Source organism: Anas platyrhynchos, chromosome 4 (assembly GCF_047663525.1).
Source record: "Anas platyrhynchos isolate ZD024472 breed Pekin duck chromosome 4, IASCAAS_PekinDuck_T2T, whole genome shotgun sequence".
Lineage (NCBI taxonomy): Eukaryota > Metazoa > Chordata > Aves > Anseriformes > Anatidae > Anas > Anas platyrhynchos.
The window spans coordinates 3,396,278-3,459,105 of NC_092590.1; the positions used below are offsets into that span (position 1 = coordinate 3,396,278).

The 62,828-nt window shown below is 43.2% G+C and overlaps 2 protein-coding genes and 1 pseudogene across 2 annotated transcripts; all 3 read right to left on the reverse strand.

Moving 5' to 3' along the window:
* Window positions 1-6,935: 6,935 nt before the first annotated feature.
* On the reverse strand, window positions 6,936-29,260 carry LOC140002359 (kinesin-like protein KIF27; annotated as a pseudogene).
* Window positions 29,261-49,957: 20,697 nt separating this feature from the next.
* Window positions 49,958-53,380, reverse strand: LOC140002360 (zinc finger CCCH domain-containing protein 11A-like). The gene is made up of 5 exons (XM_072036781.1): window positions 53,356-53,380; window positions 53,221-53,297; window positions 51,263-51,455; window positions 50,453-50,622; window positions 49,958-50,038 (listed from the first exon to the last, which is right to left on the reverse strand). Exons 1-5 carry the CDS (start codon window positions 53,378-53,380, stop codon window positions 49,973-49,975), a joined length of 531 nt encoding a protein of 176 aa, XP_071892882.1. The 3' UTR covers window positions 49,958-49,972.
* Window positions 53,381-53,411: 31 nt separating this feature from the next.
* Window positions 53,412-55,446, reverse strand: LOC140002361 (zinc finger CCCH domain-containing protein 11A-like). The gene is made up of 4 exons (XM_072036782.1): window positions 55,433-55,446; window positions 54,517-54,653; window positions 54,248-54,313; window positions 53,412-53,728 (listed from the first exon to the last, which is right to left on the reverse strand). The coding sequence occupies exons 1-4, from the start codon at window positions 55,444-55,446 to the stop codon at window positions 53,412-53,414; spliced, it is 534 nt and encodes a 177-aa protein (XP_071892883.1).
* Between the last annotated feature and the right edge of the window lie 7,382 nt (window positions 55,447-62,828).

Genomic DNA, 62,828 nt, shown 5'->3' on the forward strand with positions numbered 1-62,828 from the left:
CTTGGGAACTGTCCGTCCCCGAAACACCGGTTCTGTCCTGTCCGGAGCGGCGGCCGTCCTTTCCGAACGCCTAGACTCCGGTCCTGGGAGATGTGTGTGCTAGCCGCACGGCGGTCCGGATCCCGTTTCGGGCGTACTGGGGACAACGATCCCATGACACGGTTGTCCAGCCACAAGCATTGTGAGTTCCAGCCATGCCGCGAAGCGTGAGGCTGTCATCCGCCGGTTCGGGCGCTGGCAGTCGCGGGGACCTGGGGTTCTGTCCTTTCCGAGCTGCAGCTGTCTGTCGCGAACACTCACGCTACGGTCCCTGGCTATGTGTGTGCTCACCGCACCGGGGTCTGGATCCCATTTCGGGTGCCTCGGGGAAGGAGATTCTACGACACGGTTGTCCGGCCATAAGCGTTGTGGCTGCTAGCCGTGTCGTGAAGTGGAGGCTGTCGTTCACCGGCTCAAAGTTACGCAGTCCCGGGGACCGGGGATTCAGACAGTCCAGAGCAGCAGGCGTCCGGATGTGGACCCTGGGCTCCGGTCCTGGGCGACGTGTGTGCTGGCTGCACCAGGTTCCAGGTTGTGTCTCGGGCGGCTCGGGGAAGGAGATCCCACGACACAGTGGTCCGGCCACGTGCTGCATGCGTACCAGCTGTGTCGTGCACCAGGAGGCTGTCATCCGCTCACTCGTGGGCTGGCAGTCGTGGGGACCAAGGGTTCTGTCCTGTCCGGAGCAGCAGCCGTCGGTCCCGAATACCCACACTCCTATCCTGGGCGACGTGTGTGCTAGCCGCACCGGGGTCCGAGCCCCACCTTGGGCGGCTCGACGAAAGTGATCCCACGACACGGTTTTCCGACCACAAGCGGTGTGGGTGCCAGCCTTACCACGTAGCAGGAGGCTGTGGTCCGCTCGCTCGGGAACTGTCCGTCCCAGAGACAGCGGTTCTGTCTTGTCCGGAGCGGCGGCCGTCCTTCCCGATCGCCTAGGCTCCGCTCCTGCACGACGCGTGCGCTACCGCACCTTGTTCCGGCTCCCGTCTCGGACGGACTGGGGACAACGATCCCACAAAACAGTTGTCTGGCCACAAGCATTGTGAGTTCCAGCCATGCCGCGAAGTGTGAGGCTGTCATCCGCCGGCTCGGGCGCTGGCAGTCGCGGGGACCTGGGGTTCTGTCCTTTCCGAGCCGCAGCCGTTTGTCGCGAACACTCACGCTACGGTCCCTAGCTATGTGTGTGCTCGCCGCACCGGGGTCCGGATCCCATTTCGGGTGCCTCGGGGAAGGAGATCCTACGACACGGTTGTCCGACCACAAGCGGTGTGGGTGCCAGCCTTGCCGCGTAGCAGGAGGCTGTGGTCCGCTCGTTCGGGAACTGTCCGTCCCCGAAACACCGGTTCTGACCTGTCCGGAGCGGCGACCGTCCTTCCCGAATGCCTAGACTCTGGTCCTGGGAGACGTATATGCTAGCCGCGCAGGGGTAAGAATCCCTTCTCGGGCGAACTGGGGACAACGATCCCATGACACGGTTGTCCGGCCACGAGCGGCATGGGAGCCAGACTTGCCGCGAAGCATGAGGCTGTCATCCGCCGCCTTGTGGGCTGGCAGTCGTGGGGACATGGGGTTCTGTCCTCTCCGGAGCCACAGCCGTCCGTCCCGGACACCCACGCTCCAGTCCTGGGCGACGTATATGCTAGCCGCACTAGGTCCAGGTCGGACCTCGGTCGGCTCCACTATTTCGATCGCAGGACACGAGTGTCCCTCCACGGGCAGCGTGGGTCCAGCTTCCCGAGCCCTTTGGCTCCATCCTGGGTGTCGGGTGTGCTAGCCGCACCGGGGTCTGGATCCCATTTCGGGCGCCTCGGGGAAGGAGATTCTACGACACGGTTGTCCGGCCATAAGCATTGTGGCTGCTAGCCATGTCGTGAAGTGGAGGCTGTCGTTCACCGGATCGAAGTTACGCAGTCCCGGGGACCGGGGATTCAGACAGTCCAGAGCGGCAGGCGTCCGGATGTGGACCCTGGGCTCCGGTCCTGGGCGACGTGTGTGCTGGCTGCACCGGGTTCTGTATTTGAAGTGTGGATTTCCTGTAGCTGGAGTGTTCCCTGACTCTGAAATATTAGACTCTAACTTGCCAAAAGCTCTTGTAACTCTGAAGGACAAGTTAACATTTCTGAAACAAGAGAGAGACTGGGAATACCTGAAAAGCATAAGTTCAAGGTTGATTTTAGTGAACAAAACCAGTGAAGCCTGTTAAAATAATAACGATAATGATAATAACAATACCAACACAGACAATAAACTACACAGTATTCCTTTTCTCCTTGTTATCTGGGATATATTTTCTGCAAAATTGAAACGTCTCACTGGACAGAAATTCCATATTTCAAGCATTTCAAGAACATAGAATTCATTAAGAAATTAATCTCTTTATGAATAAGAGTGTGTGACTAAAAAATGACAGATGAGCTGAGTTTTTCATTCTCTGTGAGGATTTTCTCATCCAAAGGCAAAGAGTTTCTGGCTTTCAGGTGCCACAGGCAGGCACAAAAAGGCATCCTTTAAATCTAGTACCGTGAACCAAACTTGACTGTTTTCTAAGACTCTTCTCTTGCACATCCTCAGCACATTGAGCATGTAGGTCCTAGCACTGCACTAGTAAGGGAAGACCTCAATCAGGAGCAGATTATTCTTGATTAATTTAAACTGGGGGAGTAGGAATCATACCAGACAATGACGTCCTTTTCACCAACATAGTTTATTTTGCCTGTCACGGCTCTACACAGACAGTAAAAAGGCAACAAATAAGGCAATATTCCCTCCTTCCCCTTCCCTCTCCTCCCCTCCACTTCCTTCCCCGACTCTCTCCTCCCCTACGCTCCCCTACACTCCCCCCCCCTACACTCCCCTACACTCTCCTCACCTACACTCCCCTACACACTGCTCCCCTACCCTCCCCTTCACTCAGTTCCCCTACACTCCCCTTCCCTACACTCCACTCCACTCTCCTCACCTACACTCCCCTACACACACCTCCACTACACTCTGCTCCCCTACACTCCCCTACACTCTGCTCCTCTACCCTCCCCTTCACTCAGTTCCCCTACACTCCCCTTCCCTCCACTCCACTCCACTCTCCTCTCCTACACTTCCCTATACTCTCCTCCCCTACGCTCCCCTACACTCTCCTCACCTACAACCCCCTCCCCTACACTACCCTACACTACCATACACTACCCTACACTCCACTACACTCTGCTCCCCTGCCCTCCCGTGCCCTCCCCTGCCCTCCCGTGCCCTCCCCTGCCCTCCCGTGCCCTCCAGTGCCCTCCCCAGAACTCCCCTGCCCTCCCCTGCCCTCCCCTCCCCTTCTCGTTTTTACCCTTCCCTCCCCTCCCTCCCGTTCTCTTCATTCCCTCCCTTTCCCTCCCGTCTTCTCCTTTCTTCTTCTCCTCTCTTCTCCTTTCTTTCACAAATTGCAATGGAGAACAGGGAGAAGCATCACTTCCAGTCACTTCCGTCGTTCTCGTAGCTCATGTCACTGCCTGATTTGTGGCAATCCATCAGCAGTATCCAGAAGCGTTCCAGCTGCTGTGCTACTAGGTGAGCAGCAGTCTCCAAGTGGCAATCACGGACTTCTTGCTGTGGCTCGGACACGGCACTTTCAAGTCCACCCTGGCTTGGCCATGTCCTCTTGCTACGTCCCCACCTACATTACACTTCTGCTTAGAAGCCGAAGCACTGTGCTGAAGCAGTTCCACTCCTTCCATTTGCAATGATTGAGTTTGTCTAGCCAAGTGGTTTCTGTCCATAGAACACAAGAAAGAGGTTTTGCTTAGAAACAACTCAAGGAGGACTTCTTTTCCACATGGGCAAGGAATAGTCACGCTTTTCTAATGGAGACTCCAGTGGAAGAGAGAATGACAGATCATTCCGAGAGCTTTGAAATATCCCTTGGGGATGCTTAGTGCAGAGGACCAGAGGAAAGCTGTCCAAAGGACACCAGAGAATCACTCTGAATTACTTCCTCACAGACACATGTCCTTACTATGTCTGATATGGCTTCAGCTGGTTTCAGGGTTCTTGTTCACCTAAAACCTAAATTCGGAGTTGTAAATGAAGATGGAAAGATTGACAAATGTATAAATCACTGATGGGGAAAAAAAAAAAAAAAAGTGCTTTGAAAACTTTGGCCATTAGCCCTGGAAAGCATCAAAGTACTGTCCTCTGAAGCAAATGCCTTCTTCTCTTGATACCTAAGGAGGTAAATCAATCCAATGTTGTAACATTAGAAAAGCAAACACTAAACACAAGCAAAGGAGAACAACAAGTAAGCAATTGCAATTCCTATGGGGCTATTGCAGGGTTAAGCAAAGAACTATTGTGCCATGAAATCTTGGGATAGAAGAAATATTATGTGCATTTTTTACTGTTTCATTTGTTGAGCTCTGTTTGGAAGGGAGTGAATCTATCAGGATTAGATATCTAATTTAGAAGTGGAATTAAAATTGTTTTCTTTCTTTTTTTCCTCTTGAGTTCATTCCTTTTTATAGGATTTCATAATAGAATAGGTATATATTAAAAAGAAAAAAAAAAAAAAGATTCCAAGCAGGTAATCATATTCACAATTATTTTTTCAATCCAGAAACAATAGCAAGGATGAGCTGAAAAGTATTTCTATGCCATTAGAGTGTCAAGGTGTGTCCCATACGTTAGTAACAGTCAGAGGATTCATTTTGGAGAACAAAAGCTATCTTGAAAGAAGTAAAGACAGAAGTAAATATGTATGCATGTATATCTCCCTCTCTCTACAGAAACCTAAGAAACTCGTATGCAGGTTAGCTTCTTGCTCTCTCTTCTCAAAGTTCTAGTGAATACAGCATCGGTGTGTGTTCCAAACATTACCCTCAGTCCAGCACAGATACACACGAGAGGTCAGTCTGCAGGTTGCGCAGGCCAAGAAACTGCTCTGGCTTGATGGGAAAAACCTAGGCAGAAGTTGCTGTCAGAGAAAAGATGCTGTCAAAGCGTGTCACGTCCATGCTAGAGCCTCTCTCCCACCATCTAGCTCTACTGCATCTAGATGCATCTATACTAGAGCGTCGCTACTTAGCCAGTCTGGGGGATCTTAGGAGCCTTCTGAAGACCCAGGGGAGGGGCTCTTTGTCCTTTCTGTTTTAACAGCCAGTGAAAACTCTTACCGTTTGACACAGAGTGGCTGAAAAACACAAAGTGGACTTGCAATCTTCACAGCTTCGAAGCAAGTGGAGATTGTGGAGGTTGTGGAGTAACCAAGGAAACTGTTGATCTAGAAGCAGCCTACAGATTGTGTTTAGCCAGGGCCTTGTATTGCCCTTCTGGCTGATCTGCCAGCAATTCAAGAAAGTCCCCCTGGCAAGCCAGCCCTGGAGTCACCCAAAACTTGGTGAAACCCATGAGATTGGAAAGGAGACAGTTGCACTCCATAAACTGCAGATTTCTGTGCTTTTTGCTTGCTTGCTTGCTTGTTTTCCAGGCTGAATTGGATTAGCTGGACAAGTTGGCAGCTGCCTACAGACAAATACCTTATCAGGAGTCTAAACTAGGGGATTGCTCTAACTGAGAACAATGAATTGGACCTGATGTCCTTAGGAAGTCTTTCCAGCTACGCTTTCTACCACTACAGAAATGCACCTGATTCTTTCACAAAGCTTACGGGTGCCGACTGCAAATAGTCCTCATCATTCTCCATTGCCTCCCTCATCTCCATTCTCTTTTGGCCCGTGAAGCTTTTCCGAGCAGAGATGAAGATCAGCTCTAATACGCAGTCTGGGATTCTGCAAAGGAAAAGAAGAATCCTCCTGAAAACTCTTTGCAACCTCACCTGCCATCACCAAAGCAAAGAAGAGCAAAAGAACACCGCTTGATCACAGCAAGCATCAACTCGAGCATAGGTCTCCTGCAAGTGTAGCGGGGTTCAACAGCTGCCAAACAAGCTTAAGGAGCACACCCAGAATCAAGTCCATCAAACAAGTGCTTGAAAGAGTTAGGTTTTCTTAGGCGTGAGGAATGAAAAAGAAAGCAAGAACTGACAACTTACCAGCACACAGTTTCCCTCGAGCTTGCTTGGCTTCATTCCGCACCTGAGGCTGGGCTCCCAAGCAGGATTGAGCAGCATTGTGCAGAAATGCCAAAGCCTCCCCAGCCGTGCTGGATCTTCAGCCCCAAGGGCTTTGGCTCTGTTGCCTCCTCAGCAACATGGGCAATTGCCCAGGCAAGCCGGTGTCCAGCAGCTCGACTCAGGAAGCGCAGCCCCCCCTTGCCACCGCTTGCCGCTCACACCAGGAGCCCCCGCGGCGTTGGCAGCCATTGCGCGGCGCTTGGTGCGGTGCGGTGCGGTGCGGGCAGAGGGCTGCGGGCTCCTTCTCCTCGGGGGCGGCTCCGCCATGGGGTGTCCGCCGCGGGGCTGCTGAGGCGGCGGGGGGCTCCATGGGGGAGCGGAGGGCGACGTGTGCTGGGGCTGGGACGGGCCTGGGGCTGGGGCACCGCGCCGCCGCCGCCATGCCAAGCGGCACTCCTGGCATCTGTGCTGCAGAGCCAGCCAGTGTGACGCCTTGGCATTTGTGACTTCACAGAATCACAGAATGTCTACGTTGGAAGAGACCTCAAGACCATCGAGTGCCAAACAAAGGCAACTCTGCATTTCCTTCTTAAACACCCGCTTTCTTCAGAAAAACAAAACAAAACAAAACAAAAACATAAAAAAACAAAAAAAAACAAAAAACAAAAAACAAACAAAAAAAAAAAAACAAAAAAAAAAAAACACAGAACTTCATCCCTCACACGGGATTCCCAAAGTGAGCCTGCAGGGGCTGCCAAAGGCAGCAGCTCCTCAAGCACTGCTCCCACACAGCTCCCTACCACAGGCTCCATCCATCCCCCAGGAGCAAACTTGGTCAAACTAAGCCCCTTTGGAGATATTGTATGGCAGGCCTTACCAAATGCCGGACAAAGGAGAAGATCTAACACATTTAGGAAACCAATATTTGCAACAACATCTTACAGTTCTGTGCAAGCAACTAGAACAAATCAATGTTTTAGGCACTAGACCTTTTATTTGCCTCCCAAGGGGAAGGATGCACTTTAATCAATATTAGTTGCTGTATGTGTGTAAATGAGGCAGGAGGAATTGAGACTGAGCACGAAAACATTTGGGGAAAGACTAAGGTAATAAGGTGATTAGTCTAAGGTGATTACATAAGGTAATTCATGATGACACCTCCTGGGGTTTTCGAGAATTATGCAACAAAATAACCTTTTGGTTACCCAACTTTTCTTGGCTTAAGCAATCGTTTAGAGGAATACTGATCTTCTTTTTAAGAGTAGTAGTCTTGACTTGTGTAGTGGTACAATGTGCATTTTGGTGCTGTATGAAGGACTAGATTATGATACCTGGAAGTGTAACTGAAACAAGCACCAAGTCAAAACTGGTAAGAATTTAATGAAAACTTTTAATCAAGAAGGATTGTAATAAGCCACAGAATTTGCTTAGGCTCAAGAAAAGGGGGGACTTGAGACAGGGAACAAGATAAAGACTGGTGATTCCTAGGTCTGAGCTAGCACCATTGTATGTTAAGGACCCGAAAGACGAGGAAGTAAAAGACTGTGTCTTTTACTTTCCGCTGGCTCTTTGCTTGTAATACAAGCTTCACCATTCTAACTTGCAATTTAGGCAATCTTAAAACAACTGAACCATGACAGTAAAATATGAAATTCTTTGTATTTTCAAAAATAGTCTGCAATTTCATTAGCAGAACACACAAAACATAGTCTTTGAATGCGACTTTAATGTACACAGGGATTTTTGTTATTTTTAAAGCTCATCACTTTTTTATTACATTGTATTATGCCCCAAAATATATTCAGAGGAAAGATAACTAAAGGTAATTATACAAAAATACTGAGCGCTTCTTACAAACGTTACAAACATATGGATTCGAAAAAGTTAGAAATTCACAAGGATATTCACCCTTCTACATTTCGCTACAGTTTGGCTGGGATGGATGTTTCCTCGCAGCAAAACATGTCCTGGACTACATGCTTCTTTGTGTATTAGACACAGAATAATCTTCCCCATGCTCATTTACAGTCTAACCCATGCAATATTCATGTTCACACCGCCACAGCATATTTTCGAGTAATGAACCTCTAGGCTTATTATCCTGCCTGGAGAGCTAAACCTCAATTCACTCTGGTAGCAACAGATGCATATGTGACCAGCATCTACGTGTTACAAAGACATGGCACTACCTCAAGTGTGACGAAACAGAACCATCAGTTAAGAGGAAGAATGAGTCACGCTGAGCCTTAAGACGAAACACGGGGCCAAGAAGGCTGCACTGTGCATGTGAAGTGGTAGTGGTGGCAGTGTGAGATGTAAGACAACCAAGATAATGACAATAATTAAACCATTTTTGCTTCTACACTAGAACTACTTCATTTTGAGTTGTGGTTAGTAGGACATGGAACAATCAAAAACTTTTCATAGTTGTTTGTTGCTCCTTTTTTTTTTTTTTTTTTTTTTTTTGGTCAAAGCATAGATCACATTAGGAAGCTTATCTTCTTACTACAAATATCTAGGTCTTTTAACCTTAATAAAGAATTATTTTAGTTAACTGGAAGTATGGACCTCCTCATTGACAATCTTCCAAGAAATAACTTCTATGAAATCAAGTGCTGGCAGCAAAATCAAGTTGATTGTTTAAAATACTGGCATCTAAAAGCATAGCATATTACACATTTGTTAATTATAATGCCATTCAGAGTCTTTCAGATAATAAAATACCGTTTTCTCAACCACAACAGTGTGAGACTGTAGCTTCTGAAATTATGCTCGAATCCACAGAAAACCAAACATGAATTTAGAACAGTGTTATACCACTGCCTCTATTACAAACTGATGTTGCCTCTCCTTTGCAAGTGTGGGGAGATGTAGTACCTTCCTGGATAAGAGTTAGTTCAGTAAAAATATGAGTTTTATGTCTATCTGATATACTTTTGTCTGTTTGCTACCCCTCAAATGATCTACTGACAAACACAAAAGCATTTTAAGATCATATACTTACATTTAGTAGGTGCCATTAGTTGATGGGGTGACTCTCCAAAAAAGCCCTTCAATTTCTTCTTCAGCTCTCTGCTGATTTTCTCTAGAATAAAATAAGTCTTTTTCCAGTTGCTGGACTTGTACTTCATACTCTTTCAAGGTTTCTGCAATACCTTCACCATCTTGTTCTAGGGCAAGTAAAACTAGTATGAGAATCAAATCTTCACTTCACTTCTCTGTGCCAAAATCAAGATGCCCAGCTAGAGAATGTCCTGTATTTTGCTGACACTCTGCTTTCAGGGTGTACATTTAAACTAGTATGACAGAGGAGCAAAAAGCCCATGCCAACCCCAATTCTCCATTTTAATAGGAGCATTTAGAGGATAAAGATCAATGGGATTGCTATCTTTCACCTTTCCAATGTCAACAAATTGAATATAAAAATATGACAATTCTGACCGTTTTTTAAAAATAGTCAGCTTTTTTCTTTTATACAAGCACCTTGTGTCTGTTCATCAGCATCCTACACGACATCAGAATTAGTAACAGCCAAAATGTTATCTTTCTACCTCATATCTTCTTTTTTCTTTCATATGAAACACAGTATTTCTCAACAGTGACTAAAGATAATATCTGCTGTACAATTCCCCTTGGAAAACAAACAAGCACCCTTGAAATGATGCAGTATCAACTGTAGCTTTTTCTCATGTTCTCTGTGTTGTAGCGTCAGCTGCCTGTCACACTGCAACTTGATGTGCTCAAGTGCAGATTCCAATTCACGTATTATATTATATTTTTATTATTTTATATTTACGTTCAGACTCTCGCAGGCCAACAATCTAAGACAATCTAATACACTTCTATCAAACCATTTCAACAAATGCTTTTACAGTTCTGCTTAATAGATGCATGGATACAAAAGCAATTGTCTCTATAAACTGTAAGCTTATACTGGAAACAGATTTGCCTGCTGACATGAGTTCACACTTCAGAATTGAGCTCTGTAGATTTTGATCACATGGACTAGCGGATTTTTTAATGCCCTGTGCAGAACTTAAACTGATACAAGAGTTTTTTTCCTGTTTCTGGAAAACTGCCAATTTGTGTACCACAGACAACTTGTTCACAAAATCACCCAAGGTTCACCCATGGGCAAAGAGAGACACCAAGTCCTAATGCATTTCTTTTTTATGTTTCCAGGTGTCATTACGATTCTTCAGTATATGGTGGTAAGAGCTTATTTGCAGAAAGATTTTATAATGGATTTGGAAAAAAGAAATACTATCCTGAGGTTAATAAAGACTGCAGGTGGGAAGAATTTCAATACGACACCACTATTTAAATATGTTGCTACTTGAGAAGTTAGCAGCATAAAGCAGTGGAAAGGAGCAAGGAAATTTCCAGATTTGCAACACCTTTTAAGCTAATGACACCAAAACAAGATACAAACAAGTAATAGAAAAGCATCCTTTTTATGTTGATGTCAAGATGCAAAATATCCAAATTAACAACAGATGTGAGTAACCTAAGCAGGCTTTCAAGGAAAGTGGATTAAATTGACTTTACTTCTTGACACTATTTCATTTAACTATTTAGCGCAATAACAGGTAATAGGATAAAATATTGATCATTAGCCAAAGCAAACCTTGTTAAAGTATTTGAAGAGGATAGCTCTGAGCTCATCAGCAGACAAGGAAACTAGTTTTCCTATTGCATTATCCTCACTCTGTGAAAGGATCTGTGAAGAGGATCTAAGCAAGTACTGGCGACTCTGAATACTTTCATTCTTGTAATTAATAGCAGCCTCCAGGGCTTCAATTCCTTCTTCCAGCTGCAAAAGGACATGTTCTTCCTACACAGAAACACAGGAGTGAGATTGTAAAAAAAGTACAAAACAAACCTTTGTGTGCATAAGACATTAACTTCATTCTCAAAGGTGAATCTAAATTGAAGAGCAAGACTAACTAGTAGTAGTACAGAGAATGGAATGGAAAAAATAAGAGGAAGAGTACAAATCTAGAACATGCTTGGAGCAAGCAGGAAATGTCTTGATATCCCTTCCACAGACCAGAGTTCAAACAAATGGTTCATCACCACAAAAGCCTACATTCTATTCTTCCTCCATTTTCCCCTCCCCACAATTTGATGACTTCTATTACTTTTTCAGTTGAACTAGTTTTCTAATTAGCGATTAATGAACCAATCAGATCTGTAAGCAGTTTGGTGACCATTATCTGTGCAGGAAGGTGGCAGAAATTCATGCCCTGAAGTATTGCAGAAGATTCTGTGGAGTGAAGCAAATAGGATTCTTTCTGGCATGCTATCAGCTCAGTAATAGGCCCCAACTGCTGCTTCTCAAGACCTAAAACAAAACTGTGTATTTGACATCAATTTATTCAATCTTCAACTTAATTATACTGATCAATTCAAGTGTGTAACATCCACAATATGGCTTATTTTCATTGTAACTATATGGAGGCCTTCAGGTGAGGTTTGGTCTTTCACAAAAGCCTATGAAAAAAAAAATCAAGGGACATCACTATTAGAGTACTTCACCTTGTTCTATGTCCTGATAGGAAAATAGCTGCCTAAGATAAATTGATGGACATCCTGTTTCATTATTTCTAATTATAGAATTGTTAGGCCAGCGACATTTGTCCGGACTCTAGCTAAAGTAAGTAAGTTCCTCTGAAAGTATATGTTGTTCACTGTTATGGAAGTAGTGCCATTATAGCAGTACTTTCATGTCGGCTGTTAACAAAAACACCCAACCTCAGTTCCTTGATTCTCTACTGTCTAATACTGGGAGACATTTTAGGTCATGATTGGAATACTTTATTATACAACATTGCCTAAAACTTTGATGTATCTCAGAGATAGTTACTTACTTCAGCTGACAACACTTTTCAGTTACCCTCTTTCAGTTTCTCATCCACACTATTTCTTCTTCTGAGTAGCTGATCCCTTTCCTTCTGAAGAACCTGAATTTTTTCCAGAATGTCTGTCTTATCTTCAGTAGTGCTGTCCTGAAGCTGCATACCTTTATCACACAATTCCTGGTCCAGCATACTTAAGCGAGTAGACAATTTCATACTATCTTTGTTTAAAGCCTTTAAAAAAAAAAAAAAAAAAAGAGAGAGAGAGAGAAAGAAATAAGAGGAAGAATGAAAGAAACCGTAAGTATAAAACTCCTTCCCCATAAACATGTACATGAGACTGTCGCATCCTAAAGTGGAAGACCTGTCTACTTGTAAAGGGACGCCATTTAGGCTAAGTAGACAGCTACCATAAAATTTACTATTTAATCAAAAGATGAAAGAAAACAAAGAAAAGCAATGTGCAGTTTTCTACATATCTTACATGAGTTAGTCATTACGGTGACAATGACATTTCAATTTCTGTTTCTCAGTAGCCAAAGTAAATAATACAGAATGTTTCTCTGCCATGTTCTCTACTTTGCAGGCATTGAGCAATTTTTTAGATATCGCTATTTAATGTGCTGCAATAACAGAACTTTGGAAGTCAGATTTTGTTTTGTTGTTAGAATTTCGGGGATATCACGTAAATAAAGGTTATTACATTCTATTATTCATGTTTAAAATGTTCATTTGATCAAGCCACACAATAATGTAATGGCAGCGCTAGAGATACAAGTCGCATGGCTTAAACCTCTTCTGTTATCTGGCTGCCTTCCTCCCATAGTCTTTTCAGGCAGCTCTACAATTGTGTTAAATTTCTTTCTTTCTCTCTTTTTTTTTTTTCTTAAATCACCTGGCTAGATCTCAGTTTCTTGATTTCTAGGAGGCTCTTCTCTTGCAATAATGCTTCTTTTTTAGCTACAATGGCTTCTCTTTTCTTTAAATCTTCTTCTAGTTCCGCTAACTGTTGGTGCTGTTGAAGAATTCTTTCCATTTCTTCATCCAGCCATTTCTTTTGCTCTTCTAACTTCTACAATTTAAACAGAGATCCAGAGAGCATTAACGAGGACTATTTGGGTCAGAATTTTATGACTATGTTTTTCCTCTTTTAGAGTAACTGATAAAACGTGAGAAATCAACATTTCAATTCTTAACATTAAGTGTTCAACAGAATCCTGATTCAGGATAATACAGAAATAGGACTGACTTAAGGAGAGGCTCAGCAATGTTATATTACTACATCTTATGCAAACAATTTTATCAGATGCTTTTAAGGAAATGTATTATTTTCCTAAAAACAGTTATAGAAATAGATGTCATATATAGAATGACAACAACTAAGTTTGAAAGGTACCACAAGAAATCAGCTAGCCCATCCTCATTGCATGATTCTTGCCCAAGACCAAGATTTGTGGAAAAACACATCGTGATGAGAAACTCTGATGCTGAAAGAAAGAAAAAATGGGAGTTCTGATCCTGCTAGCAGAGTCTATTATAAGTCTCTTCTGAAGCAATGGTTTATCAGTGGGCATATTGCTGGTATGGCTAAGAAGTTGCTTTTATTTCATTTTTTAAATTGATTTTCACCTCTAAAGACTTTGGTTAACTCATGAAACTCTCATGTTCCAATGTCTAGTTCTGAAATCATGCAGGTAGCACTGTTGCACAGGAAACCTACTATTCTAACACTGTCATGAACAACCAAAACCATAGCCATTTGTCATATTTGTCAGATGGGAAAAGAAATAAACAAACAAACCATGCAACATTTATAACAGAGCTCATCAGAATCACCTTCAAACCTACCAGACAACCAAACTCGTTGAATTTCCAGCTATCTGAATTACTACCTTTGACAAGTCATAGAAAAAACAAAGACATTACAGCCCTCTCCTTTCGTTCATTCAAAACCAGTTAAAGAGCTTCTTGACTTGTCTCAGTTTTTGCTACAACAAAAAAATAACAATTTAAAAAAAAAACAGGGGAGGGAGGACGGAATACTCTTCTTCCAAACGCTTTACAAAGATGACACGGGGTGAATAAAGACACCTTTCTTTTCAGTGTCCACACAGATTTGGAATAGATTAGCTACCTCTGATTTCTGTAAAGTCCACACCGAGTTATTTTTCTTCTTTTTAAATGCAGCAATCTCTCTGTCTTTAAGAATCTTCTGTTGCTGTTCCATCTTAAGCTGAAGTTCCTCTAAACAAAAACAAACAAACAAAACTTTCTTTCTGCCTCAGTCAGTGTGTTTTTCAAACACATTTAATGACAGAATCTACACAATCATGAAATCAGAAATATTGAACTAATTTACATGCAAAATTGCAACTCAGGGCTAGACATCACATAATAACATTCAAAAAAATAGCTGAAGAGAAAGGAAGAATGAAGATTTCTGTGAAAATACTTATACACAATTTCTTCAGTGTCAAGTAAGCAATTACTTAAAAGGACAAAATCTGGTAGTATAGTACATTGCCTTTGGGAAAACAAAGGTCAAACTGGTTGATCTTATTCTTTGTCATAAGGAAACAGAAAGAATCCTACTTTAATTTGTAGCTGGTCCCGCTGAAGCTCTGCTTCTAGTTGCTTCTTTTTTTTCACTCTCCTCACGCAGTCTTTTCTCTAGCAGGGTCTGCTGATGCTTCATCTGAGCCACGTTCTGCTCAAGTTCTATTGCTCGTTTTTCACTTTGGTTAGATAGAGAAGCCAGATTCTTAGTGTCTTGCTTCTTCTTCTGTAAGGCCTGAATGTTCATGGAAAATTTCAGCTTAACAACAGGAAAACTTAAAACTAAAACCTGACTCAGGTTAATTCTCTATTTCACTGAGTTAGGACAGTGAGCAAGACTTGCTACATTTTGCCACAACAATCACACATTATCTCTAAGGTCTCTGAGCCTTCGTAAAATCATCAAAGACAGAACTATCTAACTACTTAGTTGTTAAATAGTAGTGGGTATAACTGTGTGAAGGTTCTCATTGGCTACTTCAATCCAACTAGCTTCAATTGTGTGAAGCTGGTGAGAGTTTCACAAGCAGAGTGTACGGATTTCAAAGGTGATGCTGAGACAGGAATTTGCAAATCCTAATGGTCATATTGGAAATACCTGCACTTTCAGCTTAGCTGCATCCATCTTCTTTCAGAACTCTCTTTGCAGCTTGGCTTTCTCAGCTCCTTATTCTCCAGCTCCTGAAGCTGCTTTTGAGTTTCGGCCAGTTCCATTTTGGCCTGCTCGGATTCTTGCTCCGGTTTAGTTATCTTCAAAGAATATTGCCTGCTTACACACTCTGCATCCTTACCTTAAAGACATCATATCCAAATAGTTTTAAAACAGCAAGCTAATAATTTGCAATGTATCACTTAAACCTGTAATTGAATCGTTACTTACTTCATCCTGATTAAACCAAAAATTTCTGAGACATTTTCCAAACCTAAACAAACAGCTCCCTTATAACACTGAAATATAGATGAACAAAGGAATCTTAAATCTGAACTCTTCATAAATCATCTGATGTCACCAAAGAAAGTAACACCTGAGTGCCACATCAAGTGAAAATTTTCTGCCTACTGCAGTCCTTGACAAAATAGCTTGCCTGTATTATTATGTTTTTTGTTGTTTGTTTGTATGTTTGTTTGTTTGTTCCCCAGAAGAATATGCTACATATTTCTCAGCTTTCAACTTGGTAATCAGCAAAAAACTCTCGATTGTGTTTCTACTGATTTGCCCTGTTCGGGCAATCTGATTTGCTCTGTTTGGGATTCCGTAAGTACTGTTACTGGGGGCGCACAATGTTTCTCAATGCCAAAAGACTGCCTCAGGAGAATATGTACACACTAGAAGAGTGTGATTGAAACAGGTAAGCACAGATCTTTAGGGTCATCACAATGATAAGTTTCTGGCAAGCATATATATATCAGGACAGGTGTGTAATGATATAGGCTAACAGGGACACTGACCTTTTCCCTCATCCACTTCTGACTCCTGCTTCTCTACTGCTATGATGGCAATGCAAGCATTCCCAGCACAGTGTCGTATCTTCTCTCCTATCCCAGACACTGGGTGACAAACACATGTCCATGAAGAGATCAGTTGCACTAAGCATACATGAAAAATTACACTATAGGTGGACAAACACAATAAGCTACAAAACACAAAAAAATATTTAACAAACAAATCTGCAGATCACAGCTGAGTAGGACACAATAAAAATTTGCAGCCTTCAATGCACTCATAGCAAGTAATTCATAGAAGTTAGGAAACTGTAAGTTACCAGAAGTATTCCCGCAGAAGAAAATTACCCAAAAACTAAGATATGCAGGTCTTCAGAAGTTTTGTGTCTTTTTTCTTGCTTATTTCTGAATGTCTTCATTTCAATTTTTCAGTCACTTACCTGTTCTTACTAATTCCTTAATAAGTTCTTCTTTCATTTTGATGTTAAGTGCAAGTTCTCCCATTTTTTGCTTGGCCTCAGTGAGTCTCAACTCTGAATTCTTTAACTTCTGCATGTTAAAAACATGACTTTTCTGGAGGCAGTCGATTTCTTCACCTTGAAAGAAAACAAAGCAATGTGGAGACCAAAAAAAAAAGGAATAAAAAAGGAATAAAAGGAATACACTCTTTAGCCAAAAGACAGTGATCTGAAATATAGTATGTATAGAATTCTTACAAATGAAGCGAAAGAGCCAAAAGGAGAGAGTATTGCAAAGAGTCTAAATACGGAAATGACAGCATGCATTAGCATTTCAAGAATGCTAATGAATGCTAATCTGAGAGAGAAAAAACATATTTAATTTAAGCATTTTCAGTGCATCTCTGATGAAATAATAGCATGTTTCCTTTTCTTGAACTAGTACTAGATTTGTAGGTCAAGTGCTTTCTCGCTAGTAAGTAGTACTCAAACATTAAGGTCACTGATGTCAATTTCAGAAAAGGGAAAAGGAAAATAATTAAAAAATAAATTTATGTTGAGCTATCATGAAAAAAGTATTTGTAGCAAATAAAGACATTTTGATGAGAAAAATAATTACATGTGATAAAGACATTATTGCATATTCTAGTATTATATCTAACACAATTTACTCTCATGACTTCCATTTTACCTGTGGCTGTATCAGTCTGTGGCACAGATTTGTCACATAAGCTGGACTTGTCAACTTGACATTTCATGTCACTTTGCTCAAAGGGAAAGCACAGAGAAGCCTGTTTTCGTGTCCATTTTTGGTTTATTGAATGCCTAAGAAAGAATGGAAAACATGATACATTCTAAACACAAAGGGATTTTTTTTTCTTTTAACTTTATATAAAGTACATGATATTAAAGAGAAGAGTGCCAAACTGAGAAAGCTTACATAAGCATTTGCACCTTCTTCTTCCCATGCTTGATCTTGTTGGATGATGTCCCCAAAACAAAGATCATGCAATCTTTATCGCATCAAAAAAATGTGGTTTTTAAACTAGTTTCATAATATGCCTAGTTGGTCCTGCAAATTTATTTTAAGTAGTATCACAAATGGCCTCACATTACAGTAGGATTAGGCAGTAATATTGTATTTGCTATATATTTATCTGTAACAAAAGTTAAAGAAAAAATTACCTAAATGAGAAAAAATAAATAAATTACTTTTGACTGTCTGTATTTTCTTTCTCTTCATCACTCTGATAGAGAGGTGGCAGTGAAGGACTTCATCTTGATCTTCTATGTAGCTCAGTATCATCTGGCTACGAGCACGGAATCCTGCCATCATCCGAGCCAGGGAAAAAGCAGGGGGACTGGTATACACCTGCCAAAAAGCACCAAAAAAACACTTGGAATAGTTCAGTAATTCTTTATTGATATTACAATAGTATTTCAGTTTAAAAGTCTTTCACTACCTGACCTTGTATGCAGAATTGCAGGTGTTTAAATAATATTTCTGAGTACCTGTGTACCAGAAGGTTTTGCAAGAGAAGGTTCTGCTTAGAACACTTGTCCCAAGTGCAAAAGAAGGTACTGTTACCAACTTATTACCCAAAATGTTCAGTTTATCAGTACAGAATAATCATTCATTTTGGTAATGCTTCCTATCTGAACTGTTAAACATTGCACAAAAAGATCACTAAAGACTACAGCTTTATGACTGTGATAAATTCTGTGTTTTAAGTCAATTTGTATGGGGCTTTGAGCAACCTGATCTAGTGAAAGGTGTCTCTGTCCATGGCAGAGTTGGACTAGATGATTTTTAAAGGTCCCTTCAAACTCCAGCCATTCTGGGATTCAAAATGTAAGCCCATAGATTTTGGACAACTGGGACATAGCGTGTGTTGCAAGACATTCAAAAGTACTTTTTCAGTCTTCAATGCTAAAATGCTTCAAAGCTAAACAGCAGCTGACAAGAGGTCACCATAATTTGTCACGCCCAATAGAATTATTGAACAATAACTGTTAAAAAAAATGTAATGCTTAGGTAGACCTTACCTTTCATGTCTCTGTCCCTGAAGATGGGTAAAGCGAGTGTAGCAGACTCTTTGTGAGTGGGACACTGTATGGCCTTCTTGCAGATGCCGTAACAGCAGGCCCATCTCCACAAGCACTTGAGAAGTCCCAAGTTTTCACAACCATAAACTTCTCTAATTTTTCTTTTAGCTGATCAATAAGGATTTGCTGTTCCACCATTTTTTCATTCTCATATGAAAAAAACAAAAACGAAAACGGTTGCTGATCATCAGGTTTGCATCATACCTTTCTAAATTCATTATAAAGGTCAGTCTTCTTGTATATCATTCACTAACTCTAAATTCTTCTGTAGTGCACAGGCAAATTCTGCAACAAACTGAAAATTCTCTGGCATGACAGGTAGAATCTTACCTCTCCCCAAACTCCAATCATTTTTTTTGAGACATTTTTGTCTCTAAAGGACCTGTCCTATATAAATTATGTCAGCTAGATTTAGACATCTAGTGAGAAGTAGATGACATATTTATCAGCCCTTGCTTGCCTTATTTGTGTGTTCATGGATAAATAAAACGGTAATTCAAGAAAAATGTTCAAATGAAGCACATGGTCTGAGTTTAAAGAATGAAATGTACATACATGTAGGCTTCCTCTTCCTCTTGGAGTGGTCCAACTTGAAAGATTATTTTTATTAATTAACATTCATAAAATTGGACGTGACCCCAGGATCCCCTGTATCAACCGTTACTTTCTTTTCTACCCAGCCTCAAATTTGTCGGTAATGCTAGTTTGAAGAACTTACTTGCCTTTCCTACAGCAATCTCTGTGCATTGTTCAAAATTACATATCTTCACTGAACTGATTTATCCATAAGGCCAAGACCATACAATTTTCAGTCTTCTCTGTTCCTTTCAGAATACATCGAAAATCTTGCCTACCAACAGGAAATTTGAATAACAGCTAGAGATAGTTAACTAAAGTATGCATTCTCCTACTTTGAATCATATATTTTTTATTTATTCTTTTTTTCTCATCTTCTTAGACTGCAAGTCCTTTCCCCATACATAGACAATGCCCCACAAATTGACATTTTGTTGGAATACAATACATAATATTTCTGTGTCATAGCAAAAAGAATATATATGTCAATACCATACATTTTATGATTGTGGAAGTAGTAATGGGCAACTCCACCTTACAACTTTTTTATTTTTTTAATCCCTATAAGACTCTGTCCCTTATGCCCTTGTACATACAACCCCATAGTGCATAACCTGTTACATAAATACATGGGTACAAACATTTACATGCTACTTTTACAGTTCTTATTCTATCATGTATCATTGAAACGACACTTTCCTGTGCATACAACTTTAAGCCATTTGACACAAGCATTTGATTTAATTATTATACTGATTTTTCTGTTTTTAAGTAAAAGTGAGAGCTGCGATCTTTTGCCTACAGTACAACTGTTTCTGTTCATAACATCTGCCTCGTATCCTCCATAGGATACAATTATAAGCATAATCGTATATAAGCATCTATGTGTATTAGAAGCATGGATTGTTTCAGTCTAATAAGCTGACAATATGCAGTATGGGTTAAAAAAGGAAAACACACAAAAAAAGCCTATCCAGAGATGACAGAACAGAAAACAAGTTACAGAGGGAAGGAAAAGATGGTGACCAGTGTACTTACCTTTCATTCATTGACTCTCCCCAAGCCATCAGCAAAGAAGAGGAAAAAGGAGGATAAGGAGGAAAAGGAGAATAAGGAGGAAAAGGAGAATAAGGAGAATAAGGAGAATAAGGAAAAAAAGGAGAAAAAGGAGAAGAGTACTAACTAGCCATGTTTATGCTGTTCCCTTTAAAAAAGGTCAGATCTATCATCCTATAAAGTCAGATCTATCAACTATCCTATATATGGTCTCCTGGATCTTGAAATGCTATTCACTTACTACCCATTACAATTTCATTAGCATATACAAGATCTAGAGAGGGAAGGAGGCAAGCAGTGTTTCCACTGTGTCACTCAGCTTCTTGTAATAGTAAACTCTCAGAATACTAGGATGAAATTCTGTCTTAAAAAGTCAAAAGGCAACAATACTTTACTCTCACACTGAATAAAGATATAACAAAGCATGTTTCTACACAGCCTTTCAATTAAAGCATTCTGTAGGAACTTGATGGTCTTTTTGAGATTCTAAACAATCTTTTAAAGCCTTTCAAGTCCTAAATCATGAATCGTCCTGAAACAACTTAGCAACAACACAGATCTGGAGGAAGGCAGGAAGCAAAGAGAGGGTGAATGAACCACTTAATATCATACAGGAAGGCTGTGGCACAGTTAGGCTGATACACAAACTTCAGGAATCACAGTACTGTGATTCACCCACTAGATGATCTCAGCTCATTAGGGAATACAGCTCTAATTCAAACAAGGTGCTTGTAAGACTGGTAGGTGTTTACATCCAAAAAAATTCTGAAGGATCTGTCTTGAAATCATGAGTACATTCCTATAGTGGACGGATGGTTTGATATAGATATATGTAATATATGCCAGAGGAAAAATACCTGTAATCTATGTCTTTCTTCAGCCTTCTTTAAAGATTCCAGTTGCTCTTCATTTTCCTGTATTAATGTCTTTATCTGATTCTGCAATATCTTCAATTCATGATCCTTCTGGCTGAATACTTCTTCATCCATAGCTAGAGCCTGCTAGATAATAAAAGGAAAATTCAGCCAGTGGAAAAGCAGGCATTGTTATTCTTGACGTTGGAAAATTAAATACATACATATATTTATTTGTTGTTCAAAGATGTGAGTGGAACTGCAAAGTTGTGACGTATATATAGCAAATTCTCCCACCATGGAATCACAGAACAGCTGAGGCTGGAAAGGACCTCTGGAGGTCACCTGGTTTAACCCCTGGCTCAAGCAAGGCCACCTTGAGCAGGTTGCCCAGGACCATGTCCAGGTGGCTTTTGCAGGTCTCAGAGGATGACTCCACTTCTTTGGGCAACTTGTTCCAGTGCACAGCCACGGCCACCACACAGTACACAAGTGCTTCCAGATGTTTGCCTAGAAGCTCTTGTGTTCCAGTATATGCCCACTGCCTTTTGTCCTGGCTGCACGTTCACTGCACCTTCCCTTCAGGTATTTTTAAGACATTGCTAAAATCCCCCACTGAGCCTCCTCTTCTCCAAACTGAACAGTCCCATCTCTCTCAGCCTTTCCTCATTGGAGAGGTGCTCCAGTCCCTTAAGCATCTTTGTGGCCCTCTGCTGCACTTTTTCCATTATGTCCCTGAATCTCTTGCATGGGGGAGCCCGGAACTGAACAGAATCAAGCAGAATGCAGTAGAGAAGTTGGAAAGGACCTACAAAGGTCATCAAGTCCAACTGGCTGACCACTTCAGGACTAACCTAAAGTTACAGCATGTTATTGCGGGCAGTGCCCAAACGCCTCCTGAATACTGACAGGCATGGGGCACCAAACAGCTCGCTAGGAAGCCGGTGCCAGTGTCTGACCATCCTCATGGTACAGAAATTTTCCCTGATGTCCAGCGTGAACTGGACATCCCCCACAGCTTTGTGCCATTCCCATGCATTCTTCCCTCAGTTACCAGCAGCACAGACCAGCACCTTCCCTCCTCAGCAAGTTGCTGAGAGCCATGAGGTCGCCTCTTGGCCTCCTATTCTTCAGACTGGACAACACAAGTGTTCTCAGTCTCTCCTCATAGGACCTGCCTTCCAGCCCTTCTACCAGCTTTGTTGCCTTCCTCTTCACACTTTCAATTATCTTCACATCCTTTTTTCAACTGGGGTGCCCCTGAGCACACGATACTCAAGGTGAGGCCACATCAATGCTAAATATGGTGGGAGAATCACCTCTTTTGACTGGCTGCCTATGCTGTGTATAACGCACCACAAAATACAGTTTGCAACTGCAACTGGACACACTACTCCAGCTGTGGCCTCACTGAGCGGAAGGATCACATCTGTTGACCTGTTAGTGACACTTTGCCTAGTGCAGCCAACAAAACCACTAGCCTTCTTAGGAGGAAGGGCACATGGCTGACTCATGTTCAACTTGGTGGCCACCAGGACGCCCAGCTCCTTTTCTGCAGGGCTGCTTTCCAGCAGGGTGGTCCCCGGCATGCACTAGTGCCTGCAGTTGTTCCTCTTCAGGTGCAGGACTCTGAACTTGCCCTTGCTGAACTTCATGAGGTTCTTGTCAGCCCACCTTTCTAGGCTGTCAAGGTCCCTGTGGCTATGGCAGCATGGCCCTCTGGGGAATCAGCTGCTCCCTTCAAAAGTGGTTTCCACCAGTCGTTTCTTTACTTCTGTTTCTCATCTATTGATTTTGTTTTGACAAGTTTCTTTCTCCCAAAGGAAATAATGGACCCATAACCAACACTACCTTACAAAGTGGGTATTTAAATCCAATTACTTTCTTCGGTGTGCTGTGAGATTTGGCTGTAAAATCTCAGCATCAATCATAATATTAATACACTTCTCAAACAAAAAAATAAGGATGGCCCTCCTCATTTTTCATCTCAAAGAAGAGCCTAAAGATTAAAGAAATTATAATGTTATTTTTTTTCAGATGTTTTTCTGGGTAAGTGATCCAATAGTGGTTGAAGGTTACTTCCAAATGTAGTTGGCCTTCCAGAAAACCTTTAGGAGCCAAATGCAAAGTATAGACACACTATGTCTTACCATTCTAAAGACAGATACTTCTGTACAACTCTATCTTTTCTGTACAACCTATATCTTTCAAGTAAATACAACTCTTAAGAGCTGCTCAAGAGCCTTTATTGCCCTGTTTATTTTAGCATCTCCCTAACCATCTCCTCCGAGCTGTGGATGGCATGCTTACCTGGGTATCTTTCAGTTTAAACCCAGCTCTTACACTGCTTTGAACCTGGGAAGCAGAGCTTTACAATAAGCCAGAGAAAAAAAATGAAGAATAAATAACAGAGCTGTAATTTAGGATGATGAGAACCAAGAAAAGCCAGAATTTGTGTATGCGATTGCGAGGTAACAATCTACAGGCTTACCAGAATTCAGTGTGAAAAATGAAAATAGGTTGATTTTATAAAATTCTAGCTTGTTGGAACTCTATCTCCTCCTCCTACAAGACAGACACATTAGCTTTCCTGATTTGTTCATAGGTACCTAAACAATCAACTTAGAATGAAATACCTGGCAGTTCTTTAGTTCTCTCCTCAGCTGAAGAATTGTGATATGATGGGGCTCTTGCATGGTGCCAGTTCCAGTGTCAATTTGCTGCACGGTGAGAGCTTCCTGCTTTTTAAGCTAACATCATCATTCAAATCAACCAGGAATGGGAAGGCTTCGTCCAAACAGTTTCTGTAGCTGAAGCACTGAACTTGAAGCTGGGTGAGCTGTTCTTCTAGCAAACTGATTCAGGTTCTTTCTTGATTTAAGTCATGTCAACACTGATTACCAACTTGTTGGTTCTGCAAAGCTTCTCAGAGCAATCTGATTTCAAGTTCCATTTCATCAATCCGGTCTTGATCAGGGTTGTAGTTGACAACTGGTTTATTTCTAATGTTTTTGGCTCTGTTTGCATATTTGAGCGAATTTACAGATTCATCAAAGTCTGATGAGGATGGACTTATACATGTTATCATGACAGTCTTGGCGTTCCCTCCTAGGGAGTCTTTCAGAATGCGAGTGATTTTAGCATCCCTGTATGGAATATGTACGCTTTTCCTTTTTGGGTCTCCAAGAGCACTGATGACATTTCCAAGGCCAACAAACCACTATTGATTTGAACTGATTCTTTGAATCCTTCACTGGTATTTCCAGTCTTTGTCACCCTCTCTGATCCTGCCAAATCCACAAAATGGAACTTTGAAGCAATCATCTGGACTGATTTCCAAGATGAATCCTGTGGATCACTATTTTTTTTGAGACTCTGCAGATTGTTTCTGACAAATACTGATAGTAAAAATGGCATGTGATTGACTAGAGTGTTCGTTCATTTGTGTTGTGCCTGCGTGACGAGCTGCATTGCCACTTTCCAACAGGCTCATCACTTCATCTGCACATTCTACTAGGAATTCCTTAGCACCAACAATCACTTCAAACACCAAAAGAAAATCAGAATAATTACATTAATTTTAAACTTTTCAGTAAAAGTTTACTGCAATTATGAAGAGTCAATCTATAAACACAAATCACAGAAGCATACAAGCCTGCATTATTATAAGGTCGTAGCACATAGCTAAATAAAATAAAACAGTATGTGGAAAGCATGAAGTACAGCACATCTGAAACCTGCAGAAATAGAATATATGGGTGTATTTTGTCACACCATTTGAAACAGTATTGTAAACAGAATACACAGAATACACTTAGGTGTTTACACATCGTCTTATGCAATTTGCAACCTAGTGCTATCTAGAAAAAAAGTATGAGCAAACCTAGCTCAAAGATTACTTTGTCAGTTAAAAAAAAAAAAAAGACAGAAATTTTGAAAGTTTGTAGTAAAAGTGACTCCCAGCCTATGTTAAGAACATAGTTCTTAGTGGAATGGAAGCAGATATTTACAGCATAAGTAGCTTAACAAATATAACTTTGAAGTGAGAAGCAAAGGCTTAATCTTAAAGCATTCATTCAACTGAATAATCATGCACAATTGTGTTTCTATGCTGAATTTGCAGAAACAGTAACAGTACTACCTTACCACCTGATGCTGCTTCTGGAGGAACATTGATATTGTTCATAGGAATCTCAAATGAAGGCTGCTTCAGATCAGCTAAACTGAATTGATATTTTGAAAACGTGACTTCGTCTAGTATTAGTCATCGATAAGCTCTCTTTTCAAGAGGTGGAAACAGTAATTTGTGCACACAACAGAAATCAAATGCACGAAGTTCTAGAGCTGAAATCCTACCTGTATTTCCCTTTTCATCTTCTCGGATATGTAAATCTTTCACAGAGGTCTCCAACTCCAATAAATCTCGAAGTTCTTCCTTGTAAACCTCTATATAAGATACCTTCACACGGAAATCGATGTTATGGTTTTCAGAAATATGCTGAAATAACTCCTGAGTAGCCCGTGGGATTATGCCTTTTTCATCCTCTGAAACTGATGCTAAAATAGAAACACAGATGTCACAGATACTTGCAGTCATTCTGTCACACAAATTACAAAGACTAAAACTAAAGAGAAGTCTGCGAGGTTTATCACTCAATATAATAAGGAATAGGAAGAGCTCAGTTTTCCCAAGTTTTCATGTAAAGATTTGCTTTTCTGTTGATCAGAAATGCATGGAAATGATACAGAACTTTACTACTTTCTGCGGGTACGAGACTACAAGAAAATTAAATTAGTAAAAAATCATGCTAGAAGAAAAAAATATTTTGAACTTGCTCATGAATTAATGATAAAACTGCAAATCCTTTATGCAGAAAGAATGAATACATCATTTTCAGGGTTTCAAATTCAGAATCAAGGACCAAGAAAAATCCAGATAGTCTTCTAATTCCTGCTACTCCACTTCTTCTCTCTTCTTCAGCAGAACAGACAAACAAATTGTGACTTCTCCATATGGAAGGGAAGATAACCAGAGCTGGTGATACAGGATTCCAGAGAGAGTCAGAAAGCAAAATCGTATACATGCAGAAGCTGAAGAATTCTTCTGCGAACTAATACAGAATAAAAGTAGTTTCCAGTCTCAGGTGTTTGAGGAACACTGACTTGGAAATACCAAGTAAGTCGAATAGTAGAGTTTCAGATATCTGCCTTTAAAAAAGCAAAATTTGAATTCCACATAAAGTTCAACAAGGCCAATATGCAAGGTTCTGCACTTGTGCTGGAACAGTTACAAGCACAACTACAGTCTGGACAGAAAACAGACTGAGAGCAGCCTTGAGGAGAAGGACCTGGCGGTGTTGGTTGATGAGAATCTCCACCTGAGCCAGCAATGTGTGCTTCCAGCCCAGAAAGCCAACCATATCCCGGGCTGCATCAAAAGCAGCATGGCCAGCAGGGGGAGGGAAGTGATTGTCCCCCTCTGCTCTGCTCTCGTGAGACCCCACCTGGAGCTCTGGGTCCCCCAGCACAAGGACGTGGAAGTATTCGAGAGAGTCCAGGAGGGCCACAGGGATGCTTAGAGAGATGGAGCACCTCTCTTACGAAGACAGGCTGAGGGAGCTGGAGTTGTGCAGCCTGGAGAAGAGAAGGCTCTGGGGAGACCTTACAGCAGCCTGCCAGTACCTAAAGGGGGCCTACAGGAAAGCTGGGGAGGGACTCTGGAGGGACTCTTTGGCAGGTGGTGTAATGATAGGACAAGGAGGAATGGCTTTCCAACTAAAAGAGGGTTGATTTGGATTAGATCGTCAGAAGAAATTCTTTACTCAGAGGGTGGCAAGGCACTGGCACAGGTTGCCCAAAGAAGCTGTGGATGCCCCGTCCCTGGGGGTGTTCAAGGCCAGGCTGGATGGGGCCCTGGGCAACCTGGTCTAGTGGGTGACATCTTTGCCCGTGGCAGGGGGTTGCAACTGGGTGATCTTTAAGGTCCCTTCCAACCCAGACCATTCTAGGATTCTATTCCATGAAATTTATCTATGAAATCTCTTTGTCAGTCTCTGAAAAAAGTCCAAGAGTGAGTTTGCTTCATACAATTACCTAAAGCAGATACTTTCTAAGTAGGATAAATGGAGCAAAAATTTCTAAAGCACTGTGTTTCAGAAAGTAGGGTAAGTTGCCTGTTAGAATAGAGAATGGGAAAGAGCACTTTTTTATTTTTTTTTCTCTCATACTTTTGGGATAGCCTAATGGACACAGAATTTGTGTTTAGAACACAACCATCACATAAACTTTGGAATATATATGTCTTTTTTTTGCTATACATTTTTTCATTATCTCTTAAAAATTCTCAAGCATCATCTGTTATGTATTAAATATGTAATTTGCAGAACTACATTGTTCACACACACACAAAAAAAGACTTTTTACAACGTACCAATGTGACCACCTCCAATGGTGTAAGTCTTCCCGGAACCTGTCTGTCCGTATGCAAATACTGTAGCATTATATCCCTCAGCCAAAGACACTAGAAGAAGTTTAATGCAAACTGGATAAACTTCTTCTTGGGTTGAGTTTTTGCCAAATACAACATCAAAAGTGAAGACACGGTCTTTCCCAATGATTATTTGTTGTGTATTTGGGACTAATCTCACGCATACTTGGTGGTTATGAAGCACTTCCTTGGAAAGCAGAGGTCTGACCCTTACTGCAACTTTAACCAGGATCTCCTCCATGCCGGCCTCCATCTCTGTGCTCCCCACTCAGTATTCAGGAAGATCTGTTACAATTCCTCTGTTCACCTCATTTGCAATTTTCTGCACCTAAGAAAAAATGTTTTCCGAGTTAAAGAAGAAAGAATTAACTCCCTGCTGAAGCAGAATGTTGAAGAGTTTCCCAAAGAATACATAAGCATCATTACACCCTGGAAAGGAACTGTGATAAAAAAGCAGATACGTTAACAACTGTTAAACCAGTGCAGAAACTAATTTTGCTTCTATTACCTTCTAAGCTAGCAGACTTAACCTTTGGTCTGAAAGTGGTCAGACTTTGGGTTTGGACGTTATACTGCCGGATGAAGCAACAATACTGTAAGATCTTGTTAATGAACTGTTGACTTACAATGAACCTTATTTTCTCACTGCTACAGTACCGATGCATAGGCAACAGAAATTATTCAAACAAAACCTTTTTATCCTGAATTTATACCTATAGACACACACGTGCTTGAAAGCCATCTTCTGCTTACAAGAGCCAAGTATTTAGAATTTCAGAAGCACAGAAAGCTGTCGTGTTGCTTACATGGTGGGTATGATTTTAAATAGTTGTGATTACTACACACCAAGCATTCCTCTGATTTTAATCCGTCTGTTTATGCCCATATGGAACTATTTTTTATTAGTTATGTATTTCAGCAACCATGGCTCCTTATGCTGCCCCCCATCTATTAATTCTGAAGCACAAGAAGAAGCATCGAATCGCATTTCTTTACAAATGTCTACCAGAAACACTCCAAAGCCTCAATGGGTATCAAATGCTGCCGGATCCCAAACACATCTTCTGCTCTTCTCTTGCTGATTCACAGTCAAGGCGGCTTTGCCATGCAAAGGAAAGTTTGCTGAACTTCCTTCTTGCTCAACTCCCACGCAGCCTTTTTGCTGTTACCCAACTGGCAGAACTCACCAGCTAAGCACATCAAATTCAGCCTGCATGAAAATGCAACCAGACTGAAACACAAGTCTTCTGTGGTTGCAAAGAGAAGAGTTTTGGCATTTCACTCACACCCATTTGCATTGAGGGCTTGTCCATTCCGAGCTGAGAAGCTTGGGAAGCTGACAAAAAGCCTTGTTGTACAGAACCGAGCAGAGCGAAGCCAAGCAAGAGAAGCAAGAGCCTGAAATCCTGCTCATTTCAGAAAGGGCACGGCAATCACGAGCAGATACTGAAAACTTACTGACTCCCCCCCCCCTCCCAAAATGACACCCAAACCAGTCGCGGGAGGGGAGGGGCGGAGGAGGGGAGAGATCCCATTTCCTACTTCCTCAAACAAACACCAAGCAAAATGCCGGCTCAGCGGCGCTGTGGGGTGGCTCCCCCCAGCCCCAGCCCCGGCCCCGTCGCTCCTCGCTCCAAACCTGCTCCGGGCGGCGGGAGGCAGCCTCCGGGCGGGCTGAGGGGCCGGCGGGCCGCGCCTGGGCCGCCCGCGCTGCTGGTGACAGCGCCTCGCTAGGCAACGGCCGCAACCTTCGGCGGCGCCGCCCCGCCGCGCACAGCGGCCCCCCGCGGCAGGAGGGCGCGGGCGGAGCGGGGACTGAGGGGTGGGTGTGAGGGGACGCCGGGGGGCAGCCCCCGGCCCCCAGGGACGTGCACAGCTCGCCCTCGAGTCCTGGGGAGGGTGGAGGGGGCCGTCTGCTTGTGGTCAAAGCAGGGGTGCGAAATGCGGCTTCCATCGCCGCGCTCGTCATGGAGGAGAGCGTCTCCTTACGGCTCCAGTGGAGCTCAGCGGTAAAGGCTGAGTTTTCCCTCAAACACAAGCGGTCTCCAAGTAGGCGAGCCACACTCACAACTGCTCGCAGCTGCTGGCCCAGCAGCTGCCGGGAGTGCCCAGGCACACGTCCACACACAGACACATCTGTAGACACAATGCCGACAGAGCTCAAGGAGCAAAACGCGAATGGATTCTGTCCGATTTGTATATGAAAACAACAGAGAAGACCAAGTCGGTCCCATTCATGACATGGAACACTGCTTTAGCAATTTGTAAGTGCACAGAGCTTACTCCACCCTAAAGACTTGATAAACAAAGAGACATTTAGAAAGCTAAGCTGTGAAATGACTGAAACAAAAGGGTGTATTTCCAGCTTCAGTTCCCTAAAGCGTGTAAGTACTTCTCAGAAACAGAAGACAGGACAATGTAAAGATGTAAACTGTGATTAAGTAGTTCTTCTTTCACAGGGAAAACCAAAACCAATGACTTTTCAGGGACAGCAAAAACTCTTGATGAGACAACAGCCTTACTCACTGTTGAAAATACAATCCCTTTACCTCATTGGCCTCACTCTGCTGCTGTTCTCTCTTTTTTCTTCTTTTCTCTCTTTTCTTCACATTTGTAGATCTACACCCTGAAGCTAGAGATTTACCAGCACGTCGGCCACTTCTGCCTTTTCCAGGCTCTGAATCAGTATCACTTTCCAGTTGTAGTAAGGCAAAACGAGATGCAGTGGTAGGGACTGAACTGATTATAGCAGATTCCATTGCCATGTCTGAAATTCTACTGAGCTGGCTTCTTTTCATTATCAGTTTCCTGGGAAAGTAGCACAGAAGGTAGAATGAAAACATTGTTTGATCAAACAAGCAATAATTCATATCATTAAACCACAGAAGTGTGTTTTTTTTTGGCTCAAAAAGCATAAGACAGGGCTGGAACTGGGGGAATGAGGAAGAAATCAAAAAGATACAGTATAATTTATTTATATTGTAACTGACTACACTGTATTACCTTAGGTAACTAAAGAAGAATTACATAAAAAAAATAATAAAATAAAATAAAAACAATCTACCAAACACATTTTAGGCTAATACATTCGCTCTTGAGAGATTTCGTGGAAAAAAGGTGGCTCTAAAAGAAGCTGGTCTTCATGTTCTGGGCGGAAAAAGACACAATAGAATAGAATAGAATAATTTAGTGCTTAAAAACTATTTCAGATGCCATCCCCGGGGCCTGACAAACACAATTTAAGAATGAAGTAGATAATACACATACGCAAGCTCCAGTTTGGGGTAAGCAGCCTTATCTCTTCTTTTACAAGAAGTTTAATTTTGTTTGCAATGCACTGGAGATTCAGCAAGCAGTTTTCTCCACAGCGAGGTGAACCCAGCATTTCAGCTGGTACCGTCCACAAACATCAAGTTCACCTGTTCTTACAGCAAGACACAGAGGATACGCTGGGGGGAGACGGAACTAAGCAACACTTATGCCTTCTGTTGTTGCCTGTAGCTAAAAGCAACATGTACATCCCTGGGACACCATTCTAAAGATCAAATCATTTACCTAGCATTAAAGCTAGATCCTGGGTATATCTATGTTTGTCCAACTGCAGTTTTTCCATGCAGAGTTTGGTCAATTAGCAGCGTATTGAAAGTGATGATATCCATCTCTGATTACAAATTTCATAGAAAACAGACATCTAGATATGCTGACATATTATGACAGAGGTGTAGTGAGATAATACATACTTCTTGAAATTACTGTTCAAAAGGAATCTTTAGAGTTTGAAACAAGTTCTTGAGTTATCTGCTTAGATAACCTACAAATCTGTTCCTTATTAAGTACTATTACAAAAGAACATGAGACTCTGCAGAAGTTTCCACAGGCTCTCTTTACCACTTAACTCCAGAATTTCTCCAGTCCAAAATTGTATAGGTGCTCCATATATACTCAGGTATGTCAACATGCAACAATAGCATGGCAGAGACCATTCCCCAAAATAATGATTTAAAAGGAATATGTCATTTCACTTTTCAGAGATGAAAGAACCATGCTCTACTCTTAAGTTTACAGGAGACAAAAAGGTTACAGAAAAGAGCATTCTCGTCACACAAAGTTACTCAACTCCATTTCTCTCAAAAGAAGAGAAAATGAAGCTGGTCATCTTAGGAGAAAACGGCCATTGAGCTGTGAATCTACTTGATGCTGATATTCAGATTAGCTGATCAGACCACAACTATGTATCTAGAAAATACAGGTCAATCATATCTACATCATAAGTAATTCATATTTGTCACTCTTTAAATGACAGAACAGGATACATTTGGATTTTTGTGCAGACAAGACTGTGCACATATGCACACGTGTGCATACATTGACAAATATTTTAATGCTAAATAACTAGTGTGAGAAACACTCCATAGCCAATAACTTAGGCTCAGGCGAGGATCTCAGTGAAGTAGTAATTTATTCGCGATTGCAATGGCGGGCGCCCCACAAGCAGGAGAGAGCGCATCTACTAGTTCCAAAACACAGTTTATATACCTTTTGATGGCAGGACCCTCCCCTGTTTCCCCACTGAGTGGGTAATCCAGGTTCACAATCTATCTGATGCTTCACAAACAATGCATGGCCTTCAGTTGCCAGCCTGTAAATTTCAAATTTCTTTTGACATTTTTACTGCTTGAAGTGGTAATGTTTCTTCACTTATCTGACTTGACACCGTGATTTTCACCTAATTGTCCTAAGGAGTCTGGTTGTCTGCATTTCACTAGGTCGCCTGCTAAACTTTCTTATCACTGTAAGCATATCTCAGTACCACATTCCCTCCTTCTAAACAATGTAACTCTGCAAAAACAACATTTCTATTCCCACAATAGTTAACCAGCTGAGGAAATTAGTTAAAGTTGAGAGACTTCATGCTCTTACTAGCTGGACACGAAATATGTTGAAACTTGAAGCTCAGAGAAAAGATTACAGGTGCATCTTTACAGCAAGAAAAAGCACCAGATAAAAGTGCTCAGTCATGTTCCACAAGAACTTATGATGCTGGATGTTGCTCTAAAGCAGACAATACTCAAAGTTTTGTCTGCAGACTCCTTGCTGTGCTTGGCTTAAGAAAAAAAAAAAAAAAAGAACTATGGTATGACTCTTCAGTAAAAGCTTGGAATTTCTAGTCTCTCTCTACTGTGGTGTATTTATAGTTAATGTAAACAGTACAACGGCACAACAGTCTTTATTTGTACAGTGGCAGCAGTGGCTAATGCTGCCAAATTCTTCTTTTTGCACATACAATCTGAAAACAATTACACGTAGCTGAACCTCTACACAGGTACATAAAGTGGCTGCAAACTCCCTTCTTTCGTCTATAAATACACCAATATAAATACACCAATCAGTATACCTTTGCTGTCTTATCATAGTTGGCATGCAGTTAAGAGCCCAGCTGACAAGTACATTTAACAAGTACTACCCATGGAATTCTGCTGTTCCAATTCACTGAAATACTACAGTGACAACATGATATCAATTTACAAAACCTTATTCCTGAATTAGGTGTTTCTACATCATCATCATAATAATGGATGACAATGAGTTTATAAAGTGAATTGCAAATACATGAGATTGCAGGTTATTTTCTAGCTGAGTCGCAGATAGTTGTTAACATTGCTAATTCAGTTGGTAGGACATTTCAATACTATTCATATTACAGCAGGATCAAATTATCCCACTTCTGCAACACCTAAAGATGGATCCAGTGATTCACCAAGGCCTACCACCATGCCAGGCTTCATATTTTAGCACCACACCTACAATTCTGGCAGACCCATTTTATTAAGCACCTAGCACTTCAGTTTCAAAGTATGGCTCCCATTCCCCCCTCCCTGAAAAAACAATGGGCTGATACCTCAAAAGCTTTCAGCTAATTAGAGGTGCTTGCTAGCACCCTTTCAGAGGCTGGTATAGTTCCTCCCACCTCAGGAATTATGAGCAGTGTTATTCTGTATTGCTATAGAAATAACCAGCCGTAGAAAATTAAAAACACACTGGTGTAATTGAGCTTGAGGCTGTGTTTAAGGAAGCTTTTTGATCACAGAAAGAAAGTGTTCAAATATGATTCAAAGATCGAAGCCGAAATTCCTTTAAGTGGTATAGTCTTTATTGCAGCGCTGGATGATGCACAGGGGATCTCTCCACCTATCATGCATACCCAAAGCGGAAAGCAGTCTTGAATTTATACAATCAATCTATCAATATTCTACAAGCGCCTATACATATTCCTTATCTATCCCCCCCTTCCCTCGCTTCTCATGCTAATTAGCCTTTTGGCACCTTGCGCCTGCGTAGAGCCTCCCAAGAATTGTGGGCAGGGGTCTTTGGGACGTGGGCAGGGGTCTTTGGGAGGAAGACCCCGAGTCTTCCTCACAGTGTACTTTTCACCTTTGGTCAGGAATCTGCTGAGCTGGCATGTTTCTTAATTGCAAGCGCTGGTTGTTGCTAATTCTTCCAGTTGTTGTATCTTTATAACGAATTCCAATGTCCAATGAGATTTATAGTCCTTCCATTTGTTTCTCTGTCCGTCTGCCGCTTCCTTATCATGAGTTGCAGTGTCTTGTTTCGAGATATACAGTCCTTGTCTGGGGATTGTCTTTGCCTCCCCAATCCTCCCCAATGCCTCCTTAATCAAATACCACAAGGAGTTTCATAATTCCACAGATCAAACTATGACCTGAAGCATCATTTCAACTTCTACAGTAGTTTTCAAGGAAGAGTTTTGAAGTGCGGTAAAATATTGGAAGTAAATAACAGCCTGTTGCCCAAACCCTATTTATCTGAACACAATATTCCCTACTACATAGGCTACAGGAAAAATCCGCATGAAGGTAAAAGGAAGCAAAGCCTGCTGGCAAGTATTTGAAATTGTTTCCATTTGTGTTATGTATTAGCAAGAGCCATAGTCTTGAGAGAAGACTTTCACTAACGTGTCAAGGAAGTAAGGAACTCTGTTACAAAAAGAGCCCTCAATAATCCAAGTTGCAACACCATAATGGCATGGATTGACAGCTCCCATAAATGACCCAGTTTCCCAACTTTCTGATCTGCATATCACTAGCAGGCTGTTAGTGCAACTCTCTGTGCAGTCTGCTCCAAGCAGTAAGAGTTGTGAACACAGCTCCTGCAGCCAAAAGTACCTGTTACTCAGATTCATGCATCACCAACAGAAGATGAGCATGATATACATGTACCATATAATTTTAAGGCAACGTTATAGCAATGGTTATTTCTAGCAAGTAGTAATTTACTTATTTATTTTTTTAGTGCTTTACTCATTTGTAGGTCATGCTTTTCTACAAACCATGTCAGCATACGTGAATGGATTCTGTCAGATTTTTATATGAAAACAACAGATAATACCAAGTCGGTCCCATTAATGATATGGAACACTGCTTTAGCATGTCTGATGCAGCAATTTGTAAGTACACAGAGCTTACTCCACCCTAAAGACTTGATAAACAAAGAGACATTTAGAAAGCTAAACTGTGAAATGACTGAAACAAAAGGGTGTATTTCCAGCTTCAGTTCCCTAAAGCGTGTAAGTACTTCTCAGAAACAGAAGACAGGACAATGCCCTGAAGAGCTTCAGTCTAGTTTTAGACATGATGTAACAAAGCTAACTATGATAAAAGTAACACAGCCAGTGTTTCAGTAGCATCGAATCCCTTTTCTATGTTACTCACCTTAACCCACACTGCAGGTCAAATAGCTCTACTGTAAGCACTGCTGTAAGCCCCCAACACACATCTTAAGAGGAGCGTGATGCACACCCAGAAACTCAGTTGGAGCATCAGCAGCTTCCTGGTCTGCGTACAGCTTTGTATACATGCATGAATTTACAGTTAACTGGCAAATGTTCAAACACCACAAAGAAATGAGCAGCACATCACAATTTAGGACTCTAGGCTGACGTTAGGAGCAGACTTTCAAGCATTTGTGGAATAACCACATAGCTTTAAATGCGGTGATCTACTGTTTCAAGGAAAATATGCTGAATAGCCCAAAAACACATCTCAGTTCCTCTTGAACCACTTCCATCTTCAAATAAACTAATAAAGCCACAGATTTCCAAGAACTTTGAAAAGAGCATCTTCCCACACGCTGTCTCCTTGTGTCTATTACTAACATGCTTATTTGCCACCATCTATCATCGAAACATGTGCTCAGCTAACACCTAAAGTACTGACTGATCCCAGCAGTCGCTGCTAAACCTAAAACACCACCAAGATACACAATAACTGAAGGAGCACGTCCATCCTCTGCTGGCACCGACCAACCTTGGCACTGCCTGCACACGACAGTATTGATCTTTGGCTGTTTGTACACTTTATCACGGCAAGCCCCATCTACTATTTATTCCTTATCAGCGCGTTTACAGGAAGCTTTGATCCACCCAGCGGGATCAGCTTTCTCACTTTTAATAACCTTTGTTTATTTAAGCCATCTGATCAAAGGCTATCAAGATACTCCATTTAAAACGCTCTAAATCCTTAAAATCACTTAGGATCAAGCCACCAGCTTGCCCCCGAGCTCCAGGAGCAGCTTCCCAGCCCCACGCACCCTGCCTCGGGAACCCGCTTCAACCCGCAGCAGCGGCGAGCACATGGCAGGCAGCGATCCTGGCGGTTTAGAGGGCGAACAGGTTGTGAGTGAATTCACCAGAAAAAATAACTTTTTTTTTTTTTGAGGAAGAACTTCAGGAAAAACAAACAAACAAACAAAAACACAGTTGAGGTGCACTGTTAAAATGTAACAGCCACCGGTTTGCTCGCAGGACGCTGGCTGACCCACGAACCCCCCTTGAAGCCCTCCCAACCCCAAAAAAAAGCCCAAAGCTTAAAGGGCATTTCTTAAGCTCACAGCTGCTGCCTCACGGCGTTTTCCAGCTCACAGCCGACCTCCTGCCCCAGGAGCCGCACAACGCCTGGCGGCAGCAAGCCGAGGCAGCCCAGCCGAGGCACGTCCCGGGGCAACTCCGAGCGCTGCTCGCGGCCGGAAGCTTTTTATTCACCTCTCCCCAGGGCAGGGCAGGGCAGGTGGTGAACAAACAGAAATGGTTGCTGGGCTATCCATGGTCAAAATTAGTTTTGGAAGCGCACGCAATGTGTGCTCGCTGAAGTGACGCACTGCACGTTGCCCTTGTGCTTGGTGATTCACTGGAAGCCCAGCGGGGAATAACCCGCGCAGTCAGCACAGCGGTCCCGAGCAGCAGAGTTCCCCCACTGCTGCCTGCTAATAACACTGTGCAGGATAGAACTCCCACTCTCTGATTCAAACGAGGATCTCATGTTTGAAGAAAGTTCAGCCTTCCTGGAGCGCCCTGCCTTTAGAACTGCCTCCCCGAGGACTCTGTCAGCCAGGTCTCTAAACAGGCCAGTGTCTGCCCTCTGGAAATCCGCGGCAGCGGTTCTGCAAACTGCCTTCCTTACTTCGCCAAAGATGAAAAAAGCCTATCGCTTCATGATGGCTGTGCCCAAAGAGACCTCCAACCATCATGACACCCACAAGTCCTTCCCTGTTTGCAAACAACAGGTCAAGTGGGGCACCTTCCCTTGCTGCTTCCCTCACCACCTGTGTCCACACACCCCAGGAGTCTCTCAGACCATTTCCTCCTTACTGCACTGTATTTCAAGCAGACACCTGGCAAGCTGAAGTCCCCCATGAGAACAAGGGGAGCAAACATGAGACTTCCCTTGCTGCGTATGCAGTATCTTATCTGTGGATCTGTGGTTTTTGTGTGTTAGTTTGCTGGGGGGGGGGGGGGGGGGGGGGGGTTGGAGAGAGAGGGATGTTCTTTTTTTTCTTCCCCGTTTTTCTTTCTTTCTTTTTCTTTTTCTTTTTCTTTTTCTTTTTTCTTCTTCCCTCTTCCCCATATGATTGCCTTGCTGTCCTCTCTCTCACATTGTTCTGTTTGTGTATTGGAATTGTTAGCTCCTATTCATGGTCAACACTTCATCCAGTTCTCAAAGATCACAAATGTACCCAATGTATTTACCTCCTGTAGTGCTACAGGACATTGTACTTATGTCTGGAAATGGATACATATGGCATACAGAATCTAATGTTTGATTGACTACTTAATCTGTAGTGTCACAGCTGTAGAAACCTGCAGAGCATCAGCAGACATCTCCTACCAATTGAGTTGTATGTTTCCTACATTACTTCTTGCTTATTTTTCATCCATAAAGAACAGAATTTATATTTATGCAGACCTCAAGAGGAATTCATCCTTAGTTGTAGAGTAGTGACAGGTATTTGATAATACACAGTATCATCCGAAGAAGAAATGCCTTCGGCAATTCTTTCACCTCATAAAGAATAGTAAATAAGTGCACATTTTAAACTGTATTTACTTGTTTGTTTACTGCTCTTTGACAACAAACATGGAGTGAATAATAGAGACACTAATATTAAACTTAACATTAGCAAGACTTGTTACTTCCATGCAAGTAGAAATAATCCAACAAAAAGATGACGATTCTTATTTCACAATTCAGATGAACAACATAGAATAATGAAGTATGGTTTACCTAACCGTTTAGAATATAGTATTTTGCAATCTACTCAGAAAAATTGTAAATGTGCCACAAGACAATAGGCCCATTTATCATGTTGTAACAGCCGCCTCATGATGTGGACAAATTTATTCTGTGCTTGCAGCAAGGAAAAATGCAGTCCTTTCATATCTACAGCCACATATGTTATACACTACTTGCCCAGATGACAGCAGAGTAAAAATCCCTTTGCTAAGTACATCTAATAATCCACAACAACATTTTCAAATATGCCCACTTGTAGTCCACCACTAACATAAAACTAACCTTACTTTCAAAAGTGCCTTTTTTGATATGTTGGAGAGAGTTATGGATAAAAGTTAGATTCAGTTAAGTGCGGACATTCTGCTCTCTGCATTCAACTTTGCAAGTTTGTGCAGCTATTAAGTGTATGCTTTTCAGTGAGTACTGTACTCTTACAAAAAAGGTTTGCTTTTCATCCTCAACTGATTACCAACAGAAGTCAATCAAAGGATACATGTAGCCCTTGCAGATTGGGAATTCAAAAGAATTATCTATCTTCTAAAAAAAGACATGAGTAATTAGTACAAAGAAAATACTGTATTTGCCCATCTAGCTTACCTAGAAAATGCTGAATTTGATCCTCTGTTTTGCTTGGTTTGTTTGTTTGTTTGTTTTCTACAGTAATGTTACAGAAACAAACAACATGCTTCCATATTCCCAAAGTGCAATTTTTTTTAAGCCCCAACAAACAAAACCTTCAAGTGAAATAAGCAGTTCCCTTAATTTCACAACCAGACCATAACAATTATTTTGACTTTTTTTTTTTTTTTTTTTTTTTTTGTGGAGAAACAAAAAACTTCTAGGTCATGCAATAGGACACAAGGTAATTTTAGATGTGATATTTTTTAAAGTACTTTCACGTTCCGTTTCAATAACAAATTGATCTTTAGGCTATTTTAATCTCAAGCATGGCTCGTATAAAATGTACGAAGTATTTAGAAAAGAGAAGTCAGAGGTCAGTCATTATCAATACCAGGTAAGATTCTGGAAACTGTATTTTTCTAGCTATATAGTGAAATAAATTATGTAGTTTGTTATTGTTTCTGACTCAATGAAATGAAGCAGAATGTTCTTTCAGAAAACCTAAATTACACAGATACAGTGCACTTCACAGTGCAATTTTTGAAAAATATTTTAAGTTAGTGAAATAAAACCAAGTAAACAATATAAATTACTTCTTCAATGTTAAAAGGTCTTTGAATGATATGTCCATAGATACTGAATTAATTACAATCCATCTCAGATTCACTCAAACTGTGTGAACATCACAAGCACCTCATGATTTGATCGTGACCAGAAGAACTAAAGGGCATTAAGTGGTTCATCCATGGCTGCTACTTAACAAGACCATCTGTAGTGGGTTTACATGGCAAAGTTTTGGTAGCAGGGGGCCATAGGGGTGGTTTCTGTGAGAAAGATCTGGAAGCTGCCCCATGTTTGGGAAGGGCCCCACTGTTTTCCAGAGCTGAGCCAATAAGCGATGTTGTCTTGTGCCTCTGTGAGAGCATATTTAAGACAGGGAAAAAAACGCTGCGCCACACAGCAGCCGGGAGAGTCAAGGGAGTGAGAAACAGCCTTGCAGGCATCAAGGTCAGTGTAGAAGGAGGGGGAGAGGTGCTCCAGGCGCCGGAGCAGAAGTCCCCTGCGGCCTGTGGTGAGGACCATGGTGAAGCAGGATGTCCCCCTGCAGCCCATGGAGTACCACGGTGGAGCAGGGTTCCACACTGCAGCCCGTGGAGGAGACCACGGTGGAGCAGGTGGCCCTGCACCGACGGAGGCTGCTGCCTGTGGAAGACCCCTGCCGGAGCAGATTCCGGGCCGGACCTGTAGCCCGTGGAGAGGAGCCCACGAAGGAGCAGGTGATCTGGCAGGAGCTGCTGCCCGTGGGGGAGCCAGGTTGGAGCAGTTTTCTCCTGAGGGATGGCCCCCGTGGTACGGACCCATATCTGGAGCAGCTTTGGAAGAGCTGCTGCCTGTGGGAAGCCCACACCGGATCAGTTCATCAAGGACTGCATCCCGTGGGTGGGACCCCACAGCACAGGGGACGAGAGTGACCAAGAAGGAGCGGCAGAGAAGAAGTGCTGTAGACTGACCATAACCCCCATTTCCCCGTTCCCCATTTTCTCCCCATTCCTCTTTGAGGAGGGGGAGTGACAGAGCGGCTGTGGTGGAGCTCAGCTGCCCACCTGAGTAAAACCACCACAGTCCTTTTGTGCTTTCTTAAATTCTTCACAACTAATACATTCCTAACAATCATCCTGCACATATTTTGCCCATTACTTCTATCAACTATCATCATTTCTTTTTTTATCATTTGTTTTTTTTTTTTTGGATCTGGGTTGATTTTGGGGTGGTTTTGAGGTGGGTTTTGTTGGGTTTCCGTTGGGTTTTATGGTGGTTGGTAGTGGACTGTACATTTAGGAGAACATCAGGTAGGTTTAAGGTTTTTTGGGGGGTTAAATCACGTTTTTTCTTCTGATCCGGTTCGCTTTTGGGGTGTTTTTGACGTGTTATGGGGTTTCCGTTGGGTTTTAGTTGGGTTCTTGTTGGTCATCATTGTGGAAAAGGGTAAATTGCGGGTTTTGGAGAACATCAGGTAGGTTTAGGGGGACTTTTGGGGTGGATTCATGGTATTTGGGGTTTTCTTTCATTTTTTGGGGTGATCCTGTTCTTTTTTGGGGTGTTTTTGACGTGTTTTGGGGTCTCTGTTGGGTTTCGTTGGGTTCTTGTTGGTCATCATGGTGAAAAAGTGTATATTGTGGGTTTTGGAGAACATCAGGTAGGTTTAGGGGGACTTTTGGGGTGGATTCATGGTATTTGGGGTTTTCTTTCATTTTTGGGGGTGATCCTGTTCTTTTTTGGGTTGTTTTTGACGTGTTTTGGGGTTTCCGTTGGGTTTTAGTTGGGTTCTTGTTGGTCATCATGGTGAAAAAGTGTATATTGTGGGTTTTGGAGAACATCAGGTAGGTTTCGGGGGTCTTTTGGGGTGGATCTATAGTTTTTGGGTTTTTCTTTCGTTTTTGGGGGTGATCCTGTTCTTGTTTGGGGTGTTTTTGACGTGTTTTGGGGTCTCTGTTGGGTTTCGTTGGGTTCTTGTTGGTCTTTAAGGTAAATGGGAGTGGATTGTGGGTACTGGAGAAGAGCAGGTGAGTTTCGGGTTGTTTTGGGGGGAAATTCATCGTTTTTGGTGTTTTTTCTTCTGATCCTGTTATTTTTTGGGGTGTTTTTGACGTGTTTTGGGGTCTCCGTTGGGATTTAGTTGGGTTCTCGTTGGTCATCATGGTGAAAAGGGGTAAATTGTGGGTTTTGGAGAACATCAGGGAGGTTTCGGGGGACTTTTGGGGTGGATCTATGGCTTTTGGGGTTTTCTTTCGTGTTTGGGGGTGATCCGGTTCTTTTTTGGTGTGTTTTTGAGGTGTTTTGGGGTCTCTGTTGGGTTTTGTCGGGTTCTCATTGGTCATTATGTTAAATTGGAGTGGATTGTGGGTTTTGGAGAACATCAGGTAGGTGTAAGGGTTTTTGGGGGTGAAATCATGGCATTTTGTTTGTTTTTTTTTTAGGATCTGAGTTGATTTTGGGATGTTTTTGAGGTGTTTTGGGGTCTTCATAGGGTATCGTTGGGTTCTCGTTTTTCATCATGGTGGAAAATGTTAAAATGTGGGTTTTGGAGAACATCAGGTGTGTTTAAGGTTTCTTGGGGGGTGAATCTATTGTTTTGGGGAATTTCTTCTGTTTTTGAGGGTTTTCTTCTGTTTTTGGGGTGGTCCCGTTCTTTTTTTGGGGTGTTTTTGAGGTGTTTTGGGGTCTCCGTTGGGTTTTGTTGGGTTCTTGTTGGTCATTAAGTTAAATAGGAGTCGATTTTCGGTTTTGGAGAACATCAGGTAGGTTTAAGGGTTTTGGGGGATGAAATCATGGTATTTGTTTTTTTTTTTTTTAGGATCTGGGTTGATTCTGGGGTGGTTTTGACGATTTTTGGGGTCTTCATTGGGTTCTTGTTGGTCATTATGGTGAATGGGAGTGAAATGTGGGATTTGGAGAAGATCAGGTGAGTTTAGGGTGGTTTGGGGGGGAAATTCATAGGGTTTTTTTGTTTTTTTTTTTTCTTCACGTCTAGTTCTTTTTTGTTTTTTTTTTGACGTGTTTTGGGGTCTCCGTTGGGTTTTGTTAGGTTTCCATTGGGTTTTATGGTGGTTGGGAGTAGACTTTGGGATTTGGAGAACATCAGGTAGGTTTAGGGTGGTTTTGGGGTGGATCTATGCTTTTGGGGTTTTTTCTTCCAGTTTTGGGGGTGATCCCGTTCTTTTTTGGGGTGTTTTTGGCATGTTTTGGGGTCTCCGCTGGGTTTCGTTGGGTTTTCCGTGGTCATTATGGTGGAAAAGGGTAAATTGTGGGTTTTGGAGAACTTCATGTAGGTTTAGGGGGACTTTTGGGGTGGATTCATGGTATTTGGTGTTTCCTTCTGTTTTTTGGGGTGATCCTGTTCTTTTTTGGGGTGTTTTTGACGTGTTTTGGGGTCTTCGCTGGGTTTCATTGGGTTCTTGTTGGTCATTATGGTGAATGGGAGTGAAATGTGGGATTTGGAGAAGATCAGGTGAGTTTAGGGTGGTTTGGGGGGGAAATTCATAGATTTATTTTTTTTTTCGTCTGATCCAGTTATTTCTTGGGGTGTTTTTGACGTGTTTTGGGGTCTCCATTGGGTTTTGTTGGGTTTCCATTGGGTTTTATGGTGGTTGGGAGTGGATTGTACATTTAGGAGAACATCAGGTAGGTTTAAGGTTTTTTGGTGGGTTAAATCACTTTTCTTCTGATCCGGTTCGCTTTTGGGGTGTTTTTGAAGAGTTTTGTGGTTTCTGTTGCGTTTCGTTGAGTTCCTAATGTGTTTTATGGTGGTTGGGAGTGGACTTTGGGATTTGGAGAACATCAGGTAGGTTTAGGGTGGTTTTGGGGTGGATCTATGGTTTCAGGGGATTTTCTTCCAGTTTTGGGGGTGATCCCGTTCTTTTTTGGGGTGTTTTTGGCATGTTTTGGGGTCTCCGCTGGGTTTCGTTGGGTTTTCCGTGGTCATTATGGTGGAAAAGGGTAAATTGTGGATTTTGGAGAATTTCAGGTAGGTTTAGGAGGACTTTTGGGGCAGATTCATGGTTTTTGGGGTTTTATTTTTTTATTTTTTTTATTTTTTTTCTTCCAAGAACCATGTATTTTACATGCAAAACATTGTACATAGAGATTAATATCAAAATGCCATAAAGATCAGGTGAAATTTAAGCTGGACTCTAGGATTTGGCAAACACACGAGGGTATATATTGCTTTGAAACTACCATTTTTTTTTAATGTCATGCATACCACATAATATTCAGTCTTTTGTTTTGTATTTTTCTGTTTTTATACAAAAATACCAGTGCTTATTATACTAGTTACTGGAAAAAAAAAATCAAATCTGGGTGCCCTCTTCAAATCAAACTTTTGTTGTGAGAGCACTGGATAAATATATATACACACACCAACAAGTGTCATAAACTTTGCCTTTGCTGAAGGAAGATAAATAGTACCAAGAAAATCTGTCTAGTTTGTTTTACAGGCTTGTCTTTCTCAGTATGGAACAAACTGACCTCCCTGGTCTAACTTTGCAGTTGGCTATTCTGCCTCTGTCCTGGAGAGAAGAGCAAGAAAGGAACAAATCTATTTTTGCACTCCAAAAACGCGTTAGAGGAGGATTATCACACCCGCCTAAGGGTACTTCCTTGTTTGTTTATAAAGCACCACGTATTTCTCTTGGACAGTCTCTGTTGCTGGCTTGTTTTGTGCCTTCCATTTATAATAAAGATGTTAAGATGCTTGCCCCTTGTTTTTTTTTTTTTTTTTTGTTTGTTTTTGTTTTTTTTTTAAAGAACAGTGGAAGTGAAGAGTCAGATGACAAGCAAGAATGAACACCAGAAACTCCTTGTTCTGCCCCTGCTTTTTAATCACCCAGCATCACCCCGGCTGCAAAACAGCCTCTGCTGACTTACCTGCTTGTTAAAGCACCCCACAGGCTGCAAGTGCGGTGTGCTAGGTGTCAAGTTCTATTTAACGGTGCACAGGTAACCATTCGTCTTCCCACAGTCGAAGCACAGAACAGCCTCTTGCTAACAGAACTCATCCCTGCTGCTGCAAGAAACCTCATGGCCTGCAGGAAAACCTCAAGCTAGGAGTTCCAAAGCAAAAGCAGAAAACGCATGATTTGTACTCTATATTTGAGTGAATTCTAGCTGCTAAACGCTGCCTACATCTGAGGGCACATTCTGAGGCTGGGGGGAAGGACACTCAACACCCACTGACAGCAGGAGTGCAAAGATGCCAGCCAAGAAGGCAAAGGTTAGAGCTGAACGCTGCCTCAGCTTCCTCCAGCAGCCCGCTGGGGGTCACCTTTCAGCACGCTCTCTGAGCCTCTGAGCCCCAAGTTACCGCAGCCGCCAGCTACAGCTGCTCCTTGCTGGCCCAAACTATTGGAAGAGTCTTCAAACTTCAGGGACCTGTTTTATGACAGCCTCAAGATCAAATCAATCTGTTCTGAAGGCGCTGATCGTCGTGGTGTTTCTGCAGCTGTCAAAGAACAATCCTGAACCGAGGCACTCGTCTGATCAGACAGTGCTGCGGCACAGATTTCTCTTTAGCTTGACACATCAAGGTGAAGAGGAATCGATTCTTGCAAGCACCCTCTCAAGCAGGGATCTAATAAGGTGACCAGAACGACAGATCTGTTGTGCAGATCTGAGCACGTCACTCTGCAGGGAATCACTTTCAAGCCTAAGATGTTTCACCCATCTCCCTGCCCCAGACCGACACAAGTAAAGCTCTTAAGCAATTGCTAACCTGTTCTCAGTGCTCACGAGTCCCAAATCACTAATTTTACAATATACAAACCACGGCAGCTGGCACCTAGTTGGCACACGGTGACACTGCACACGTTGGCAGTGTCGTCAGGAGCTGCAAAGTCAGGGCTGAGGGGGTTAAGGGAAAACCACACATCAGTTTAGCAACTTGGCTCCCGTAGGATACTTCCTACGGCGGGAGTTTTAGCAAAGCCACTCAGAGGGACCTGCTGGCTAATTCAAACGGGACTTCTGCTGGAGCAGTCAGAAGGCAGCAGGGTATCAGGAGATATTCAGTGGGCATCACTGTCAGTCTGTGGCAGTTTGGGGTCCAGGTATCAGTGGTTAGGTGTGGTTTTCTCTGCTTCACTTTGTCCAAAGCTGTGAAAAAATATTTCTTTTACAGCAGTGTACAGTCCCACGTTACGGATGGAACCAGCTGCATCAACTTCCAGTACGACGGTGTTGGAAAAAGGTGCCTTTGGTGGTCAGGAGCACAACAGCTCTGCTGATGTGTTATTTAAGTGTGTTCTTACATCTGAGTTTCCTCATAGCAGTATGTAGCTGAGGGGGTCCAAGTTTCCCAGGTAAGGTTTATGTTTTTTCTCCTACCAAGCACCAGCTCAGTATACAAAGCTCTGTTAATAACACCCAAGCATGCAGATGTTAAACTGAAACTGCTTTTCAACCTAGTTGTTGTTACGAAAATAGCTTAATACACCATCGGCAACGTTGAGGTCACTCCTCTTCCTCCTCCAGCTGAGGAAGCAGCTTATAGGAAACCATCAGGTAAACCACAGATCGCTAGGGAAGAAGTCCCACACGAGGGAAGTCCGTGCTTTTCTTCCAGGCAGTGGCACGTGCTTTAACACGCCGCGTTCGACAAAGCAGCTCTCCCCGTTTTGCTCAGTGGCAACAGGCACGACTGCAACGCACACAGGTGTAGGCAGCACCTGCAGGTCCCAAACCCTTAACCGGTTTGTAGAGAGCACCAATTTTTGAAGTAGTGGTTTTCCCTTAATCCTTAACCCCTTCTTGCCTTTATTTATATCGGGTGGCTCTCCTCTATTTTCCTCCTCAGTGTCTGAGCAGACACTGGGAATCATTTCGGGAGGAAGGGCACTGCTGAAGCTCCTACATCTACTCTCCGAGAAAAGAGAGTATGTTAAAGAATACAGATTTCCTTTCTTTTTCCTTTTTGAAATACAATTTCTGAAATCAACGCTGCGGCCTGGCAGCAAATACCTACGGGACTAAAGAGGATTCCTCATCCTCACTGTAACGTTGTAGATGGGTCCCAGCGAACCCATCTCCCCAGGAAGCGGCCATTTGAGATGGGAAGGGGCAGAGCAGGAGGAAGCTCTCCTTAGCCTAGCTCTTCCCCCAACACCACCTTGCCACCCAGCACCAAATTCAATTCACCTGCTCCGACCGATCAGTCGAACGGGCGTCCGACGCTGGCACACACCACAGCGGTGGTTCTGACATGGCTTAAATCACCTATCCGCAGAATATCTCGGCTCTGTACACTTCAATAACGCAGTATTTGAGAAATAACGCCCAGAGCTCACACTCTGAGTGCAGCCCAACAGAACCGAAGCACCGGTAGGCTAAACATTCCCAACCTGGCAACAAGGCTGACCCAAGCAACAGCACGGAACCCTTCTGCACCTTCAGTGTGGACATCAGCGTAAGGAAACACCGATTTTTTTTTTCTCCTGGGGCTGCACCGCTCAGGGCCAGCAGAGCAGTGCTTCCCCTTCCCTTCTGTGTCTGTGCCAAGATTGTGCCTCGTCTCTCGAGTCCTGCCCGTGATGGTGCCTGGCCTCAGCCCCTTGAGGCGGCCATTCCTCCACCACCGCAGCTCTCGTGGCAAGCTGCGAGTCATTTTATGTCTTGTCACGGCTTTCCAGAGCCAGGCACACAGGTTCTGGAGAAGGCTGGGGCAGGACAAGCCTGCTTTAAGCCCCAAACCTGTCTCCTTTACTGTCTCCTCTCAGGCCAGGCCTACCCTCCGGGCCCAGCAGCACTCATCCTGCCTGCCCCAGGACCCGCAGGTTGCGCCCTGTGGTAGCAGCAAAGAGCCCCCCAGATGTCTGTCCTGGGGTACACAGGGGTGAGGCAGCCCCGTCACTGCACAGACACCCACGGGACACGTCACCAGAGCCGCTATCGGCTTGGCAATTAAGGACGTGGGAGAGGAGCCCACGTCACGCAAGCATTCGTGGCTGCCCTGGACAAAGAAAGAAACAGTGGCTGTTTTTCTCCCCATTTAAATAGCTAAAAGCACCGCTAACAGTTTCTTTCTTTGCGTCCAGCCTGTACTACGTTTAAAGAAAGAAGCAGCTTCTGCTGAGGAGGTGGAAGATGCTGTCAGCAGAAACACCGTGCCTAGAATGCGAGCAGGGAAGACAGCGATGCTGCGAAATAAAGCTTTTACAGCCGCTTCAGATCAGTTGGCCCGGGCTCCAAGGGTCAGACACCCAGCTGGGAAGATTGAATTTCCTCCTCGATGGCCTTGCCCAGCTCAATCTTACCATCCTGACTTGGCTCCAGAGAAAGCCTCTTATTAGAGGCACAGAGAAACAATAGCTTCTCGGCCAAAAACTAGGAGTTCAAGCAATCCAGTGAAAAAACTGTGCTTGGGAACAAGAACGTTTCAGAGGCTAGTTGATTTTAGTTCTCATCGTCACTCGTGTCATGGCAAAGGGCCTCTACAGAGCCAAAAGAGTCTCAGCACTGAGGTAGGACATAGCTCAAACACCAGCCCCAGAAGGTGGAGATCATAGCCTTGACTCACCCTAAAGGCATCGCAGAAAGGGCACCAGGTAAGAGGACAAGGAGGAGTTTTGCTCTAGGGTTAGTTTGTCACATAGCCCAGGAGCCACTGGCTTTGGCTAGCATTTGACAACTGATTCTGGACCTTGAATGGACGAAGCCATACTCTGCCTCTGAATAATGAGGCTTGCATAGAGAGAAAACCCACACTGCCTATAGGGACTCTGTCATAGCAGTGGAGTTGCTTTTTGATCCCCATCCCTCCACACAGAGACGCGTGGTTTTGTCCCAACATTAAGTATTTACAACAAATTCGACAAGCGCTTTTCCTCTGCCAGCAGCAAATGCCTGAGGGCCCCCACAGCTTCACAAATCATAGCGGCAAGAGCCTACCGTGCCGCAAAAAGTTCGGAAAATAATTCAAAATTGATCTGCTAGGGAAAAAAAAAAATAAAAATCGATGGCTGGTGGCAGGGTACACAATACACCCGAATCTCAGCTCTGTCCTCCGCAGGGTCAGTGCCCACGCCCAAAGCGCGATGCTGATGGCACCCGAACATTTGCTGTAGCAGGCAGCAGAGCCAGCAGCTCAGGGGAGCAACTTTTAAAACCAAGAGGCACTTAAACAACCCTTCATCGACCCCGTGACTGCGTCAGAGTCCCGACTGCTCGCCCCGGATTCCTCACACCAACAAAAAGCACCAACCAAAGCCTGGGGGAACTTTGGTACAGCACAAGAGAAGGGAGTGGGGGTAGCGGAGCCGCATGGCAGAGCTGCTGCTTTTCATCATTTGATCATCCCTGATAATTGAAAGTAAGGCTGGGTGGGCTGACCCCCACCCCCACTCCTGGCAGCAAGTTTGGTCCACAACACGCTGGAATAACGATTCTGCTCCCTCCCACCCCTACAGCTTCATCATCTGACACGGGTACAGTCAAAACAATGGCATACACGAGTAAAAGTCAAGAGTTGACATAGTAACTCCAGGATTTGGGTATCAACTGTCCGAGAAATCAGAACACCGAAGCTTCACAATGTGCCCAACATCGAGTTGTGCCAAGGGGGGAGGAAGGACGAAGCTTTACCTTTAAGCCTTCAGAGCATCGCTCCATCAGAAGACCGATTTGCAGCCACCGTGGCGTGCCAATGGAGATCTTTCTGTGCCAAAAGAAGTGCTTTGTCCTCTCGATATCGAAGGTAGCCACCTATAGTTACAGAACGGGTGCACAAGACCTTAACTCTGACCAGCAGGGAAATTTAGGACAACTGAGTGCAGATCCTGCCAATTTCTACCACTTCGGACTGTGCTTTAAGTCTCATTGCAAAGCCTCAGTTAGAAAAAGGATCACCTCAGGGTATCCAACAAGAAGAACAGTTTTAATTTTTTTTTTTTTTTTAAATATACCATAGGACTACGCGGTTCAACTGTCAATTATCTCGGATAGTTCAAGGAGGAGGTCATCCTCGTCCTTCCCTGGGTCTAAGTCGATTTCGGCTTCCAGTCTGCCTCCTGAGATTTCCCAAAGTAGCTTCTCAAAATCTTCACCTGCAGATAAGGGCGCGTTCCCCGTGGAACTCAGCCGGCGTGTGCGTGCCTCTTCTAGCTGGGAAGAAGCTGAGGCTGAGGTCTCGAGATCGATCTCCATCTGCTCCTCAAATCTTGCCGGGCTTCCAAGACGCACTTCAGGTCTTGGGAGAGCAAGAAAGAACAATCAGGATATGCCATTTCTTAACGGGAAATCCCTTTTCTGCAAACCGGCTCTTAAAACTGTAGGCAAGCCCTCCTACGCTTCAGTCTTACACAGGGATTGTTATCAATCAACCCAGGGCTACATTTAGAGCCCAATGTGTTAGCAGCTACATTTTTCAGTCTGGGGGTTTATCCGTGAAGCCAGGGCACCTGGAGTTGAGGTGGCATTCTTGAGGACCAAAAGGCAGAGGACACTACTCATCATCTATCACCTCACGAGGAAGTAGAACTTCACCTCATCCTCGTTCAGGTATTCAGACAACCCAAGAAGTCACTGGAAAGCTGTGCTGACTTGCAGCATTTAAAGAAAGCCTAATTAAGCAATCCTGCTAGATTTCCTGCTAGAAAGTGGTTTCAGGTGACTTATTCCTTTGATGGATTTTGGCTTTAATTATCTCAGAACCCTCATTTTTTCCCACATGTGACAGAACTTATGTTTCCCTGGGGATATACACTGATTAAGAGAAAGAACAAGTTGGGGTTGTCACCTGTTTGGGGGATTTTCTTCAAGTCTGATGGCTGGGACGTGCTCCGGCACGTCTGAAACACCCTAGAAAGCAGCAAAACAGTATTTATGACACATGGGTAAAAGATTCCTTAATAGCTTTTTCCTCCACACTGCTTCTCCTCTGGCATTGCGGAGCCGTGGCCAAAATACAAAACCAAGGTGCTCCTGAAGAAAGTTCACATTCACCTGGAGGTTACTCATGATCTTGTGTCTTTTAAGAACATGGCATTCATGGACAAAATCGCCCACACCAGAGAAATCACAGCATCAGAGTACCGGTTAAAGAGTGCCATTCATCTCATAAATACAGAAGGGTTCTACAAGCATCCTGTAGACAGCTCCTGGATTTCAAAGGAAACAGAAGGCCTGCAGAACGTTTGACTTTTCCACCTTTTCTCCTAGAGGAGGGTAGAAATTTAACAAGGGATCCATCTCTGCATTAGCCCCTGGCCTTACCATGGCTGCTTTTTTGGCTGGAGGTCCCATCATGTCAGCATCCAAGGCAGTCCGGAGTTCCACAGCTGCTATGGCAGAGGGATAACTCCCAGGTGCCTTACGTTTCAGTGCCTTCTTCTTGGGGAAAGTGACTTTCCCACCCGAAGGCTTCGCAGATGTCATCAAGTTGGCTAGAGTAAAAGGAAGAGAGAACTGATACAGTCTTGCTCTGCCTCGGGAAAAATCCAGGTTCTCTTCATCATTTCCACAGTCCTTCTACACAGTTAAATGCATTTGGCCAGCAGAATTGCACCGCCATTGCCTGGATTCTCAGGAATGTTTTCCACATAGTAAACTCTGTCTACCAACAATCCATACAAAGGAACCAAGAAACCGAATAGCTACAGTAAATTATAATCCAGGAGAAGGGAAACCTCAGACACATAGCAATCTTAAGTGCAAGCCGGGTTCACAAACCTAGACAGCTTTTATAGTTAAAGTCCTGCTCCCTCTAGGAAAGGAAAAAGCAGCAGTTAGAGTAGGACAAGAGTGTATGCAACTGTTGTACCAGCTGCCTCTCCCTTGCAGTGATGTCCCACAGTTAAGTTGTTCTACAACGTCCAAATTTGTAGTGTCATTTTCTAGTCTCCCGTTCCTTACCTAACATCTGGCTGGCAGGAAAAGAAACAAACTAAGAAAAAGAAAGTACACACTTCGCTTCGTAGCATTGCGTGGCAAAATGCACCCAGCCAGAGTTACAGCATGAGAATTGTCATCTTCTGTCTGTATTTCAGAAGACAACCTAAGGAACTCTTAACCTTCAACACTTACTTTTAGCTTCCTGGCCCTGAAATTGAGCTGCCACTTTCCCTGCTGGTTCAGTATTAAAGAAGCCAGCAGTAGATTTGACAGCAGCTTCCTCCTTCCGAAGCTTCTCTTGTTGTTCTCTCTGTTGCCACTTCTCCCACCGTCTCTCTTCAAAGCTCTTCTCTGGACATTTACGAGTTCCACTCTGCTGAGTGGGCTAGAAGGAAAGAAAAGTAGTGCATGAATAGGACAAAAAAAAAAAAAAAATCCGTGCGTGGAGATTTCGTTAAGAAAATCTGATCAGCAATCCCTCCAAAATGGTCTTGATGTGGAACAGCATATTAATATCCTTCAGGTTACTGTTGTTTTGTTGTTGTTTTTTTTTTTCCATAAAATTCTGCCTGTAACAAGAGCCATGCTTTACTATGGACACAGTCTCGCATATCTGCAATATCCACTATGGCAAGCTTCTTTAAACAGCTAGGGTGTTCTGCTGTACATCTATTTATCCCATTCTTTTTAAGCAGCAGAACGTCATACAAGTTCCCCTATACAGTATCCACTGACAGACTGATTTCCTTCAACACAGAACTCTGGCCTTCCGTATTAAATCTTTCATGTCTGTGTCGTGGTTCCGCTCGAGTGGGCAGCCGAGCTCCACCACAGCCGCTCTCTCACTCCCCCTCCTCAAAGAGGAATGGGGAGAAAATATGTGAAAGGGGCTCAAGGATTGAGATAAGGACGAGAAAACCACGCAATAATTAGTGTAACGGGCAAACCAGACTCAGCATAAGAAGACAGATAGTAAGATTTATTGCTCATTACTAACAAGCTAGAGAAGTGAGAAACAAAAGAAAGAAACCAAAAGCACCTCCCCCCCCATCCACCCTCTTCCACCTCCTCCCCCCGAGCGGTGTAGGGGAACGGGGGAATGGGGGTTATGGTCAGTCTACAGCACTTCTTCTCTGCCGCTCCTTCTCGGTCACTCTCGTCCCCTGTGCTGTGGGGTCCCACCCACGGGATGCAGTCCTTGACGAACTGATCCGGCGTGGGCTTCCCACAGGCAGCAGCTCTTCCAGAACTGCTCCAGATATGGGTCCGTACCACGGGGTCCATCCCTCAGGAGAAAACTGCTCCAACCTGGCTCCCCTACAGGCAGCAGCTCCTGCCAGATCACCTGCTCCTGCGTGGTCTCCTCTCCATGGGCTACAGGTCAGGCCCGGAATCTGCTCCGGCAGGGGTCTTCCACAGGCGGCAGCCTCCGTCGGTGCAGGGCCACCTGCTCCACCGTGGTCTCCTCCACCGGCTGCAGCGTGAAACCCTGCTCCACCGTGATACTCCATGGGCTGCAGGGGGACATCCTGCTTCACCATGGTCCTCACCACAGGCCGCAGGGGACTTCTGCTCCGGCGCCTGGAGCACCTCTCCCCCTCCTTCTACACTGACCTTGGCACCTGCAAGGCTGTTTCTCACTCCCTTGACTCTCCCGGCTGCTGTGTGGCGCAGCGTTTTTTTCCCTGTCTTAAATATGCTCTCACAGAGGCGCAAAACAACATCGCTTATTGGCTCAGCTCTGGAAAACAGTGGGACCCTTCCCAAACATGGGGCGGCTTCTAGATCTTTCTCACAGAAACCACCCCTATGGCCCCCTGCTACCAAAGCCTTGCCACGTAAACCCACTACAGTCTGACAGATCAAGTCAGTAAGAACAAAAAGAATTCCCTCCATGTTAACCGTGTAGATTTCAGCTGGTGCTAACAGGGTTTCTTTATTGCTGTGGTATAAACAGACTGATTCCAAGTTTGAGGAGTACAGAGTTGTCTGGAAATGCTGCTGGCGATAGGATTTAGACTGCACTGCAGCTCCTACCAGGTGCTGAAGGGTAAGAACACACTCAAGAGGGTGGCACACGGTGAGTAACAAAACTTGGCAGAATTATCAGAAATTGTACGAATGGATGTGTGTCTTCACAGAGGACTCACCTGTACATCAGCTACAGAGGAAAGGTTAGGAAAAGGCCGGTTCAATTCCACTGCCTTCTTTTCTTCTTTTTCAGGTGCTTTAAAAAAAGACCAAAAAAAGTTTTGTCAATGGCAGAAATAAAGCAAGCTGGGTACTTGTTTCCTTTGTGCATTTGTGCATCCTTGTGTCCCATGAGAGAGAGAGAGAAAGGCTACAATGTGCAATCCATTCGCCCGGACAGAGCGAGCTGCTTCTTGGACTCACCCTGAATTTTGCTCTTGGTATGGGATTCTCCTGCTTTTTTCTTCTCTTCTACCAAGCGATTATTCTTTTTTTCAGACAAGGCTTCAGAGAAAGTTTTGATGCGACCTGCACGAGCAGGTCTTGCCCCTGCGCTGGAATCTTCAGTTTTACCATGCCCTTCAGCCTCGCCTTTGGCTTGAGTTTCGCGTCTCTGAAGAGCTTTCTCACGACGGATTTCCTCCAGTGTTTTCACACGGATCTCTCCCATCGGCTTAGCAGCCTTCCCTGTCATCATCAAGAAATGAGGAAAAGCACCGACATTTAAAGAGAGTCCAGCAATATTTTAAGTCTCCAAAATTTGTCAGAGCACTAAGGAAAACTAATCTTGAGTGTTCCCAATAATGCATCTTAGAACAATATCCTTAGAACAACATTCTCCTCCTCCTCTGAGCCACTTGTATTTTGAAGACCAGCCCTATCCAGAGAGAACTGCTACACAGAAATGCTGCTTTACTTTAGTACTTTTTCAGACTGCATTTCAAATTCCTGCTCCTGGCAGTGGTTCTATTCTAATGGTACGTAACGGTTCACAGAAGCAGCTAAAAACCTTGACAAGGCACAAGTAGAAAATAAACACACACCTAGAGCCAGATTTCTGATAGTGGCTGTCAGAAGAGCTTCAGCACTCAAGCAAGAGGCATCAGTTCTTTGTTTTCGTTTAAATTAGTTTTTAGGGATGGATGAAAGCAGTCCAAGTTCATGGAAAGGAAGGAGGAGAAAGCATATTTAATATCTAGCTGTTACCTCTCTCAGTGCTGGTCTGTTTAGGAGGTAATCCCAGCCTGTCCTTCAGAGACTTGGCAACTTGAACTGCAAAACAGAAACAGAACGAATTAGGGAGGCTGCATAATGTCAACTTCAGGTTCACAGTTCAAAACAAGACAGGAAAGGGAACTTTGAATCCCAGTGATTACAACCTCAGCCAACATGCAAAAAGAAACATCACTGGAAAAGGACAAACAGAAAGACTAAATGCAAAACCCAGGAATCCAATCCAGATGCCCGTTTAGTACCTGGATCTCTCTTGGGTGCTTTGTCAGCATTTCCTGGAGCCTCTACCTTCTTCCCCAGCCTTTCAGCAAGGCTGCACTTCACTGGAACGGTGCTTACATCGTCTTCAGAGAAAACAAGGAGTATTGTAAGAACTTTTCTTTGCAGGAAGGTTTGAGAACAGTCAACAATAAGCTTCTATTTTTCAAGCGTATTTTCATAGAATTGCCTTTCAGCTGCTAAATGATTTTTTTTTTTTTGCCATTTCTGCAGTCAACACAGATCTCCACTGCAATGTATTTTCCTTTCATACCTCAAAAATACTCTTTAATGCAGTCATATATAGAAGGCAGCACCTACTTAACAGCTCATAAAAAGTTCTTACCCGCGGAGGCTTTCCGTTTTCCTTGTCTAGCAGCAAGATCTAGTCGAACCACAGGTTCCTCCCCTAAAACAAAAGGGAATTTTTTTTCTATTTCACAGAAACCAGTAGCCCATGTCCAAAAAAAACCCAGTCAGACACTGTTTTGACAGCTAAACCACATAAACTCATATTTTAACTATAATTAACATAGAAAAAAATATTAAGAGTCTCAGTGCTTGCTTCAAATTCCAGCTGAGATAGTAGAGAGTGAATCTGAGTCTGCTTGACAGCTATACTTTGTGCAGAACAAAGCTGCATAAGCAAGCAGAATATTATTAGGTACAAATGCTGAGAAATAGTCCTTTCTAAGGTGAATGTCTACGAGTAAAAGTACTTCCACACTTTTTTCCCTTTCAAAGGCATTTGCACAGCTCTAAACAATTTATACACAAACTCCTGTCATACTGTGTCCACACCTGCCACTGTCAGCCTCTTTAATGCTTCAGAAATTGCTTCTTATATAGCACTGTCTTCTACAGCTCTTTCTTCTCGTTACTCTTCTGTTTTTCAGTTACCCCCCTATTTGCATACTGACACTTTTTTTTTCTCCTGCCACTGCACTTAACCTGAGCACCAAATCTTTCCAGTACAACCAGGGACTTGAAGCATAAAAGCACGTTTTGAACAGAAGGCAGCACCAGAAGGCTAACACGGGTGAATTGTTTTAATTATTGCTTAACCCTCCAGTTTAGGAGTAATGAAATCAAAACAAAAGCATTCCTTACTACATTTCTTGGAAGACAGTGTCACAGTTCTCACCACTGTCCGGACATTTTCCTTTTCTGGAGCAGGAAAAATCATAGAATCAACGGGACGAAGAGAAGATCTTGAAGAACCTTCTGTTCAGAGCAACCAAAACATAAGGAAGTTTACCCAGCATAAAAAACTATCACAAAGAACAAAAAACTTTAAATTATTTGTTACTGTCAAAAATACAGCAAGCAGAGCATGTAAATAAGAGAGGTGACTAATTTGCCTCTGGTTGCCCTTTGAACTCCCATTTAGAATACCAGCTGGCTGAGAATCAGGTTGCTTGATGCCCCCAGCTAAAAATGGAAGTCTGTCCCTCAAGCAGCTCCCAGGCACCATCACCTGCCGTGAACAGGATCAGAAAGTAGGGCATATTAACTCACCACCATGTCTTTTATTTTTTTCCTTCATCTTCTGCGATTTGATTTCCTCAAGTGTTTTTATTCCAAAATTCAGATTGCCCTCTGAAAACAGGAAACAGTTCATGAGACAGGCTTAGAGGCACTCACGGAGGACCACAGGTCCTCAGGCTTCTTAGCGCTCAGGAACTTTCTGAAGTATTTAGAATAAAGCCTGTCAACACTCCTCACAAGTGAAAGAGCCCTAGAACCAATGGCATTTTGCCCCTCCTTTCATCCTTCAGGCTTAAAAATGTAGTTTTAACTTTAATCCATTTACACCATATTAGATCCCTCTATCGTTAGATATGGCTTATCAACAGTGGTTGCAAGGCTGCACGTGCAGCCATTTCAACTCCATGCTGTGGCCCTGGTTTGTTCTCCAAAAGTAAAGAAAAGGAGTTCACCTTTCTGACCCAATGGGCACATGATGGTATTAATGGCAGAAATGAGATCATGGAAATAACCGAGTCCATTCAGCACCCCTACATTTTGTTGTGTTTTTACACCACACTGCTTTTGACTTCACTGTCAAGTTCTTCTGATTTATCCTACTAAGGTGCTGGAATACCTTGTTTAGTAGCAGGAGAACTGCCTTTGCGAGTGGAAATCACCCGTAATCCATTTTTGCCTTCCGCAGCTGGTTGCTGGACGGGAGTTTTAGTTTCTTCTCCTTCCTCAGAAAGTTGGTCTGAAGGGGAAAAATCTATTCAGTTATGCATAGACCAGATTGTTCATGATTACGTAGCTCATGCAGTGACACTTCAGCCCATGGTTCATATAAAAAACTTTGTTGCTGTTTTGTTTGTTTGTTTTTGTTTGTTTTGTTTTTTTAAACAGCTACACTGACCTGATGAACTCCTAAGTAGAATACACTAGGACAAAACATCTAGGACTCTAGATTCTCTCTGCAGCTTTAACTACTACACAACACATTGCTCTTCAGACAGAAAAAAGAAATTTCCTTCCTAGTTTCACACAGAACTTTACACAACAGACCAGCTAAAGCCAGGAGTGGTTCTAAGCTTTCCTCCAACGTTTCAGGTTCTGTCCACTGACTGCCAGACAAAGCCACCAGTGACCTGGCCAGACCGCCTGCCCTATCGCTAGTCAGACCTCAGGTCATCTGTGATTTATACATTCATTTACAGCACAGATTCCTTCAAGAACCAAAGATTTACACAATCATTTACAGCACAAATGCCTTCAAGAACCAAAGATTTAACACATTCATTTACAGCACAAATTCCTTCAAGAACCAAAGATTTAACACATTCATTTACAGCACAAATGCCTTCAAGAACCAAAGATTTAACACATTCATTTACAGCACAAATGCCTTCAAGAACCAAAGATTTAACACATTCATTTACAGCACAAATTCCTTCAAGAACCAAAGATTTAACACATTCATTTACAGCACAAATGCCTTCAAGAACCAAAGATTTAACACATTCATTTACAGCACAAATTCCTTCAAGAACCAAAGATTTAACACATTCATTTACAGCACAAATTCCTTCAAGAACCAAAGATCTACACAATCATTTACAGCACAAATTCCTTCCAAGAACCAACACATGCTCACCATCATCATCTTCATCATCATCTGCAGCACTGATTACAACTGGAGGGTGTGTAGGGCTTGGGACATTTTCAGAGTTTTCCACTTTCATCACCCCCTTAGCTGTGGAGAGGGATTTGACTGGACAGAAAGTTTCTTTTGCTGCAGTGACATCTGAGCCACTTTCAAATCATCGTCCGCAGACTCAGGCGGACTTAGCAGGGTAGCTAGAGGAAGAGGAGGATCATCGGTAATATGGCAGTTTAAAACTTTGACCACAATGCAAAGAGATGGTAGGAAAGGCAGATAACCCGCACAGACAACGAATTCAGCATCTCCTTTTGCCCATCCCATCACTGTTTACACCGGGAACAATGACTTCCCTTCGAACAACAACACATCTCCCTACCACCCAGCAAAAGATGAAACAACAGGAAGCAAACTGCAAGGCAAACATCACACAAAGCAAAGAGAAGCTGAGCACGAAAGCAGAAAACAAACACCAGCAGTACACTCGGTTTAACTGACCACCTATGACTGCAGACCTTTTCCTGCACTCACAAATGAACAGTTACCTGATGGCCCCTACAGGATTGGCACCCACTAAGTAATACTCCAAATTAAGTCTTCAGCGCTTCAAGAAAAAGGACCTAAACTCACTCTTGCTTGGTGGGAAGAATTGTCCATCGATGTAACGTCCCTTTGCATGATGAAAAGCACAGTTGGCTTTCTGACAGCCTCCCGGCTGCTTCTCCCAGTAGCAAGGAATCTCACTGCGCTTTTTCTGAAGACAGAAAGAAAGAAAAGCTCGTGATAACATGCGCCTGAGGCTTGCAAAGAGATGCGCAGCTCCAGATCATGACAGCTGTCACAACACAGTGCTGAAACATCATTCCAAAGGTCAGTTTCTCAGTTAAGTGTAGTATTTCTGGGCATATTCACAAAGTTTGCATAAGCTGCAACCACTATGCACATTTAGATTTGTCATCATTCAGTTTGAGAAGACAGGCACTCTCAGACATCAGTTGAGGGTGGGTTAAACTAATACACCTAGGATTATACTAGGATTATTCAGAGGGAAAAAGAACATCCGAAATTGCCTAGGTTAACCCTGTCTAGAACTACTTCTTGGAGACTTAGTTCTTCTGCACCTTTAACTTTCCCCACTTCCTACCCCAGGCAGCTAGAACAGCGTTATCTGAAGGACTGTGGGTCAGAAGAGACCTGATAGTTCATTATCAAGCCTGCTCCCATGAGGATAGAACAGCCTGTTTATTACCCCCCTGCTCCAGCAGGTTTTAGCAGTCTATTTAACAGCTATTCTGCATCTGTTGAGAAGACTGTCAGCATCTAATAAAAAAATATATACATATATCTTGCTAAGACACACCTAAGGCATTGATTTTATTTCCCTCTGCTTCCTCCCACCCCCTCTCTTGGTAACAGAAACCAGTATGATTTGGAAGCAAACAAATCTATCCTGCAAAAGCACAATCAGTATACCTACGGCACTGAAAAAGGCTTTCGTTGATTTATTTTGAGAACACATCGTTAGGCACTCACGTCAATTTCCATGTGTCTGAATCGGCAGACGTTCCTGAAACAACGACCCTCCTGCCACAGCTTGCAGACCGTCTCATTGCCCAGAGCAGCTTCACAGTGGCAGTAGGCACATTTGTCTCCCTGGAACCAAAAGGAAACCAACAAGGAAAATAGAGTACAGCCTCAAAAATGGCCATGCTGCTGCCTAATGTTGCTACAACTGAATTCAGAATCTATCTGGTTCTCAAGTTAACCAAAGACCAGTGTGCTTCCTCCTCCTAATCTACTCCTTCCTGAAAAAAATGGGGAAAAAAAGCAAAGCAAAGGAAAGCCAGCCATACCTTGGTACAGGTAGAATAGAAATAGAAGTAGCAATCGTCTCCTTGTTTAGACATGCCGACGAGTTCTGCTAACAAGCTCGGGTTCTCTCCACAGGGACTTCCTCTGCTCTTGGAGAGAGCTGTCTTCACCCTTGCTTGGGCTGAAAGTCTTCTACTGGCTTGTGAGCAGGGAAATCTTCTTTTTAAAAGTAACCCTAAAGAAAGTAACAAGTGAAAAATAATGAGGAACGAACAGTTTTCCAGCTTTCTTCAGTTAATCAAATCAAGTTATCAGTCTCTCGAAGAGAGCAAAGCCTTTTTCCCAAATTCTGGAAATACACACCAAAAAGTGGCATAAGCTTTGCCTTTGCTGAAGGAAGATAAATAGTACCAAGAAAATCTGTCTAGTTTGTTTTACAGGCTTGTCTTTCTCAGTATGGAACAAACTGACCTCCCTGGTCTAACTTTGCAGTTGGCTATTCTGCCTCTGTCCTGGAGAGAAGAGCAAGAAAGGAACAAATCTATTTTTGCACTCCAAAAACGCGTTAGAGGAGGATTATCACACCCGCCTAAGGGTACTTCCTTGTTTGTTTATAAAGCACCACGTATTTCTCTTGGACAGTCTCTGTTGCTGGCTTGTTTTGTGCCTTCCATTTATAATAAAGATGTTAAGATGCTTGCCCCTTGTTTTTTTTTTTTTTTGTTTGTTTTTGTTTTTTTTTTAAAGAACAGTGGAAGTGAAGAGTCAGATGACAAGCAAGAATGAACACCAGAAACTCCTTGTTCTGCCCCTGCTTTTTAATCACCCAGCATCACCCCGGCTGCAAAACAGCCTCTGCTGACTTACCTGCTTGTTAAAGCACCCCACAGGCTGCAAGTGCGGTGTGCTAGGTGTCAAGTTCTATTTAACGGTGCACAGGTAACCATTCGTCTTCCCACAGTCGAAGCACAGAACAGCCTCTTGCTAACAGAACTCATCCCTGCTGCTGCAAGAAACCTCATGGCCTGCAGGAAAACCTCAAGCTAGGAGTTCCAAAGCAAAAGCAGAAAACGCATGATTTGTACTCTATATTTGAGTGAATTCTAGCTGCTAAACGCTGCCTACATCTGAGGGCACGTTCTGAGGCTGGGGGGAAGGACACTCAACACCCACTGACAGCAGGAGTGCAAAGATGCCAGCCAAGAAGGCAAAGGTTAGAGCTGAACGCTGCCTCAGCTTCCTCCAGCAGCCCGCTGGGGGTCACCTTTCACCACGCTCTCTGAGACTCTGAGCCCTGAATTGGCAACATGACTATTTTTTTCCACTATTAAGCTTTTCATTAGTGCTTTTGGTTTGTTTGTGGGTATTTTTGTTTGCTTTTTTTGTCTTAGTTTCTAATTTTTATGGAGCAGTGACTTTAGCTGGAAAGAAGGGAGAAGCCAAGTATTTCTCAGTGAAGACGATAACAATTCTGTCTCTGTATTTGTAGAAAGAGACTGTTTGGCAGGTACAGGATACTTCACTGAGACTGTATTCTAGATAAACAGAAAGCCTGACTGAAGAAATCTGTGTCCTTCCAGATTCCTGGGCATTTCAAGCGGTGACTCCTGAACGTTCTTGGGAAGAAGACCAGCAACAGATAAGTGATGAGAACACTGTACAAGTCCCTACGGAGACAGACTACATAGTTATTGTGGATCGCTATGAGCTCAAAGTATGTCTAATTTCACCTTTTCACATGGAGTAATAGCTTTCAACTGAAAAGTTACATTTCTAATATATGTTAGGAAGAAATTCTTTACTGATAGGACTTCGCATCCTGTGCATCTGCCAACTTCTGCATCTTATGGTTGCCTCCCCTGCGTAAGAGAGGATGCTGGAGTGCTGTGTGAAACACTCAGATCTTACGTAAACAAAGCAAGACCTTAGCTTTTGCATTCAAAGGTGTGCCCAGTATGTTCAGCTAAAACAACTTCTACCCTACAGCGTTTTGTTGAAAGTTCCAATTTCTGTCTCAGTTTCAGGTACACCAAATTTTCCAGCAGGATTTCCGGGCCAGTGTTGTCTGTCTGTGACAGACTGCTTTGCTAGATCATCATTCACTGCTCCCTCTGCCAGGCACAGGCCTTTTTGTCTTAATCCCTTGTACGAAAACTTGCAGAGGTATATGGGGTAGCAGTCAGCAGTGTAAAAGAATGAGATATCCTGCCTTCATACATAGATATACAACACAACATCAAAGAGCTCAGCAAGGTCCAGCAAGGAAAGGAAGCAATGCAGGAGAAAGACAGGACAACAGGGACAATGGGGAGCATAAGGGAGAAGGCAGCCAGTGGCCTTAAAAACAAAGCCTAAAAAATAACTTCCAATAGCGGGACATAGTGAACTGGAGCTCTGGGGTCTGCATCTAGAGATGTCTTTTCTATTTATCGTGCTGTTGTGGAGATGGGTCCTCTGGCTTTGGTCATGTTTTTCATGTTCTGCAATTATCTCCCAAGAGATAATTGGGAATTTTCCGCCCTTGTTGGGCGGAAAGGTAGAGGTGTGCTCCAGAAACACAGTGATGGCAAGGAGTCCTCCACTTCATTCTTCCATTTTTTTCCAGCTGGAAGCATTCATAGTTGTCAGCTGAATTGGTTTTGAGGAGTAGAAAACACAGCATTGCTGGATTTCTGCTTTCTCCTAGATCTTAGCAGACCACATTATGATAGTTGTTCTTGTTTTATGTACTTATGATACGTTATGGTATTATCTATTTTTTCTATGTTATGTTATTTTATGTTCTTATGTTATGTTATGTTCTTACGTTCACAACAGAACTCATTTCCAGTACTGCCTCAGAGACACCTGGACCAAAGAGCAGGGCCTTGAGCGGGTATCTCACAATGACCGAGCTCATTTCCTTCCCAGGAGCTGAAATGTGCCGTTTCGGGGGCATTTGGGGGCTACAGCGTGCTGCTAAGAGGGATGTTGGAGCTCCTGCAGGGCAGTGCTTCCACTAAGGCAAGGCCTTTTCTGCATCTTCTACTGCCCTGCAAGCGAGGATGCTTGGGGCACACAAGAAGCTGGCAGGGGACACAGCTGCAGGGATTGCAGGGATTCCTAAAGTCATAGCCAAATCCAAGAAAGAGAGGAGGACGTGATGCTTTTGATAGAAAGGAGCTGGGTTTGGGGGCAAAATCTGTTCCTTTTTCTATCCCGGAGACACCCAAGGGCGTAGGACAGCAGCACTGAAGGGCAGCAAGAGATGCTGTGCATTTCTCTCGTCGCCCTGAGACAGCCACTGGGTGACGATGGTGCCAAGTGTCTTGAAAGAGACCTTGCTTTCTCAGGCCCAGGTGTCCAGCTGCACACCAA

Excerpts from the sequence above, each read along its gene's own strand:
- LOC140002360 (XM_072036781.1), bottom strand. The coding sequence starts at position 53,380 with ATGCACAAATGCACAAAGGAAACAA. Across the intron at positions 51,456-53,220 it reads CCTCTGTAGCTGATGTACAG|CCCACTCAGCAGAGTGGAAC; the intron begins GTGAGTCCTCTG and ends CTTTCCTTCTAG. Across the intron at positions 50,623-51,262 it reads TCAGGGCCAGGAAGCTAAAA|CCAACTTGATGACATCTGCG; the intron begins GTAAGTGTTGAA and ends CTTTTACTCTAG.
- LOC140002361 (XM_072036782.1), bottom strand. Across the intron at positions 54,314-54,516 it reads AGCACCCAAGAGAGATCCAG|TTCAAGTTGCCAAGTCTCTG; the intron begins GTACTAAACGGG and ends TCTGTTTTGCAG. Across the intron at positions 53,729-54,247 it reads ACAGACCAGCACTGAGAGAG|GGAAGGCTGCTAAGCCGATG; the intron begins GTAACAGCTAGA and ends TGATGATGACAG.